Source organism: Zingiber officinale, chromosome 1A, assembly GCF_018446385.1.
Source record: "Zingiber officinale cultivar Zhangliang chromosome 1A, Zo_v1.1, whole genome shotgun sequence".
In the NCBI taxonomy this organism is placed as follows: Eukaryota; Viridiplantae; Streptophyta; class Magnoliopsida; order Zingiberales; family Zingiberaceae; genus Zingiber; species Zingiber officinale.
This window is the reverse complement of record NC_055987.1, coordinates 151,778,606-151,850,694: the sequence shown is the minus strand read 5'-3', so window position 1 is coordinate 151,850,694 and position 72,089 is coordinate 151,778,606. Positions and strand designations below refer to the sequence as shown.

General features: G+C 40.4%; 2 protein-coding genes and 1 non-coding gene across 3 annotated transcripts; 1 reads left to right on the top strand and 2 right to left on the bottom strand.

Annotated features, from left to right (window-relative positions):
* Positions 1-9,052: 9,052 nt before the first annotated feature.
* LOC122037984 lies at positions 9,053-11,282 on the bottom strand. Its single transcript, XM_042597499.1, has 2 exons — positions 9,405-11,282; positions 9,053-9,311 (listed from the first exon to the last, which is right to left on the bottom strand). Exon 1 carries the CDS (start codon positions 11,213-11,215, stop codon positions 9,434-9,436), a length of 1,782 nt encoding a protein of 593 aa, XP_042453433.1. The 5' UTR covers positions 11,216-11,282; the 3' UTR covers positions 9,053-9,311; positions 9,405-9,433.
* An 8,399-nt stretch (positions 11,283-19,681) lies between these two features.
* On the bottom strand, positions 19,682-24,442 carry LOC122011202 (probable tyrosine-protein phosphatase DSP2). Its single transcript, XM_042567611.1, has 5 exons — positions 24,112-24,442; positions 23,900-23,993; positions 20,213-20,264; positions 20,096-20,139; positions 19,682-20,017 (listed from the first exon to the last, which is right to left on the bottom strand). The coding sequence occupies exons 1-5, from the start codon at positions 24,345-24,347 to the stop codon at positions 19,784-19,786; spliced, it is 660 nt and encodes a 219-aa protein (XP_042423545.1). The 5' UTR covers positions 24,348-24,442; the 3' UTR covers positions 19,682-19,783.
* Positions 24,443-38,702: 14,260 nt separating this feature from the next.
* LOC122039274 lies at positions 38,703-38,808 on the top strand. The gene has a single exon (XR_006128131.1). It is a non-coding gene; the product is annotated as a small nucleolar RNA R71 (small nucleolar RNA).
* The last annotated feature ends 33,281 nt before the right edge of the window (positions 38,809-72,089 follow it).

The window sequence follows — 72,089 nt, the reverse complement described above, 5'->3', positions numbered from 1 at the left end:
AGATGTTTATGTCAGTGCATCGCTATAAATCTGGGCTTTAAACAACATACATGGATCAATTTGAGTTAGCTAGCTAGTAACAACTTAGTTAGCTCCAAACGCTCAAATTGACCAACCTGAGTCAATAGCTACTATCTTGTGGTAGTTAGCTTTGTACAAAGGTTGGACATTTCATCATAAGGATATTTTTTCCTTAGTTTTTCTCACCATGCTTGGACTTTTAGGATATTATCAATTTTAGGGGGAGCTTCGAGCTGTATTTTTCAAGTCTACCTTACAAATTTTCCAAATCTTTTCCTATTTATAAATTTATTTTCACAATTATTTTTGAAAATTTTTTAATTAGTTAATTTTTTTTTTCAGAATTTTACACTTCTCAAATTTTTTCAAAATTATTATATTTTGTACCAAAAATTCCTTAATTCTTATGTCTTTTAAAATTATTTTTTTCTTTATTTCACTCTTCCTATATATTTTTTTTTATGAAAAAAATAATTTTTCATATTGGATTTTTCCTAAACATTTTACATATGCTAAAATTTTAACTTTGCTATGTTTCTAAAATCTTAACTTCATTAACTTTTCAAATATTTTTCAAATTCTTCACAAGATTTATCTAAAAATTGTTAGTTTTTTCAAATATTATTTCACAAACTGCTATAGGTTTAAAAACTTTGTGAAATTTTAACTGGGTTGTAAACGTTAATTTTTTTTTAAACTCAAAGATTTTCTTTTAAATTGGTTTTGAAGTGTTCCCCTATTTTTTATGTGTGTCAAAGGGAGAGAGATAGAGAATTAAGGGGGAGTTGTTTAACTCAGAGGGAGTGTTAAAAGTTAAATTGCTTGTTTATTTAATTTTTGCATATTTTAACTTAACTTTGAACCTTGGTTGCCAAATATCAAAAATGGGGAGATTGTTGGTGCAAGTTGCACCAGAATCAATCATAAGTTTTGATGTTGTCAAAGGTTCAAGTTAAGTTTTGTTGTGATCTAACAAGTTGACTGAGTGTGCATGCTGTTTACTCAACCAGGAAAGACCTAGTTGGAGGATAGGTAGGAGAAATCTTAGCAGATCGTGGAACCCAGGTACAAGTCCAAGTGGATCGAGGGGACCCGACGCTTGGCGGTGTGATCGAGAGGTCTGGAGGACCGAATATCAAGAGAAAAGTCTTGGCGAACCGATCAAAGCTAAGTGAAAAGTCCAAACTAGATCTGGAGGATCTAAGTTTGGCAGGTAGGTTGAGGTAAACAACTGGAGAGCGACAGTGAGGTCGGGTTCCCGAAGGGAACAACCTTAGGTCGCTGATCCAACTGAAGAAACCGGGAAGATTTCCAAGTTGAGATCAAGACAGTTCTACTGTCTTTTATATTACTCATGCATTATAATATTACTGTGCTAACATCTGTTTTGCAGGATGTTTTGTCTAACATTGTTTTGTAGGTCCGGCTGGATCAGTCGACCGAATAGGTGAATAGGTTGACCGAACAAGGAGAAATCAAAGCAGTGTTCAGATCAGACCTGAACAGACCGAGTTCGATCAAAGCTTGATCGGTCGACTGATAAGTAAGTTCGGTTGACCGAACTTGATGACTCAGCACAGAATGAATACCGATCAGAAGCAGAAAGAAATAAAGCTGATCGATCGACCAAACCTATGGATCTGTCGACCGAACCAATCAACCATTAATGCAACATTAAAAGTGGATATCGGCAAATTTTGACGAACAAGGAAAGAGCCTGTTCGGTCGATCGAAAAGAAGGATCGGTTGATCGAACCCTTAATGACCAGTTAATGTCGAAGATCGAATTAGCGTCAGACTCCCGTCTCCAACCAGGAAGGAAGGGAGCTGGTTCGATCGACCGAACAGAGGGATCGGTCGACCGAACGTCAATTACACTTATAAAAAGGGGCTCGAGGTCTGAGGCTTTATAACACTTACTGATCATCTCAACGCTCTCCTCTATGCAAGTTGATCGTGCTACAAGTCGTCTATAATGCTTCAAGCTACTCTGTCCTAAAGTACCGACCCAGCTTAAAATTCTACATTTTGTCGGTATATCATTTCTTAGCTTGCATTGTATTATTTCATTATTAAGATAGTAGGTTGTTTCTATCTTACTCATTTGTACGATCTGCTTCTTTCCGAGGATTTTGAAAAGAAGGATTATAGTGGATTGCCTATCGGTGCGGTCAAGAATCGCGGGCCTTGGAGTAGGAGTCGAGCTAGGTTCCGAACCAACTAACTGAATCGAGTCATTTACTTTCCGCTGCTTACTCTACTTGTTTTTAAATACGAAAAGAAAAGTTTTGAAAAGCGCGATATTCAACCCCCCCTCTATCGCACTTATCTGATCTAACACTTACCTTAGTGGCCATCTGGGTATGGCTATCTGCGAGCTCCCCCGGGGAGATGACCACCTGTGTGGGCCCTAGCATCGGCCCACACTTGTGCTAGCGGCCCTTGGATCCAAATTTGGTGCTCGGAGGAAAGAGCCTCGACATCATTCGGTTGATGTCATTTAACAGTAAGCAAGTGGATGATGACCGTTATATGCCTCTGGTCGCTCGGACCAGAGGCCTCTGGTCGCTCCCATGGACTTGGACATCGGGGATGGTTGGATGGTGGATACTTGTGCGGCCGACGTGGAGTACGGTGCCGACTCTGAGGGCACCGCAATCGGTAACATGGAAGGCCATTCGGAAGGAAGGTGTGTTGTAGCAGCCGTGGAATCACTAGTCGCTGTCCGAATCACTCCACCCTCGCTGGCCTATGCATGTGTCCCTCAAGCCCTGTCGAGCGGATCGTCGGAGTGGGTGATCGCCTGTAGGCCACGACTCTCAATCTCAGCCATGCCCGCGGCATTGATTTCGGTGCTCGCAAGTCTACTTTTGCCGCTCAGGCATGCCCTCAGCATGATTTGGGTTACAAGAAAGAAAGAAAAATCAGCTAGATTCAAAGATGAGGAAAACAAAGAGCATACCTAGGCTAGACGACAGTCGCTTTCGGATCGGGCTCAGTCCGAACACGTATAGGACGCTCTCCAATAGTAGCCGATGGATGTGATACTTTTGACTGGCCAGATTGGCATCTGCTTGGAGATAGTCTGACTGGCTTCGATATCTGCTCAGTGACGGAGGCTTCATCACTTCCATCTACAGGAGTCTAGTAGAACGGGAAAGCGAACGAAAAAATAGTGCTCTCTCCAATGCTTATTGGAGGAAGGCATATAAAAAATGATGGAGTTAACTCAGGCTTGAAATAGAAATGTTCCTGGCTTGGACAATTTGGGATAATAAAAATAATGAAATACCTGAGGCATTAGGGGAATGTCGTGTAGATGGAACAACAAGACCACCGTGCACAGCAACCTAAAGGAGTTCGGCTAATTGATGTAGGGAGATGTGGAAATATTTACAGACGACAGAAAAAAAAGGATAACGAAGGGTAGGAAGCTGGCTGGAGGCTCATGGGGCCGGTCATAGGTGGAGGGAATGACTATCTGATAGTCAGAGGGGAAATGGTAGGTGGACCTCATCTGGTTTATCTCATCTCCGTTGAACTTCGACTCGGTAGAAGTATACCAGAGCCCGGCGATTGACACAGGATTGGAGGTTGCAAAGAATTGGCCATCGAAAACAAACAAATTGATAAGAAGTGGAGCATGAATTCAACGAAGGAAAGAATGGAGAAGCTTACTGAGAAAGGTCGCCGGTGAGGACGAGGAGGAGAATCACCACAGAACGTGCTTGAAAATGAAACACAAAGCAGAGTGAAGACGACGACAAGCAAATGAGGGTTTATAAGCCTCGCGGTCAATCGCTCCAAGCCATCCGATCAAGGGTTGCAAAAAACCAGAACGAGATCTGGTCGTGGAATTTGAAAAGACGCCTATCTCATTATTAGCGGATATCCACCTATCACGTCAAACGTGCAATGACAAAACTTAGGACACGTGACAGTCGGCTACTCCAAGGCATTAATGGGGCTTAATTAAAAGGCATGGGCGGCGTGCTCGACCATAATGATCAGAGATTTGCACGATCTTCTAGAAATTGAGATGACGTCAACCACTATCATTGGGCGTTGATTCAAGAAAGAGTAGAAAAATTGGCCAAGTGATGTCGTCAACCATCTCAATCGACACAGATATCTGACCATGATATAGCCGAGTAACCAATCCACCATCAACCTTATGAGATATGATCCGAGCCACAGCTACACATCCAAGTCAGCAAAATAAAGCCGAGTGGCTAAGATTATGTGAGCTGATCAAGAGCTCAGAATAAAGAAGGTTCAATCGAATGGGGAGGTCACAAAAGACGCTACTTGTCCAGTTAGTTAAACTTGCAGTCTTCTTCGACTAGATTTGAGGGGAAGGCTTGTAATGCGGCGATAAAAGGGGCCCACTAAGTGCAGGTCAAAGAACGGAGATCGCAGTCGACATGGAAGTTAAAGTCAACGAGGTCAACGCCAGAAAACCAACGGGCTCGCCAAAGGGGGGCCGAGTGGAGCTCTCCTACAATGGCTGAGCGGAGCTCTCCTGTAGTGGCCGAGCAGATCTCTCTTGCAGTGGTGAGTGGAGCTCTGTTGAAGTGGTCGATCGGGCATGAACCGCCCGACCGACAAAGGTTGAGCTAAACAAAATGCCTGTGCAACCAAAATCATCAGACGCTCATCACGGAGCAGAGGAACATTGGGACAACTAGACCATTAGTCTGGTTGGGAGGAAACAAGCTACCGAGTCAAGTCATCGCAGGGAAGAGCAGCCGAGCCCGTCCAAGCAGAAGAGTTCCCAGTTGAGCGGCTATTCCGCTCGACTGAGCAGAGGGATCATTGAAGTATATCTTAATATCCTTCTGGGAGATAGTATCACTGACACAAGACATGATCAACAGGCAGATCGTACGACGAAAGTTTCTACTGTCTTGTTAGGGATATGCATGCCTTGTTAGGGCATGGTGTCAGAGACTCTTTCCTGACAAGTTCTTTCATAGGACAAATTGGAGAATGTTCCCATGCTTTGAGGAGCGTGCATGTCATCCGCTGGAGAGTTATATAAAGGGGGTCCATACACCGATAGAGGTACGCATTATTCACTATTAATGCTTGTACTCACTGTTACTTCACTTTCTTCTACTATTCCGGTGACTGATTTAAGCATCGAAGGGCCAACGTCGAGGACCCCTTGCTTGGCTTGGCACTGACATTTCTTATATTGCAAAGAGGAACGGAGTCTACATCTAGTCAACATAACAGCTGCATCCCCAGCTAACCATCTTCCCGATTTTCAAACAAGATCAAGTATATTGATAAGGATTTTATTGATGAACATTATTCATGAATGATGTTCATAAGAACTAATCAGCTAAACACGTATTCAAATTTGTTTATTTAATTTAAAGAGTACTTCAAGCTTATTTATTTATTTAATTTTATATGTAACGAGCGAATATAAATAAATTCTTACCGAACTGAATATCAAACTTATGAGATAGAGAAAATAATGCCAAACATAAATAAGTAATAAATTTCATTCATCATTTTCTTTATTTTAATGATTAACATTTCCTTAGAAACATGCCGTCAATGTGTTAGTTTTCCTCTAAACACAGTATTAGTCAATTTAAGTTTTGTTTTCTCACAGAGGAGATTGTAAAAAATATAAAAAATTAAATAAAATAAATGATAATTTGATGTACAAGCCTCCTTTCAAGATCTTAGAAAAAGGTCTATGGTATAAAGTCTTGATCTCTTACACAATAAAGAGTGAAATCTATAATTAACCTTTAAATTTTGTCCATGAAAAAACCTCTGAAGAACATTTTACTTTTGCATGTGTTTTTATAGTTTTTCCATGAGTTTATATAGTACGGTAGGGTGGGAAGTAGGATGGTCTATAAATTAACTGGATTAATTAAAAATTAATTAAATATTAATTAATCGAATAGTATCGAATTAAAATTTTATTAAAAATAAATTAAACAAATTTATTTATAAAATAATAAAAAAATATATATACAAAATTAATATTAAATTAATCGAAATAACTAAATACTCACGCCTAATATAAAGGGATCAATGGAATCACAACAGTAAAATAAAGTCAGTAATTGCGGATTTAGATTTTTGTTAGACGGATAAGGAATGCGTGATTTTGTTTTGAGTATTCTTTTTTTTCTTTATTTTCAATAAATAAAATTTGAATTCATTTTTTTGGAAAAAAATAATTATCATATTTAAAACACGTTTACTGATTAAAAAATATTTATATAAAAATTTAAATATAATACGATAGTTTCATTAGCGTGGTGCCTGATTGGTAGCAGGAACCGGTGGCACATACCGCGGTAGAAATACACAGGTGAGGCTAGATTTTAATTATAAATTTAAGCCTTAATCATTTAAAATTAGGATTATAATTTAATAAACTCAGCATTTAAATACGATAGACATTTACTATATCCTACTATCCCATTAAAATATTAAAAAAATATTTTAAATTTTGAAAACTTTTAATAAAATTTTATATATTCATATATATTTATTTCTTTACTTAAAGTTAATTATTTTAATATTTTTTTCGTAAATTAAATTAAATCTATTTTTTTTTAAATTTGATATATACACTTCCACTATAAATTTATTGGTATATGATGTTGTCGTCACAAATGAGTAGAAATTTAGTTAAATCGTACAAACTGATTGAATTGATCAACTTTAAAAATTCGGTTCAATTAATTTAGTATTTTGGATTTCCTAAAAAACAATTTTTTTATTAATTTAATTCGATTTCAATTTAATTTTTTTTATTCGGTTAAATTTAATGAATCGAATAAATCAAAATAAAAACCCCTGCAATTTTTTTGTGATTCTACTATTATTAAAAACAATTCAGTTTCAATTTTGATTAAATCTTCCATTATTCTAAATTTTTTTGAATAATTTGGGTTTTATCGAAGTTATTAATATTTTATCGGTGTAGTTTATTTAATTTTTATTAAAAAATTCAATAGATTTAGTTAGTTTGAAAAAAAAAATTGATTAATTTAATTTAGTTCGATTTGAACCGAATTGCTATCCCTAATCTTATTAAAGCGGGACTAAGATGTCCTTTACAAATTAGCACTAATTTAATATTTTTTTTTGCATGCTAACTAACAATCAATGTTACAAGGGTGTGGAGATTAGCAAACTTATTAAAAAGTTGGATTAATTGAAAAACAGTGATGGTATCCTTTAATGTATTTACTCTTGAAGGTGACATTACTAACTACAATCATAGTAAAGTATTTTCGTGAGAAAAATACTCAAAATATCACTTATAATCTGTTGGAGATGATATGATAAATAATAATTTGGTATAATATATTATATGAGTGAGATATAGTTGATAATGAAGTTTTTATTCAGTATTTATAAAATACGAAATCTTAAAAAATATTATTGTAAAAATATATGAAATTAATATATGATTTTTATTATACATTTTATATTATACTATATTATATTATTTTAATTTATTAAATTTGCCGTTGATTGAAAATCAACTATGCAATAGGGAGTTCCCATAAAAAATTTTAACTAAAATTTAGCTAAGTAGCCTACAGTTAGTTAAATTATTTTGACGTATCTTATGCTTAAAATTTGTAAATTTAGTCTTATAATCTATAGTTGTTTCCATCGCATTTAGTAATAAATATTTTAAAAGTTAATTTTTTAAAGATTTATTCCAAGGCGAATTAGAAAAAAAAATTATTTTCAGAATTAATTGAGTCTAAAAAATTAAATTTTAAAAAAAATAGAATAAAATTGGGAACAATGGCGCGAAAGAGAAGAGGGGAGTGAGCAATAATGACCGTTGGATTAAACTCTGCCAGCCGTGATCCACTTTACAGCTTGCCGGCAGCCAGCCATGCTTCGCATCTTACAGTAAAGAGAAGGAAGATTTTTGCAACAAAATAAATAGTTTTTTTTAATAATTCAGATATTAAAATTTTATCCGACTTTTTTTGAAAATAAATTTGAAATACTTCATCCTTTTATTTTTTTAAAAAAACTTTACCATCTCTTTTGCGAGCAAAGGCTATCCTTAATTAATTTTACTGTCAATTATAAATTTTATCTTTCTTTATATAATTTAAAAATAATTTATGAAGGGCATCTAAAGTAAATATAATTATCTTTTTTACTAAGACTGCATATTTATTGCATGACGAAGGAGAAGATGTCCCAGCTAGCTAATGTTGAGAGAACTCTAGCTATGATAGGTCCAGAAAAAAAAAAATACTTGAGAGTCTGAAATAAATATTTTTTAATAGTCGTAGAAAGTTTTTTAGATAAGTGATCAAAAACTCTAGTGAAACGAAAAACGAAGGAAAATATCAAGCCCATCCTTCTTTTTGTCGAAGATTTCAGTTGTTTATTCTTTCTGAAAATTGCAGCTCATAGTTTGTCACTCAAAAGCATTAAAATGTACATGATTTATAATTATAAATTTGAGAGAGAGCAAAATTCTGGAGTGTAAAGTAAGCAAAGTTTATAAACTCCTAACTGGAAAGGAATTTTTCATTTTTTTTTGTTCCTACTGGAGTTTGCTGAGCTTTCATGTGCCTATTAAAGTTCCAGAAATTCAGTTAACTACCTCCTTCAAGTCATTAAATCTCAGTAAAATGTTCTTTTACCATACAGGTAAATCGATCGAAATTGAGAGAATACAAATTCACAGAGGAAAGCCAAAAAAAGAAAAGAAAACGACACTAAGATTGATGATACTTACAAGCTTTATTTTATCTTTTAGCAGTAGGAGGACAAGTTCATGTGAATGTACATGATCGCAGGATCATCGACGAGACTGACACAAAATTGTGGCGCGAGTTCATCAAATACTTTTTACCGCAGCGCGCGCAGAATATTTATCTGCACAAAGACAAATCCCACACAAAAAATCCAAATGACTGCAGCTCCTTCACAAACCAAACGTTTATAAAACGCCAAATCCACTTTCTTTTTCTTTTTTTTTTTGAAAAAATAATTACAGCACGACATCAAATTCACCAAACAGATATTTATATTTAAGAAAAAAAAAAGCCCAAGCAAAATTAAGTAAACAGCAAATAGCACAAGGATACACGCTAAAACTCGCATCCATGAATGCCTCTTCCTCTATCGTCCCGCTGTCTAACTACCGCTATCCAATTAATAACTATTGCTCTATTTGCAATTCGATTAAACACAATCCTTTTTGCTGTTATTTTCTTGTGTCATTGCATTCGCCTTGATAGTTATCCTTCCCGCCTTGAGCAATCTACCTGAAAGAAGCGCAATCGATTGAACTACGTCAAATGTGATCCAATGCCATTTAATTTTGAATAAATTGACGTAGGTATTGTGTGAAACACGACCTTGATGATCAATAATGGCGAGACGCTCGTTACTGCGGCCATGAAATGGAGAACAGGTTTTTGAGACGGCTGCCGGTGATGCGGTGCAAGGCCTTCTTTGCGCCCGGCACGTCGGCCTCCGACAGCTTCTGGAGGTGCTGACACGCGCCGGCGTCAGCGAGCCGCCTCCGTGCCCCGCCGCCGCTGCTGGATGTGAGAGCTAGCACGACTGCCACCGGGAGCTCCTTCCCGGCAATCACATCGCTCGTCGGCTCGAGCATTTGGACCAGCCGGGTCACGCTCTTTTCGTCCCTCGATAGCTCGCGCCGGTTTGCCCGTACCGCCAGCAGCGACGTCAACGCCGCGGCAGCCGCCTCCTGCGCGCTCGAGGGTTTGGAGCACTCCATCATCTTGATCAACGCCGGCATGGATTCTGACATCGATCGCTTTGTCTCTTCGCTAGGGGATAGGTCGGCTACAAGAGCCGCCGCGGAGTGTTTGATCCCGGCGTTCCCACGCTTGATCAGATCCGTCAGTTGGGCGAAGAGTGGCGGGGATGAAGAGAGGAATTTGGTTGCCGTCGGAGATACTGCAAGGGCACTGAACGCTTTCAGAGTGTGGTCTATTGTTTCTGGGTCGGACACGGCTCGAAGGAGTTGGAGGAGACGGAGGGGACCGTTCTCTTGAAGGATAGCATTGCAGATCTCGGCACCGCCCATCGCGGCCAGGGATGCCAAGCAGAGGGCAGCGTTCTTCTGCGCTTCGAGGTTGCCGGAAAGGAGGAGGTCAAGGAGTACTGACACGGCGTCTTCCTCCACCATCGCTGCCCTAATGTCGTCGATTGCTACCGCGTTATTCAGGGAACCGGCTGCGAGGGCTTGGACGGAAGGCGATCCGGATCCAGAATGGCAGGCGGCGACGAGAATCGAAACGCCGCCGTAGGCAGAGACTGCCCAGGCGCAGGCATGGTCCGCTGTCAGTGCGTGGATCGCCGTGGCAGCGCGCTCTTTCAGAACCGCGGGTCCGGAGTCAAGGAGGCGCAGAAGGGGGCCGAGGGCGCCCTCCTCGAAAACGGCGCGGCGAGAGACATCGGAGGCGGTGGCAAGGAGGGAGACCACCGCCGCCGTGCTGTCGCGTAACAGAGAGTGGGCGGAGGGATCGAGGAGGCGGAGAAGCGAGGGTAGGTCTCCCTCCTCGACGACAAGGCGGGAGATCTTCGCGGGGTCGGCCGCGAGAAGCTCCAGGAGGGAATCAAGAGCCTTGCCCTTGAGATCTAGCGCGCCGATCTGAAGACGAGCGAAAATGTCGCGAACGAAGAGGGCGAGCACGGCGCGGGAAGCGGAGGGAGCCGGGAGCGGAAGAACAATCGCCGCGGAGTCATCGGCAGACGACGCAAGGGAAGCGTCGTGGTGGAGCAGGCCGGAGCGGAGGAGAAGGTGGAGGTCGTGGAGGTGGAGGGAGAGCGCGGAAGCGGCGATGTCGATGTCGCTTTGTAGGCGGAGCTTCCCTCCAGGGAGGTCCTGGTCGAGGCAGAGGGCGGAGAGGGACCGGAGGTTACGCAGGGTAGAGAGCAGCGCAGGCAGCAGGTGATCGCGGAAGAGCTGGTTGGAAGGCCAGTTGGGGGAGCCGGCGGCGTCGGTAAGGGCGGAAAGGAGGAGGGAGAGCTTGGAGTGGAGGAGACGCCATCGGCCAACGAGAGTCCGGGCGGAGAGAGCAGCGGACAGCAGAAAAGGGAGAAGACGACTAAGGATGAGATCAAGGGACTCAGCCGGTGACGCGAGAGTCTCGTCGCCATCGTCGTCAACGGCGGCCGCGGAAGCAACGGACGCCATAGGTTCGCTGCCCTCCCTCTCCCCACCCTTTTCTTTTATTTTTATTATTATTATTAACTATTCGGTGGAGGTTGCGTTAATTGGAGCGGCCACTGAGGAAGTTGGGAGTACAGGCGAAAGCAAAAGAGGTGTGTGTGAATGTGGAGTAAAGGATTCGTCACCAGCCGTCCGTCCCAAGCCAGGGAGCAGGTAAACGGACCCGCATCCAATTAAACACGTCCTTCCCTTCCCCCACTCCATTCCCGAAATCGGTGTGAAAAAGTTCGTTTTTCCCTAGACGCTGTTCGATGGAAATGGACGGATGGGATTGCTTCCGAGGGAACACCCACATGGCGGCCACATGCTGTGTGGGCTTCGAAGAGAAATGATAAATCAATAAATAAATCGCTCGGCAGTTTAATTAGATGGAGAACTAAACTAACAGCAGGCAACATAATTGATACGATGCATCGCAAGAATATAAAAAAGAAATGTACACAGTCGGGTGGAAGTGGATCATTAAATGGCCTAGTATTGTATTGATCGTCCGAGAACTGCCCGATAGTGCGTAGAGTCGACTGTCAAAATAAGACAGTACAGTGGATGAACGCATGGTGAAGTTTAGGGAGGAGAAAAAGGGGAGCGATACGTGAAGCGTGGCACGGCGATCTTTTTTGTTTTTGTTTTTGTTTTCACCGACTTTATCAGGAGGTCACTTTCTTGAACCACGCTTAGGTTGAGTTGAACCAGTGGAGGCCGCAGCAGGTAGCAGAATGCATTGACGGAAGCCATGAAAGAGGAGGAGACTAAAGTCGTCTTCTTTTTCTTTGGGCTTTAAGTGAAAAAAGTGAGAGCTTTATCGGGTAACAAAAGCTTAGTGAGTTCGGTCATACCAACTTTCTTACCTTCCCTTGGTCCCTTAATTTCCCACCATGCCTGTCTTCTGGTTATTTATTTTTGTTTTTCTTTTTTAAGATTGTGTTTAATGTTTTCCTTCGCGTTATTGCGGGGCGAAGTCGGTTTATAGCTTGCTTTTGGTGAACTAATGCGAGACTGAGTTATAAGCTGGCAGCTGGCACTATGCACAATTGTGATGTCCGTGCTTAAGTAATAATGCATATCTCTTGAGTCTTGTGAAGCATGCAAAAATAAGAAAAACAAAACAAAACAAACTTTGCTTACTTCCAAAACAATATTCAAACCATGGCTACCAGCTATGCTTAGGGAATTCATGAGTTGGCACCAAATGGATCAAGTAAGACCTAATCTAGTTTTGTTCTGTCTAATGTGTCTAATTGAGGGGAAATAAATATATATAATTTTATTAACCTTATTTTTTTATTTTTTTAAGATTTGAAGTTTAGAAGTTAAAAAAAGTGAAAATTTTAAAAAATATATAACACTAGGTATTCGTGGATTGTCAAGAGATTGAGTGAGCAGGGTAACAGAATTAATATATACATATGTTACACTGCGTATCTATCTATGGTCGATGTGTGAGCACATAGCGTTAAATTTTTTTAGGATTTAAGTTTTTTTTTTTTAATGAGGTTTAAGGTTTATAATTTATAATTTAAGCTATAGTGTTTAGGCTTTAAGATTTAAGGTATAGTGTTTAGAATAAAGAAAATAAAAATAATAAAAAATATTTAACATCACGTGATGATAATAGATGGGTGTGTAAGGTATATATATAAAGAGTTTTGTTATCCACACATCTATCCGTGACTATCTAGTATTAATTTTTAAAAAAAATCACTTCAGTCTAAACCCTAAACCTTAAAAAAAAAATACATTAAAAAAATATTAATACTAGTATATAATGAGAGAATGTATACTTTCTTACTCTAGCTTTATTATCAATAACTTTAGAAGTGTTTGATCTGAATAATGGTGTAATAGTTAGACCTTCTTGTTAGATCCTGGGTGGTCGGCTAGAGGGGGTAAATAACCTCTACATAAAGATAAAATAAAAAGATCTTTCTCGAACTTTTAACTTAATTTAAACACTTGCATAAACATAGAAATAATAATAAACTAAAAAGACGAGGCTCAACAGATTTACTTGGTTACAACCGAAGAGGTTGTTAATCCAAGCCAAATAAAAAAGCGCGCACTAAAATTTTCCTCTGGACAGAGAAGCCTCTTACAGCAATGAACGCACAGAATCAGAAACCTAAACTCATACAAACTCAAGCACAAGTGTTGTTACTTTGTAATTCTTGTTCTTGTTAACTTCTAGGAGTATGGTGCTTATATAGCCCTGCTCGGGGCGCCTGGAAGGGTTCCAGACACCTGGAATGAGATAAACTTTATCCCTGACACAACGTTCAAATGCCACGTCGAATTGGCTAAGAATTGGGTTCTAGGTGTCCTATGGCTAAAAATCAGCTTTTGCTAATTTTTGGTCCCGGTCTCCTGCTCCGGTTCCGCTCACATCTGTCCAGGTCTTCCGCTCCGGCTCCGCATGCTTGAGTGATTTCGGCCATTCGAAATAGGGCTCACCGGAATCCAACTTCCGGCCTTCTCGAGAAAATTTCCGCTCTGGCTTCTCGTGTAATACCCCGGTTCTAAGATTCTAGTTAAGTATGGCTTAAAAAAAAAAAAGGTTAGATGGTATCAGAGCGACCTTGCGACCGTGAGTGCGCCTGTGGTAGGAGCACCTAGGGCACCACCTAGCGAGGGAGATTCTGGGATTTGTCTGTGGTATGATTCGTGGTTACACAACGAGGACGTTGTGTCTTTAAGTGGGGGTGATTGTAATACCCCGGTTCTAAGATTCTAGTTAAGTATGGCTTAAAAAAAAAAGGTTAGATGGTACTATCCATATCACCAAGGTGCACCTTCCTTTTCGGAAGCCCAAAACTCAAAGAACTCCAAAGTTAAGCGTGCTTGGCTTGGAGAAATCGGAGGATGGGTGACCTCCTGGGATGTTTTCCAGGGTGCGTGCGAGTAAGGACAAAGCACGCTGAAAGGACCTCCGGTGGTCTGTGGAGCTAGTCATCAACCCGATAGGCAATTCAGGTAGCGTTCTCAGTTCGGTCCGGGTGGGGCCCGCCCGAGCCGGGGCGTTACATCTCGTCCCTCGGAATCGCTGCTTGCTTCCTTCTTGTTCGCCAGCTTACTCTTCCACAGCTTCTCGTCCCTCGGAATCGCTGCTTGCTTCCTTCTTGTTCGCCAGCTTACTCTTCCACAGCTTTTCGTCCCTCGGACAACTGCGTCTTTTGCTCCTCGATCAATCTTCCGCTCCGGCTTCTCATCCTTCAGAAACACCATACGCTCCCTTCTCGTTCGCTAGTGTACTCTTCCGCAGCACCTCATCCCTCAGACGCACCAAGCCTGTCGGCTCTCTCCCGTGCCTTCCTTCTCGCTAGCTGCGTCTTTCGCTCGACTTCCTGTGCTCCTAAGTTCCTGCACACTTAGACACATGGTTAAACACAACAGAACCTAATTTAACTTATTTGATCATATCAAAACTGCCTAAGGTACCAACAATTTCTCCCTTTTTGATGTGAGTAACCCAAGTTAAGTTAGGGTAAACCAACATAAAGTAAAAGAAATAAATTTTACAATAAAGTGTAAAAATAAAAAAAAAGTTAAGCTACCTCCCCCTAAACTTAATCTTCCCTTCTCCCCCTTTGATCACATAAAAAATAGGATATCAAAAAAAAAAATCTAAGGATAACTTTTAAAAAATAAGACAGTTTTTAGTTAAAAAAAACTCTAATTTTCTAACATTTTGAAAAACTTATCAAGTTTTTTAAAAACTTTGAAAATAATTTTGATATCACAAAAAAAATTTACAGTAATTTTAGAAACTTTAAGTTTTGTAAAAAAAAATATTCTAAGTAAAAAAAACATTGAGTGACTATTTAAAGCGTTAATTACAATTACATGCTTTATCAGTTAGTTAATTAAACATTTTATTTCATTAATTGACTTTCAGACTATGGCGAGACACTATGTCTTCTTAGTTATTGAAACAACAACCACTTTATAGACCAATCCTCTTAAGGAAATCAAACATTTAATCTACTCTCTAAAAGCCCTAACTTTAAAGTTTTAATCCAAGAATGATTTTGGAATCCAATATAGGTTCCTTGCAACTGGGTTGATTAAAAATCTTTTAGGAATATATTTCTGAGAAATTTTCCTAATTTGTCCCTTGTGATAATTAAGGTACCAATTTAGACCATTAAATTTTCTAATACTTGTATTATATGAGCATGTATAATTTTTCAAGTTCTTTATTTCTTTTTGTAAATTATCATTTTTCAATTTTATTTTGTCAAATTCTTCTAAAGGACAATATTTGACTAGAATTAATTTTAACTCTTGGTTTTCTTTTTTTATCTTACAGCAATCCTTTGACAATAATTTAACAAACTTGAATAATTTATCGGGAGGCGAAGATCGTACCTGACTTACCTTGTCGATTCTGTTGTCCGTAACTCCCCCTGAATTGCTGCTTTCTTCTGATATCGCTCCTCCGTCATCGATGCTTTCGATGCTCATTTCGGACGAGCTTGCTTCGTTTTCATCTTCTTGATGAGTTGCCACTAACGCAAGTCCGACGATGACTTCAATTTTCGATTCGGACGACGTTTCGTCCCACGTTGCCTTTAGCGTTTTGTACTTGTTAGATTAGACATGTTTCTTATTCTTGCCCTTGTCCTTATTTTTCAATTTAAGGCAGTTATCTTTAATGTGCTTGATACCATCCGGAAGCTGAGTCGGATGGACCGCCAGGTGAGGTGGCGAGAACGTTGACTGAGTCGCGACGTCCCGGAGGGGGGGGGATGTGCTGAGATGACTCCCGTGTTGACCAAGTCTTCGGAAGTCCTCTGGTCAACACTACTTGCAGCCAACGACCGGGTCGCCCCGGTCTCTGGTACCCGAGGCTTGAGGCAGATCTGACGAATATATAAGTACTAAACTAAGCCATAAAATAATGAAATGCAGAGAGAATATGGACGGAAAACATACCCTGGCCCAGGGGGGCGCTCTCGGATGGGACGATGCTCGAGTTGTTGTGACCCAGAAGAGTAGATGATGCCCGATCAGGATAAAGGGCTGGATCTGATGAAGCGGAGCTGGATGCGTCATGGAGTTGGAAGTCGAGCCGCAGGTCGAGATAAAACACCGACACGTAGACCGGGAGGTACTAGCGGCACGCAGGCCGGGACGTGAGATTGGCACACAGGCCAGAATATTAAACCGGCACACAGACCGGGACATAAGATCGGCACACAGGTCGGGATAACAACAGGTCATGCACCGAAACACAACAACACACAAAGCTGGAATGAGGTAACGACACGAAGGTCGGAACACAATATCAACACAAAGACCTGATCACATCAACGACCTCAAACCAGAACAGGAGCCAAGCCAACATATGTATTGCCGATCTGTGAGCTGTCGGCACGTGGTGGGTGTCAACAAAGGGGGCTACAGTGTGTGGCGTTCGTTGACGAGGTCACAGAGGCGGCTACGGATCCAATAACCGCTGGACGCGGCTTGGTTGAGAGAGAAAAAAACATAGGAGCAGAGGGAGAGAGCTATCACGGCTAGTGCAGGAGGGAGGCAACAGAGGCGTCCGGAAGGGCGCGCGTGGAGAAGGAGGTGGCTGGGCAGTGTGCCTAAATGGGAGAGGAAGCAATGGCATAGGAGGGGGGCAGCAACACGGCTGCGTTGACAACCTCGGCGATTTCGGCTAGGTGAGCGGTGGCTGCTGCATTCCTTCCCGGCCTCGTCAGCATGTCCCACGGCGGAGAGAAAACGAATCCCCTCTTGTGTTCGTGGTGGTAGCATCGGAGAGGAGGAGGAGAGAGGCTGGCGGCGAACCGTCCAGTGGCTGCTTCGCGAGGAGAATGAGGAGGCAGGGGTCGGTCTCTCCGGCGGCGGCATCGTAAGGAGGAGAGGGAGAGGAGGGGTGACCAGAGAAGGAGAGGAAGTGGAGGCCAGAAGCCGGCGGCCGACGACCGGCGTCGACGAGAAACATTGGAAGAAGAAGATGACCTTGGCGGAGGAACCAGCAAAACACGAAGCCCCCCTTTGTTGCTACAGTGTTCTCTCCCTTAAAACCATATACAACCAAAGACAAAATTGCCCCTCTATCTCCTTTTAATTACATTTCCACCCCTAACCCATATCCACATCAGCGTCCTTCTTCATTGTAGTGGTCACATTTGTTTTTTCTTTTCTTTCTACCCTGCAGATGGTTAGTTTTTCTATATTTAAATAATTTTTTAAATCTCTTTATCATCATTGTCGTTTCGTCATCGTCGTTGAGAGAGGATTCCGAATCTAGTTCATCTATCTTCACCTTGAGGGCAATAGTATGCTTCGGCTCCTTCTTCGAATCTGCACATCTCATTTTATGGATTTCAAATGTTGAAAATATTTCTTCTAAGGTGACATATTCTAAATCTTTAGATATATAGTAAGCATCTACTAATGATGCCCACTCGGTAGTTCTAGGAAATGCATTAAGCGCGTACCTTAGTGAATCTCAGTTGCTTACCTTTTCTCCGAGATTCGTTAGTCCAGTGATTAGTTCCTTTATTCTCGAGTGAAGATGTGTAACGGTTTCTTCTGCTTCCAATTTTATGTTACTCAGCTGGTTCCTTAGCAGATCCCGTCTCGTAAGCTTGGCTTCAGACGTCCCTTCGTGTAGCTCAAGGAACTTCTCCCAAAGCTTCTTTGCTGAGTTGTAGGTGCTGATCTGGTTAACTTCTTGTGGTGGTAGGACACTCAGAAGATGGAACTCTACTTTGTTGTTTGCCACGAAGTCGACATGCTCCTTCATTCACTGGTATTCTTCCTTACCTTCGGGTGCTACAAAATCGAACTTCATTATTAAAAGCAATTCAAAATCGGGTTTAAAAAATACCTCTATTCGCTTTTTCCAGCTTGCGAACTCCCTCTCGACTTTGGTGGGTAGATGCTTGGTCCAGTCATCTCGTGTGCTTTGTTCGACGGTTAGTCCTCCTGAAACGTTCTGGTTCTGATACCACTTGTTAGGACCCTTGGCGGCTGGCTAAGGAGGGGGGGGGGGTGAATAACCCCTGCACAAAGACAAAACAAAAAGACTTTTATTAAACTTATAACTTAATTAAAACACTTGCATAAACATAGAATTAATAATAAACTAAAAAGACGAGGCTCAACAGATTTACTTGGTTACAATCGGGAAGATTGTTAATCCAAGACAGATGAAAAAACGCACTAAAAATCTACTTTGGACAGAGAAGCCTCTTACAGCAATGAACACACAGAATCAGAAAGCTAAACTCAGACAAACTCAAGCACAAGTGTTGTTACTTTATAATTCTTGTTCTTGTTAGCTTCTGGGAGCAGTGGATAAAACTTTATCCCTGACGTAATATTCAAACGCCACGTCGAATTGGCTAAGAATTGGGTTCTGGGTGCCCCGGACTTGTCTGGACGCCCCAACTAGGTCTGGGCACCCCGGTCTAGTCCGGGTGCCCCGGGAAAATCAGCTTTTGCTGATTGTTGGTCCCGATTTCCTGCTCTGGTTCCGCTCGCATCGGTCCGGGTCTTCCGTTCTGACTCAGGTCATTTGGGTGATTTCGACCATCCGGAATAGGGCTCACCCGAACTCAACTTCCGGTATTCTCGAGCAAACTTTCGCTTCGGCTTCTCGTCCCTCGGAATCGCTGCTTGTTTCCTTCTCGTTTGTCAGTGTACTCTTCCACAGCTTTTCGTCTCTCGGACAACTGCGTCTTTTGCTTCTCGAGCAATCTTCCGCTCCAGCTTCTCGTCACTCGAAAACACCACACGCTCCCTTCTCGTCCGTCGGTGTACTCTTCCCCATCACCTAGTCCCTTAGACGCACCGAGCCTGTCAGCTCTCTCCCGTGTCGTCCTTCTCGCTAGCTGCGTCTTTCGCTCGACTTCCTGTGCTCCTAAGTTCCTGTACACTTAGACACAGGGTTGAACACAATAGGACCTAACTTAACTTGTTTGATCATATCAAAAACTGTCTTAGGGTACCAACACTTCCATCATATAACAAAGGGATCTAAAGTTTGAATCTCAACTACAGTGCATTACAGGTATGCGTTACAAGTATTTTCCTCCAGTGAAAAGTGAACCTAAGAATGTTGACCGTTTGGATGACCTTCTTGAGCGCTTTTCGATTTACCTTGCTAACCGGTGAAAATTTTTTAGAAGACCAGATTGATCATCCCAAAATTAATCGGTAAGATTAATCGGTTCGAAAAATTGAATGCACAGTATCAACTTTAAAAAAACTTTGAAATGGTTTAAACGTTAGAAATGAGGTTTGGATTATGGTCGTATGGTAGCGCCAGTAGGTTGATTAGCACCCACTAAAATAAACTTTGAAAGGGTTTAAACCTTGGAAAGGAGGTTTGGATTATGGTCGTATGGTAGCCCTAGTTGGTTGATTATTAGAACTGGGTGCAATCGAACACGATGGTTTTTGTTAGAACCGGGAAAAAAAGAACATACGATTGGGGCCACAACTGAATCTATATCTCTCAGCCAAAAATTATCCTGTCAGGGAAAAAGAATCCTCCAAGTCTTTACTATCATGAAAGGGCTATTGCTCCCTGTTAATTTCAGGATGATGCAGGGCCTCATCGGGAGTAGAAAAGCTGGTCTTCTTGGCGTGCAACTGGAACTGGTCCATGCTTGTTTCATCAAATTCTGCGATGAACTTTTGATCAGAAACTCTAGCTTTCGCAGCAGCGTAACAATTGTATTCATCGATAGCTGAGGCAATGCACCAGCGTTGCAGTTTTCTTAGGCATCCCACAACGCATCCTGTTCGATGCTGCACAAGAATTCGATGTGGAGCCAAGTTTTGCATGGATCAAAGTGATCGTAGAGAGGGAAATGTGCAAGAGCTTACCTTGCCACGTTTGCAATGAATAAGGAGTGGGTGATTGAGGACATCTGCAGAGTTGGCACGAACATTTAATTGAAACTGAAACAATTTAAGGAAACTTGGTCTGCAAAGGTTTTGTACCAAGAACAACTTTAAGGGCCTCCCGAATCCTATTTTCTGGAATAGTGGCTTCCTGCAGAGGAAATTGTTGTGATCAGAAGTACCTTTAGGTGAAGTATAGAACTACAGAGATGAGCTTAAGATAAGAGTAGACGTGAGAGTCATAGTTCCATTGAACTTATAAAAACTTGTTGAAGATTTGAAGCCGCATTTGGGAATGTTTACCAAAATTAGAATTAAATAACATTCGAGAGAAAAACACAAACTAAAAGCTAAAACACATTGTTACTGAAATTAATTATGACCAGAAACTTGCCGATCCTATATCCATAGGGCACCCAGTCTACACCGCAACGGTAAGGTGCCATGAAGTATTATTCCAAAGGGAATAGCGGTAGTTAGCCCGTTCGGGCAGAAATCCTGATTTATCGTGTAAACCATGAGTTGATTTTAGCCTGACAGACCTAAAGCACATTGAATCTTATCTAGTTCATGAAACGCTAATATGCTCTCAAGTCATAACAGCTTTAATTAGATAAAGGTTCAAAGCTGCCAACCCCAGATACTAGGAGACCATAGGGCATCTCTAATCGTTAAAACTTTGAATGAACTTTTTTTAGAATTCTAACATGTCACATCAATATTATAAAAACTCATTGAAACATTCCCAATCGTTAAAGCTTTGAGTGAGTTTTTTTTATAATTCTCTCCACATGTAGTTGCATGGCTCCATACATATTACATCAATTTCAATACAAATCTACTATTCTCTCCACAATTAAAAAAAAAAACCTGCATGTAATTTTTTCATTTAATATCTTTATATAGTTTTCATTTGATATTTTAATTAATTATAATCTTTAATTTAATTTATTTATAATTAACAATTAATAAATTAATTAATTTATAATTTTTCATTTAATATACTTTATCATTTTATTTAATATTTAATTATTTTATAAATTTAATTTAATTATAATCATTTGTATATTTTTTTAACTTATCTCAAATATATTTATTTTAAAAGATTTTTTTTAATTATTACTAATTATTTATAAACTGAAACATTATAATTAGCTCATCAAATAATTAATTTTTAAATTATTTAAAAAGGGTCAATCATGTACATTAATTATTGGCTCCACCTTCATGAGAAAAAGCAGGTTTGAATTTTCAAACTTGCTCTTGAATTAAAAACCCCAAACCTCACATACACAATCATAAAAGCTTTTTTATTGAGGTTTTTAAATTTTACAAACCTTTGACAAGAGCATCTCCAATGCAAGCTTTGTGAGAGGGTTTTAAAATCAAAAAAGCTGAATAAAAAAGCTTAAACCATTGTAGATATGAGGGCATCTGCAGTGAGAGATTTATAATATGCAATTTATGCTATAAATCTCTCAATATAAATCCCTCCCCCATTACATAGGTGGGGTTTATAGTTTTTTTTATAAACCTATATCAAAACCTTAGGACCAGGTTTATAAAAAAAATAGTGAAGAGAGGATAAAGAGAGAATTTAAAGAAAAATGGAGTTTTTAAAAGAGAGAGGTTTTATGATAATAGAGAGTGATTTTTCAAAGAAGTAAGGTTTTTAACTTTTGATGTGACAATGATGTGGTAGAGCATAAATCTCTTTAAGAGATTTACGATTGCGGATGCCCTGAGATTTGAGGTTTATAGTTCAAGAGCAGTAGTGAAAATTCAAACCTGCTCTTTTTGTATTGAAATTGATGTATATGCATGGAGCCATACAACTACATACTATGAATTATATCATAAAAAACTCACTTAGAGCTTTAACCATTGGGGATGTTTCCATGAAGTTTTACAATATTGACATGTCATATTGAAATCATAAAAAAAGCTCATTTAGAGCTTTACGATTGAAGATGCCCTAAGCTTTGAGCCTTTGACTGTATTGATTTCTAGCATGTGCCATGTCAACAATAGCACGCCAGTAGCACATCATGGTAAAGACATTGCACAGCAATAGGAGAGAAACAAAAGGCAGTGATAATACATAAAAAAAACTGCATATTGAAATTTCAGGGATAGCGCTAAAAATTAATGAGGATTAGGCTGACATGATCTTGGTAAATGGATTATTTGTCAACAACACTAGTATTGATATGTGACATAACATTCATTGTCCGAAACCTGGAACTATCAAAAGAGTATCTCCAATGTAAGGTTTTTTGGAGAGGTTTGTCAAACCAAAAAGCTGAACAGAAAAGCTCGAACCATTGTGGGTACGAGGTTTGGGGTTTTTAGTTCAAGAGCAACTCAAACTTGGTTTTTTGTCTCGAAATTAACAATGAAAGTGGATCCAGTAATTAATTAATAATGAAGTTTGAGGTTTGTAGGGAGGTTTTTTTGATCGTGGAAAGAGTAGCAGGTTTTTATGCCTATAATGTGGCATATTGGAAATTACAAAAACAACTCATTTAGGATAATAAATACAAGACAATTAACGAGGGACATGTTGAAGGTAAACTTGGTAAATGAATTATTTGTGCGCTACAATCACACTGATTAGTGATATGTGCGAATGGCATTGGTCGAAATGTGGGAATTGTGATAATATTGATAACTCATTAACCAGAAAAGAAAAGGTATTTTTAGGATTGCATATGCCAATTTAATAGTTTTTTCTTCGTATTAATTGATCATACTTATTTAACCATGATTCATTGTCCAACTATAGGTCTTCCAGTTTTTTCACACACACACACACACACCAGAAGAAATATATTCAAGTCGAAGTAGGAGTCATTCAATTGATAGCACTATTGTTCTCATTTCTTTGTAGTTTATTTGAAAAAAACACTAGTTCTCCATATTTCAAAATTTGGCAAAATTATATTATTCGCAATGATACCATTTTTTGCAAGTAGTATCAAGAACCTTTGGCGTACCATCTAATTGGGATATTGGGTTATATAACTAAAGTAGGGTGTACACAACGAGATGGAATGTGATACTTTTAAGTTTTTATAAAATTCAAAAGTCAAGCAGCCTACGAGATTTGTAACATCAAAGATTTTTTGGGAGACAAAAAATCTTGCTGTTCATGGTTAAGATAAGAAAAAGCATTAGACTATCAAAGATAATTACACTGATAAGCACGTGACACAATGGGGTTACAAATAGTCAAGGAAATAGATAAACATGTAAAATTGGCATTCTGAAGAAAGATATGAACAGAAATAAACTCACAAGGAAGTAGTTAAACATCAGGTTTCAACAAGAGGACGTAAGAGTTTTAAATCTACAATCTCTAGCAACAAACAAGGAAAACAGCTCTGCAGATCCACAAAATATCACCATTTATTGAACTTACAGAGAAACCTAAAGTAACATATTAACATTACCACTAGGAGGAAGATTCAAATAGTATGCAAACAGAACAATCATTTTGAAAGTTGGTTGATTAAAAGGACCAATTGGAGATCAGCGGGGGTTTGGAATCGTCAATCTCGACAGGCATTAAAAACTGTCATCCCAATTCAAGATTTTAAAAATAGTAAACTAACAAGGGCATGGTGTTAACTTGAGGATGCAACCATCAACACCAAATAGACAAAAGAAAACGCAGAAATAGTGCGATATATTTCCCAGGATGATAGAGAATATAGAGAAAAAATAGCATTTTTTTCACAAGAAACAATGTAAATCAGGCAAATCCTAGAAGGGGGAAACTTGTACCTTAGACCCATCGATCCCAATCTTAACGAGAGTAATCCTGTTCTCTTGAAGGAACTCTATGTTTATGTCCGGGTAGGGGTCCTGACAAAGGCACCTACAAACAACTGCAATCCGTTATCCATCAACCGAAACCCTCAGCTCTACCCTCACTGCACTCTAACAAAATGGAGGAAAATCAATAACAACAGGGAACTTGAAAAAGGATCACGCACAAGATGGAGCGAAGCTTGAGCGTCTTCAAGAACCGGAAGTTGTCTGGGCTTGGGAAGCCAGAGCGGTAGATGCCGTGGTCGACCATGGCGAAGTTGAGCGGCGGCACGAAGGGGTCGACTGCCAGCTCCCCCTTGGGGCAGGGCTCAAGGACCAACATGTCGCAGATCGGCTCGGCCTTCATCGCCAACATCTCCGTCAGCCGCTCCGCCGTCTCGACCTCCTGCCGCTCGCCCATATTAAAGAGGGAAATGATGGAATATTCTTTCGGATTCTCGGTTCTAGAATCTTGAACGCTTTTTACGAAAAAAGAATAGAAAAGAAAACAAATGATCGGAGGAAATACGCATATAAATAGCACGACGGGAACGGTTTCGGCAAGAAAGTTTACTTTTCTTTTTCTTTTTTTTTTCAGCGATTTCTTTCATTTTTGTGAGATTTATTTTAAGACTTTTAATTTGTTTTGGTTACGCGTGTTCCATTTAAATCCGCTTCCTTTTTAATATAAAAAATTTGGATTCTTGCCCCTTTTGTTTTTATAGGAACTCTGCGGTGCGAATCGAAAAGGATTCAAGCGACTGAATTGAAAACGAAAAGGAGCGTCCTCACCAAGACTCTCATGCGGACTCGAAACCACTATCCATCGACCGATCTCTTCTAATATCCGTTGAAGCTAATAGTTAATATATATTAATCTAATTATTATATTTTTATTAATAAAATTAAAATTTTATTTATATTGCGGTGATAAAGAGGGATCCGCCTAACACGAGTCAATTGTCAATGTGGAGGTACAAGTCAAGGTGGTTAATGAAAGGGTGTCAAAAGGCTCGCCTACAATGGGCGAGCGGAGGACCTTAATAAGGCCGGTCCGGGAAATCAATGTCCGATCAGAAAGAGACTTGTCTGAGCTGACCACCCGTCCAACTCGGGATAATACGGTAAGACAGTCAGATGCTCAGTGCGGAACGACAAGATGATGAGGAGATCGTAGAGCTTATCCGATCGGGAGGGACAAGCAACTACGCTAGTCACCGCAAGGAAGAGCAGCTGAGGCCGACAGAGCGAAGGTGTCTCGACCGAGCGGCTACCTCGGTCGGTCGAGCAGTGGGACCATTTTTATATCTCTCGATATACTTTTAGGAGATAGTGTCGTTGACACGAGGCATGGTCAACAGGCGGATCGTACGACGGAAGCTTCTACTGTCTTGTCAGGGATATGCATGCCCTATTAGGATATGGTGTCAGAGGCATTTTCCTGACAGATCCTTTCATAAGATATATTGGAGAATGTGTCCACGGCTCGAGGAGCGTGTACGTCGTCCACCAAGACTCTATCTAAAGGGGGGTCCAAGTACCAGCGGAGGTACGTGTTATTCACTGTTTGCGCTAGTGTTACTGTTGCTTCACTTTCTTCTACAGTTTCAGTGACTAACTTGAGCGTCGGAGGGTTAACGTCGGGGACCCCTTCCCTAGCTCGACACCGATGTTGCTTATTTTGCTAAGCGAAGCGTGGTCTACAGCCAGTCAGCGCAGTAGCCTCATCCCCAGCTAACCACCTTCCCGTTTTCAGACAAGATCATTTTGGCGCCATATGTGGGAACATAGCCTGCATCCGAAATGAGAAGATGGAAGACACTGGACGACTCACCATGGTGACGCTGACAAAGGAGGAGCTCGATATGCTTATACAAGCCTGAACAACAAGGATAGTTGAGCAACAATAACAACAAGCGGTGGTCGAGAGCCAAACGCATGAGCCCGAGGCATCAGCGGCAGAGCATCAAGCATGATACGGAAACTGAGCAGAGCAGACATCCGTTCGGGGACAAAACAAGAAGCCGACCGGCACATATGGGGAGGCACCCAATGCGCTGATCCCCTTTCATCAAGCGCTGTTCCGGACTCCATCATAGGAACGGGGTCAAGCGGACAAGGACCGGGGGTCTTCCTCGAATGACACACCCGTCCGACACGCGTGAAAAGGGAAGACACCAAGGGATGATGATTCGCCCGAGCAGATAAATCAACAATTCGTGCAGGGGATTTTAGATGACCCTTTGCCCAGGTACTACAACCCATTAGCGATCGAAGAATATAACGGAACTACCGATCTAGACGATTACTTGACCATGTTTGACAACGCGGGCGCACTTCATTAGTACACCGACGGGGTGAACTGTCGGGTCTTCCTCACCACCCTCTCCGGACCCGCGCAACGATGGTTCAAGCGATTGTCGAGCGGATCAATCAAAGTTTCAAAGGCTTTCGAGCGGCGTTCCTACATCACTTAGCCAGTAGTCGCCGTCACTAGAAGATAAGCGTTAATTTATTCTCATTGAAGCAAGGACCCAGAAAAGTATTGAGGGACTACATACAATGCTTTAACCAGGTGGCCATGAATATTTTATTGGTCTCCTCAGAGGTATTGGTGAATGTCTTTTCTTAGGGTCTCATCGAAGGGGAATTCTTCTGATCACTCATCTGAAAGAGGCTAAGGGACTTCGACCATCTACTCAAGAGGGCCACGAAATATATAAACATGGAAGAATCCCAAGCGACCAGAAGAAATGACGCGCCTGCCGAGCCCACGCAGCGCCTAAGCGGCGACCATCGAGTAGCCATCAACCACCCAAGGGACCTAGATCAGGGGGAGCACAACCACACCACGAGCCCAGGACACATGTCGTGCAACACGTGGCAGCCAGTCATCCAAAGGCTGCAAAAGGCAAGGCATGGATGCCACTATTTTGCTCTTTCCATCAGTCGGCGACGCACAACACGTGCGACTGCTATGATCTGACTCTGATTGTAAGCAAATCGGCTCCTCGAGGATATCATCATCGATCACCATCACCCGATCGACATCACAGAGCCGGTCAACCAGTCGAAGGGAGGAAGAGAGAGGGGTGTCTGAGCGCCTTCATCATCATCCCCAGCGGAGGAACACCACAAGTCTCGTCGGACCTTTTGCCAAGCAGAACAGAGACTCAGCTCGAGAGGAGGAGAACAGAAGCAACGCCGCTCGAGGAAAAATTAGAATGATCGTCGATGGGCCGACCGACGATGATTCCAACCGAGCGAGGAAATCACGCATTCGGTGACTGGAGATCCACGCTGTTGGGTGCAATAAGGAGAAGGCCGAAAGACCTGAGATCAGCTTCGTCCCCCGGAACTTAGAGGTGTTAGAGCCGATTTGTAGCTAGAAGGGGGGGGGCGTGAATAGCTCGTCGCGCTTTGTTTTCTTTCTTCGGTGTTGTTGATATGCAGTGGAAAGAACTCGAAACAAAACTCACAACGGTAACACGTAGATATACTTGGTATCCACTTCAAGAAGAGGTGACTAATTTAAGGATTCACACACGACGCACTGTCCACTAAGAAAAACACTCCTTCTCGGTAACTACCGAAGGTGGAGAAGCCTTATACAATCTCTCAATACAACAAGAAGAAAAGAAGAAGCAAATAGAAAGAAAATCTTACAAGATTTTACATAAATGAAACCCTAGCTAGCTTCTTCTTCTTGTGTGGAACGCCTCTTGACCTTGGAAGTGCAGCAACACTTTGCTCCAAGAAGCTCCAAGAACCGGTGAGAACCTGTGAGAATCGTGAGAGAAGAGAGCATGGAGAGATGCCGAGTCGCTGCGAGGAAGATGACTTTAAAATCGATTCTTCCTTCGCAACGATCACATCCCAATCAATTGACCAATCGATTGGGGAGGCTTGAATCAATCGACCGATCGATTCAGGCTTTCTTGCGATCGCGCGAGAAAACCAGCCCCAATCGATTGACCGATCGATTGGCGGTGCCCAATCGATTGACCGATCGATTGGCGGTGCCCAATCGATCGGCTGATCGATTGGGTAGCATTATGTGCTCGCGATTTTGCTTCCCAATCGATCGATTGGGCCAGCCTTCAATCGCAACCCACCTTCAATCGATCAGCTAATCGATTGAATCACAGTTCAATCGATCGGCTGATTGATTGACTTTCCTTTGCCTTGCTTAACTTAAGTCCAAGGTTCCCAAACCCAACATCCAGTCAACCGTGACTTGTTGGGACTTCTTCATGCCAAGCATTCGGTCAATCTTGACCTGCTGGGACTTCTTCACCAAGTATCAGGTCAATCTTTTGACCCACTTGGATTTTGCTCCTCGTGCCAAGTGTCCGGTCAACCTTTACCCACTTGGACTTACTGTCTTATGCCAAGTGTCCGGTCCTCCATGACTCATTTGGACTTTCTTCCACCAGATGTCCAATCACCCTTGACCCATCTGGATTTCTTTGTGCCAAGTATTCAGTCACTCCTTTAACCTACTTGGACTTCCCAACACCAGGTGTCTGGTCAACCTTGACCCACCTAGATTTTCACGTGTTTGACTTCACTCACCAGGTCTTTATATCTGTCTAGCTTCACTCACTAGGATTTTTCATTTGCTTGGCTTCACTCACCAGGACTTCCATCTGCCTGGTTTTACTCACCAGGACTTTTCCACTTCCTGGCTTCACTCACTGGACTTTCACCTAGCTTCACTCACTAGAATTTTTTCCACTATCCGACTTCACTCACCGGGACTTTCACCTACCTAGCTTCACTCACTAGATCTTTCACCTGGCTTCACTCACTAGGGTTTCTCGACTGCCTATCTTCACTCACTGGTCTTTCACCTGCCTAACCTCTAGTTAAGACTTTCCTAGTCAAGTATCCAGTCAAATCATTGGCCTACTTGACTCTTCTTCACATCTAATTGATCAGTCCTAGACCAGAGGAAAATTGTATCAACAATCTCCTCAATTGGACGATTGCTCATGCAATCTCCATATATTGTCAAACATCGAAACTCAAGACTCAAACTTGAGCCAACTCAAGCTTAGTCAATCAGGTTAACCTTGACCCAGGGGATATTACATCAACAAGAGGGAGTGGAGATCCCTCACGATGATGCCCTGAACATCCGAACGGTAATCACTAATTATACTATTCACCGAATCTTTGTTGATACAGGAAATTCGGTGAATATTATATTCAAGAAGGCATTCGACCAGCTACAAATCGATTGGAGTGAGTTGTAGCCAATGACTACCCCGCTCTATGGATTCACAAGTAATGAAGTGTTGTCGATCGACCAAGCATGACTGGCCATTTCGCTCAGAGAGGAGCCGCTGAAGAGGACAAGGACCACAAACTTTATTGTGGTGGATGTGTTATCCGCCTACAACGTCATATTAGGCCGACCGACCCTCAACGAGTTCCGAGTAGTGGTGTCCACCTTCTGCCAGAAGATTATGTTCCTGGTGGACAACGAGGTGGGCGAAGTCAAAGGTGACTAGTTGGCCGTTCGACGATGCTACGTCAAGATGGTCAAGTCCGAAGTAAGGGTCATAGGGAAGAACCCCGCTTGGAGGTGAACGCCATCATAGAGGAGCCCCCCCCCCCCCCACGTTGGTCTATGAGGAGAATGAGGAGGTCCAGATCCACTCCAGTCGGTCGGAGGCAACTATGTTTATCGCCGCCGACCTGGAAAGCGAGAAGAAGGCAAAGTTGGTCGCCTGCCTTAGGCGAAACCATGATGTGTTTGCCTGGTTGACGCATGAGCTCCCAGGCATCTCGTCAAGTGTGGCTTAACACGAGCTTCATTTTCGACCGGACACTCGACCTATCAAGCAGAAGAAGAGGGATTTCAACACGAAGTAAAACCAGATCATCTAGGCGGAGATAGGAAAATTACTAGAGGCCGACCACATCCGTAAAGTCTAATTGCCGAGCTGGCTGGCCAATGTCGTGCTAGTCTCGAGTACCTTAACTCCTTGCCTGAACTAGCCAAGCTGAGCGCTAGCAAGCTGCTTTGATCTACTTATCGTCCACCGAGTATGTGGTTGGCTTGGCATTGGTAAGGAAGAACAACGATGAGCAACAACCTATGACTTTTCTAAGTCATATATTAAAAGATGCAGAGTCCCACTACACCTATCTTGAAAAGTTGGCATACACGCTAGTGCTCGCCACTTGGAGACTCCGTCCTTACTTTCTTTCGCATCCCATCATTGTGATGACCAACAACGCCTTGGGAAGGGTCCTTCTCCACCTAGAAGCATCTGGACGGTTAATCAAATGAACAACCAAGCTTAGCAAATTTGACATACGGTATCAACTCCAAACGGCGATCAAGACCCAGACCTTAGCTGATTTCGTTATAGAGGTCCAGAACATCGAGCCAGACGCAACGTGGAAGATATATGTGGACAACTTATCCAATCGGCAAGACAACGGGATCGACATTCTTCTAATTTTGCTGTGGGAGAATAGGATGCAGTTGTCCGTTCGGCTGGATTATTGATCGACGAATAATGAAGCTGAATATGAAGTTTTGATAGCTGACTTACAGGTAGTTTGACATATCGAAGCTACAAAAGTCCTCATCCACTCAGACTCTCAGTTGGCCGCTCAACAACTATTAGGGACGTTCGAAATAAGTAGCTCTCGACTCAAGTTATATGTAGAAGATTTTGAGAGGTTAAAAGTCGATTTTCAATAGGTGGTGATCCAAAAGATTCCCCAGTAAAAAAATCAGGCTACGGATGAATTGACTAGGTTAACCAGTTCATTGTCATCGATCGTGATAGAGCAGCCGATCGAGCAAGTCTTATTGGTGGCGCACATTGATAGAATGGAAGGAATAATTTTCCCAAGCCACTGGAGGACAACACTGATAGAGTTCCTCCGATCGGGCATCACACCTGCCGATTAGGAGGAAGCCCGCTTATTGAAAAGAGGGGCGGACGGTTCACCCTGATCGGGGATCAGCTATATAAAAGAGTCTTCTCTAGACCCTGCTCAAGTGTGTTGGACCGGAGGACATAGAATACATCCTTCAGGAAGTGCACTAAGGCTCCTGCGGTAGTCATTCGGATGGCCGATCGTTGGCCAGAAAGATCCTCATCGCTGGATATTTATGACCCACGCTTCAAAATGATGCCGCTCGGATAGTAGCCACCTGTTTGTCGTGCCTAAAATATCACAATATCCCACACCGTCCGACCGAGGAGATGAAGGCATCCATGGTGTCTTGCCCGTTCGACCATTGAGGCATGTACATCATTGGACCATTTCCAATGATGACCAGTCAGTGAAGATTCTTACTTGTCATGGTGGATTATTTTTCAAAATGGGTGGAAGCTGAGCTGCTAGCAAAGATAACCGAACAGATGATCATCAAGTTTATCTGGTGTTACGATTCCGCAAGTGCACGGATTCGTCGTCAGTAATAAAAATATCAATCCCACAGGGACTGGTTACAAGCACTAGCAGATGTTCACTTAGGGTTAGCTAAGTTACCAATGACTTTGAGTAATCTAAAGAGAGAGGTTGGGAAAAAGAATCGAAAACTGGAAAGTCAAAGTATTCACTTGGTTACGAGGTATTCTAGGAGGTCAGTTTTGTTGTGGTGGTATTGATGTGTCGCAATTTATCCTATCCTCGTTGTCCTTTACCATGCGGTTGCTGGAAACTAAAGCGGCTACACTTAGACACCAATAGGAATAAGATTCCTAAAAAAGCCTGTTACGGTTTACCCTTGTCACTAAGGCACCTCAGCGAATCTAAAGGAAACGACGCTAATTGGTAGGTTAAGAATAGCGGTTAAGAGATGAGTGTGGTCTCTTGTTTCCTTGAGGAGAATTTGCCTCTCCTTTCAGGGAAGTGCCCTAAATTTCCATGAATGGGTTACCCCTGTCACTAGGGCCCCTCGGGTGTACAATCTAGAAATAATTCTTATGAGGGGTCAACAAGTTTTACACAATCAAGCGATAAGCAGTTGAAACAAGACATGAAAGATCATCCAACGTGGATAGAAAAACTGCGAGTTTTACATCAAACCAACCCTCAACTACTCCCTACTCCTAGAACAGAGGATCTACTTCATAAGTATCAGAGAAACGCTCAAAGACATAATGTAAATTGACATACAATCTTTAGATAGATCAAGGAGGAGAGAGTATGCTTATTCTGATGACGACGAGTGGCCTTCGAATCCGATTCTATGCTTCTGGAGTTGATGTGATGGTGGAAGATCATGGGAAGGGGCTCTAAGACAACGTAGAATGGCTCCAAGATGAATCCTCCCCTGACGGCTCACCTCCCCTCGTAGAGGGTTAAAAACCCTTTATATACACTAGGGTTGGCCGCGACGACATAGCCGTGCCAAGATGGCACGACCTTGTTCTTCTCTCACTTTGGTGGGGCTGCACGACCGTGCAAGGATGCACGGTCATGTGGTCTCTGGCTCCTGTTCCCTGAGGCACAGCCGGACATTCCTTCATCTCTGCCTAGGGGTGGCACGGTCGTGCAATGATGCACGACCGTGTGCTGCTCTGCCTCTGCCATGGCTGCACGACCGTGCAAGGGTGCACGGCCGTGCGCTGTTCCCTCCTGTGTAGTCACACGGTCGTGCATGGCCGTGTTCTTTGGCTTGTTTCGGTACGTAGATAATCATCATTTTTGCTTCGAAAGTCGTCTCTGTCAACACAAAACCAAACAAAGAGCAGATATTCGAACAAAAGAATATATATAATGAATACAAGACAAAAGAAGCAATCATGCAACGAATATATAAGCATAAAGTCTGTGAATGTGCGCTAAAACATGCGTAAATGATCATAATATTTGCGCACATCACACCTCCAGACTTGAACCTTTGCTTGCCCTCAAGCAAAACGCTACAAACTACATTCATAAACTCCTGCAGTGTTTCATAATCCTTAGGGTGCGTTTGGTTCAAGTCATCATTTATAACCTTGGTTATGTGATTACCAGGTAATCACATAACCAAGGTTATAGGGAATAAAACATAACCAAATGTTGTTTGGTTCAACTTAGGTAATGCAACAAAAACTTGTTTATTTGAAGGTTTTAATAAATACCTTAGTTTAATATTTTACCGTATTACCCTTAGTTACAAAACCAACTATACATATTATTATTATTATTATTATTATTATTTATTTATTTATTTTTTAATGTTTTTTTACTTTTCTTTTTCCTGTATATTTTTTTACTTTTTTATGTGTTTTTTTATTTTTTAATGTTTTTATATTTTTATATTATTTATATTTATATTTTTTTACATTTTTTAAATTTTAATTTTTATTTACTTATTTTATTTTTATTTTTAAAATTTTTTAAAAAAATTAAATTTTTATAATTTTTTTTTTAAAAAATAAATTTTTAAATTTTTATAATTTTTTTTAGAATTTTTTTAAAATTTTTTTAACATTTTTAAAATTTTTATTTTTTATTTTTAAATTTTTTATTTTTATTTTTATTTTTTTTAAAATTTTTTTAAAATTATTTATTTAAAAAAAAATTTAAAATTTTTTAAAACATTTTTTTATCTTTTTACATTTTAAAATATTTTTTTACATTTTTTCTCTTTTTTTCATGTTTTTTCTTATCGGAGGGTATTTTTGGTAAAAAAATTCGTTAACCCCGGAATCAACAAAAACCTTAGTTTTATGAGATTTTCCGATTCCGGGCTGCATGACCCTTTTGCTGACGTGTCGGACATGGAACATTACTTGTGAATCATCGAATACCTAAACCAAACAAGGTTTTTGTTGATAACCTTGGATGAATAACCAAGGTTATCAAGAATAACCCCGAACCGAACGCACCCTTAGTGCATTCGCCTGACTCTATCAACTAGTTTCATTGATAAGCATGACTGTGGAGTACCCTAAGTATGACCTAAGAATAAGTCCTTTGTACTCAGTGCAGTAAGTAACTCAAACTCTTCAAGTCTCAATTCTCTGTCCTAGTTAAGTCGTCATACAATTAAGTTCCTAATGTTCCCGGTGATAGGCACTTACCTGCCACACACTTAGTTCGTTTTCCTTAAATCACACAAGGTCTCAAAGGATATTACTCGGAATCAAGCGAAATATAACATTCATTTCCCCAGTAACCTAACTCGATCTCAAATGGGTGAATCGTTAGTTTCCACTCACGACAACTGTTTTTTATCCCTTATATATATATATATATATATATATATATATATATATATATATATATATATATATATATTTGAAACACACATGCATGATATATATGTTGGGATTTAGATTTTTCCAAATGAGCTTCCATGATCCGAGGTTGTCCAGTAACCAAAATGTAATTAAGGAATCACCATGGGAACAAAAGTACTAAACAATTTGGATGAATCATAACTATTTTAGAAATATTTCTACTTTCCAAGATTAAGCACTTAAGTGTAGTGAAAAATAAGGTCCTTAAGGTTAGGCTAAAAACTTGTACCGGACTCCGTACAATACTTAGCTTATTTCATGCTACTAAAAATAGAGAGAGGAGATACACCAAATATACTAACACTATCAGATAACCCATGAACTAAGAAAATACTAGCAATTTTACTATCGGACAAGTCGAGAAAAAGTAACAGGTTTGATGTTCTCAAATATGTCTTAAAAGAAGAAAGTGCAAATAAAATGTGAATGAACAGAATATGACTAAGTAAAACAGAGTAAGCTAAATAAACTATGCAAAAAGAAAAAACTGAAACTAAAAATGAAAACTCAACTCTCAAGTTGTGCAACAACACCCCCCATGCTTAAATCTTTTATCGCCCCGATGAAATCAATATGGTGGAGGGGGTGGAGGATAAGGAGGTCCCTGGTGTGGGCCCAGGGGAAATCTAGGAAAACTAGGGAGATGACCTATGTGCTGATGATATTAATACAAAGCGCCTGCTTGTTGTCGAGTGATATCCATATCATCCATAAAGTTCCTCATTCTTTCCTGGTCAACCTCATAATCCTGAACAAACCCCGTCACCTGACTGTGAAAGTCTCTAGTGAACTAAAAATGGTCTCGCACCTCCTTAAACTGGTCGTCAGATAGCTTGAAGCGACCCTCCAACAATTGTCGTTGGATATTATGCTTCTCATGAAGGGATTCTAAAGAGGTGCGGAAGTCAGAAAAATCGAAACTAGAGGGTCCCAAACCGTAAGCAAAAGAGTGCCTAGGGAGATTTGGATGTCCGAAAGGTTGCGGGACACCTGATGGCGAAGGTTCTTGGTGGTACTCGGTCTCTGCAGAAGGGAGAAAAATCTCAGGGGTTTGATTACTAACCACCCAATTCGCGGGGTTGTGAACTGAAGTGCACTCGGGACAAGGAAGGGGTAATGGAAAACCAACATTTCTAGGAAAGGCAAACTCATTCTCATCCCGACAAATCATTTTCATCGCAAGACAAGAATCGATGTCGATCTTGTCATTGCCATGAATAACCTCTAATCCATCAAGCTCACAACCTAAATTGAATGCTATTAGAGTGAGCAATCCACCAAACACTATTGTTCCTGAAGATGCCTTAGCTACCCTTACCAGAGTTTGCAAGAAATGGAAACCGAAATCAAAATCAACTTTCTTCAACATTGCCCAAAGATTATAGAGTTCTATTTTACCACCCCGTCACTATCTCCTCGACCGAAGATCGTTTTGCTCATCACTCGGTGCATGTATCTAAAGGTCGGGTTTTGCATGTGGGATGCCTTGGCTCTAGAGGGTTCATAAGGGCCATTTGATCCGGTTATCGACCTCCAAAATTCATTCCATCTAATCCCACCATCAAATCCTTGGGGACCACCACTAGGTAAACCAAAATAATCATTGAAATCATTAAAAGTCCACCGAACTTCTTTGTTCATAATCCTAAAAGTTATTATCCCTATGTAGTCCTCCTCAGATGAATATTTAACATCAATCAAACTTAAGAACTCAAGGACTAGACGAGGGTAAGTTGGTGCACGACAGTACATAATGTCGTTCCAATCTAAGGAGCTAATCATCCAATCAATATCATCCTTAATTCCTAGCACCTCTATAGTGACAGGATCCATATACTTAGTGCAAACAATTTTTCTAGCGACAAAGTTATCATATCTAGCTTTTTTATCATGATTTCTAAAAATAATATTAAACTCATTTTCGTAACCTTTGTCGCCTGCCACCCTCTTTCCTTTGCCTTTTGATGATGAAGCCTTCCCCTTGCCTTTGTCACCTCCCGGTGAATCTCCCTCTCCAGATCCACCATTTCTTCGACTGAGTCTCTTCAAGATCTGTGACATGGTTAGCTTAGAATTTCGTGGGGGTGAGTCCTTGAGGACAAGAGCGAAGGGAGAGGAGGAATAGGGGGTTAGCTTCTCTTTACAAAGTTGTGGCTTGGGAATGAGTTAGATCTAGATATAGATCTAAGGAAAGATGAACTCTAGAGGGAGAAATTAGGGTTAGATGAGCTGTAATGGGGATGAGAAGTGTTTTGGGAGAGAAGAAAGTAGAAGCTAGGGTTTCTTAGAGAGAACAGGTGGCATCGCACGACTGTGTCTTATAGACACGGCCTGGGTGGGTCACGTGCTGCACGGCCGTGCCAAATGGCACAACCTCTCCTTTTCTCCCCTCGACCAGGCTTGCACGGCCGTTCCGAATGGCACGACCTCTCCTTTTCTCTTCTCTGCACTAGCCACACGGTCGTGCAAGCTTGCACGACCCGTGGCTTGTAGCTTGGTATGACTCGTCCTTCTTGGTTTCGGTTCCTCCGATGCCCCCTCGCCCATGAACTACTCACGGCTAGTTCGTGGAGGACAATGCACATACTGAAAATGGACAATCAAAAGCAAAGCACTAGATCAAACTTATCAAAGAAACAAAACACGTAACAGAACGACAAACAAAAATAAAAAATCCTTGGGTTGCCTCCCAAGAAGCGCTTGTTTTAGGTCTTTAGCTCGACCCCATTTTCAGTCAGTGTGAGCTGAGCTCGTGGGAGAACGACTCTCCTTCTGGGCTCGATGCTTCAGCCTGCCCCTTCAGTTTTGCTCGTGCAGGACATATGTATTTCTTGCTGCTTGCTGGAGGAGAACTCTCATGGAAACTGCACTCTCCTTCCCTGTGTGTGCTGATTTTGCGAGAATTTTCCTGAGAGGAGGGGTTGCAGATGGAAGAATTGGACAGGTCAAATTCAATTTTTTCCTTGCCGATCTCCAAGGATAGCTTATGGCTTTTCACATCGATGATGGCTCCAGCCGTGGCAAGGAATGGTCTTCCAAGGATGATCGGTATCTTGGGATCTTCCTTCATATCCAAGACAATGAAATCTGTAGGAACTATACATCTACCCACTTCAACTGACACATCTTCCACTATTCCCATTGGGTATCTGCATGAATGGTCAGCTAGTTGCAGTGTCATCGTGGTCAATTTAATGTTCTGGAATCCCAACTTCTTGCATAAGGAGTACGGGAGTAGGCTGACACTGGCTCCCAAGTCACAGAAAGCTCTCGGTATGAGTTTAGAACCAATTTTGCACGATATGGAGAAACTTCCTGAATCTTGAAGTTTAGGGGGAGGATTCGCCATAAGGAGGGTGCTGCAATTCTCTGTTAGTGCTACAGTCTCGAAGTCACCCTTCTATCTTCTGTTAGATAAAATTCCCTTTAAAAATTTGACGAACTTCGGCATTTGGTGCAGCGCATCTATTAGTGGTACTTTTATGCAGATTTCTTTGATCTTCTTTAGGAAACGGTTGAACTCTTCGTCTCTCTGGGATGCTATAAGCTTCTGAGGAAAAGGGATCTTCAGATTCTGTGGGGAAGACTGAAGAGTTTCTTCAACCTTTTTAGTAGCCTCCTCTCCATCCCTATTTGGAGTCTGACTGGGCATTAGAGGAGAGGGCTCCTTCTCCGGTTCGAGCTCCTTCTGAGTAATGATTTGGGGACCACCCACGGTGCGTCCGCTCCTCAGCTCAATGCGATTGCAATGTTCTATCGGATTTAAATATGGTTTACCGGGAAATGTACCCTGTGTTCTTGAGATGGACTGAGCTATCTGGGCTATTTGGCTGTCTTGCATCTTTTGATGCTTCTCAGTGTTTTCTAGCCTCTGGGTCAGTTGTTTGATCTCACTTTTCATCTCCTTTTGCTCTGAGAGGGCTTCCTCAAGCGTCTTTTTAATCTTGGACAGTTGTGAAGGTGGTTGTTGCCCAGGTTGATAATTATGATGTGTTGGTCCTTGATCCTGATTATTCTTGTACGAGAAATTGGGATGATTCCTCCATCCAGGGTTGTAGGTATTGGAGTACGGATTATTTTGCCTCTGATTGTAGCCAGTTATTGCATCGCACTGCTCAAGTTGGTTTATCTGTGCTTGCATTGACCCAAGGGGGCAAGTGTCTTGAGCGTGGTCTGTGCTCCCGCAAATGTCGCAAACACAGACTATGGAATTAGCTGTGTTGCTCCCCATTGCTTCAAATTTCTTAGACAGGGCGTCCAGTTTTGCAGACATGAGCGTAAATACATCCACCTCGAATTTCCATGATGCCTTCGTCTGATGTCCTGAGAACGCACCACCTGATCTTTCAGATGCCCACTGATGGTGGTTCTGTGCCACATTCTCTATTATTTCTTCTGCTTCATCAAGGATCTTGTTCATCAACACCCCTTCTGCCGCAGAGTCCAATGATACCTTCGTATGATAATTTATTCCATTCTAGAAGGTGTGTAAAACCAACCACTTCTCAAGGTCATGATGGGGACACTGTCTCAGCATGCTCTTGAATCGGTCCCAGGGTTCAAATAGGGATTCTGAGTCTATCTGCTTGAAGCTGGCGATCAGGTTTCTCATGTGGGCAGTCTTGCTTGGAGGGTAGAACTTGTCTAAGAATTTCTGCTCACATTGCTCCCAAGACGATATGCTATCTGCTGGTAGAGAATTCAACTACTGCTTGGCCCTGTCTTTCAGAGAAAATCCGAAAAGAAGCAATCTCACTGATTCTGGAGGAACCTCATTCACCTTCATCGTGCCACAGATTTCATAAAACAGCTTTAGATGATGATTCAGGTCCTCGTGTGGCCCTCCTTCGAATTGCTTTTTCTGAACCATGTGAATTACTGCGGGCTTGATCTCAAAGTTGTTAGCATCGATGGTTGATCAGGTGATACTGGATCGGACTCCTCATGCACATGGTGCCGCATAATTTTTCAGCGGTTTATCGGCCATTCCTGAGGATTCTTTTGTTGTTTGGAAAGCTTTTTGTAAATTCCTTCTCCTCAGAAAGGTCCTGCCAATCTCTGGGTCAAATGGTAGCAGTTGTCCTAAAAGATTAGCTCTATGCATGCAAAAGCAAGATATAGAATATGGCAATACGAAATAAAGAATGATAGGGGAAAGAATAAAAATGTAGTAAATAAAGAAAATAAAACCTAGTCTAATCCAATATGAATATGCTAATGTTATAGACGCAGTCCCCGACAACGACGTCAAAAACTTGTTACGATTTCGCAAGTGCACGGATTCGTCGTCAGTAATAAAAATATCGATCTCACGGGGACTGGTTACAAGCACTAGCAGTTGTTCACTTAGGGTTAGCTAAGTTACCAATGACTTCGAGTAATCTAAAGAGAGAGGTTGGGGAAAAGAATCGAAAACTGGAAAGTCAAAGTATTCACTTGGTTACGAGATATTCTAGGAGGTCGGTTTCGTTGTGGTGGTATTGATGTGTCACGATTTATCCTATCCTCGTTGTCCTTTACCATGCAGTTGCTGGAAACTAAAGCGGCTACACTTAGACACCAAGAGGAGTAAGATTCCTAAGAAAGTCTGTTACGGTTTACCCCTGTCACTAGGGCGCCTCAACGAATCTAAAGGAAACGACTCTAATTGGTAGGTTAAGAATAGCGGTTAAGAGATGGGTGCAGTCTCTCATTTCCTTGAGGAGAATTTGCCTCTCCTTTTAGGGAAGTGCCCTAAATGTCCGTGAACAGGTTACCCCTGTCACTAGGGCCCCTCGGGTGTACAATCTAGAAACAATTCCTATGCCGGGTCGACAAGTTCTACACAATCAAGCGATAAGCAGTTGAAACAAGACATGAAAGATCATCCAACGTGGATAGACAAACTGCGAGTTTTACATCAAACCAACCCTCAACTACTCCCTACTCCTAGAACAGCGGATCTACTCCATAAGTATCAGAGAAATGCTCGAAGACATAATGTAAATTGACATACAATCTTTAGATAGAGAGAGGAGGAGAGAGTATGCTTATTCCGATGACGACGAGTGGCCTCCGAATCCGATTCTCTGCTTCTGGAGTTGATGTAGTGGTGGAAGATCGTGGGAAGGGGCTCTAAGACAACGTAGAATGACTCCAAGATGAATCCTCCCCTGACGACTTGCCTCCCCTTGTAGAAGGGTTAAAACCCTTTATATACACTAGGGTTGGCCGCGGCGACACGGCCGTGCCAAGATGGCATGACCTTGTTCTTCTCTCCCTCTGGCGGGGCTGCACGACCGTGTAAGGATGCACGACCGTGTGCACGACCGGGCATTCCTTCATCTCGGCCTGGGGGTGGCACGGCCGTGCAATGATGCACGGCCGTGTTCTGCTCTGCCTCTGCCATGGTTGCACGGCCGTGCACTACTCCCTCCTGTGTAGTCACACGACCGTGCATGGCCGTGTTCTTCGGCTTGTTTCAGTGCATAGATAATCGTCATTTTTGCTCCAAAAGTCGTCCCTGTTAACAAAAAGCAGATATCCAAACAAAAGAACATATATAATGAATATAAGACAAAAGAGGCAATCATGCAACGAATATAAGCATAAAGTCCGTGAATGTGCGCTAAAACATGCGTAAATGATCATAATATTTGCGCACATCATCTGAAAGAATATCTTGTGTCGATTCAACATCCCTCGCCGGCTCATCTCAGACAACAAGAGGCAGTTTGCAGGACGGAAGTTCAGGGAGTGGTGCGAAAGCTATAACATTCAGCAAGCCTTCACCTCAGTATCTTACCACCAGAGCAACGACTAGGTGGAAGTTACCAATTGGGAAATCCTCAAAGATTTACGGGCTTGGCTCGACCACGCAGGAGGCAACTTAATCAATGAACTCCCCAGTATCTCGTGGGCTCTTCGCACAACACCAAAAGAGGCAACCAGCATCACACCATTCTAGTTGGTGTACGGTGGCGAAGCGGTGGTCCCTGTGAAAGTTGGAGGAGAATCTAACCGGGCGCAACTCTACGACGAGGGGAACGCCGAGCCGAGACTCATGGGGCTCAATTTGGTGGATGAAGCTCGAGATATGGCTGTCGTCCGGCTCACGACGTATAGGCAGCGAATGAAGCAAAACTACAACCGGAGGGTGATCCTGAGGTCCTTCTAGGTCGGCGATCTGGTGTGGAAAAGAATAAAACTAGTTGGCGACATCACCAAGCTCGAAGCCCCGTGGGTGGGACCTTATAAGATCGTGCAGAAGTCCACTCAGGAGCCTACTACCTGTAGGACGAAGATAGGAGACAGCTCGAACGACCTTGGAGTGCGAACCATCTCCAATCCTATAGGGTCGGGTGAGAGGTGCGTGAATAAATCCAAATGTACTTGTATAAATGTATGTCTTGTGGATGTAGGAAGAGAATGAATAAAAATCCCAAATGTCCTAGACTCTTGTGTCGACCAGCCATGTTAAAAGTCGAGCAGCGACTATAAATCCTTGTCTACGCAAATCAGAAGTCGAGCGATGACTAGAAACCCGACCTTCGTCAATAGTCGAGCAATGACTTTAAACCCTGATCTTCGTTAACAGTTAAGCGACAACTTTAAACCCTGATCTTCGACAACAGTTGAGCGACGACTTTAAACCTCGATCTATGACAAGTGTAGCCGATCAACGAATATATAAGCTGAGAATAAGGCTAACCAGGAATCGTGTTGCTCCAAGAAGTAACAATTTTCAATAAAATAAGGTCGTTCGGTAGCGTTGAAATGATTGCTTGGACATCCCAGCAACTAGTGACATCGACGATCGGGAGGACAGGGAACCATACTTAGAAAATTTTCACAAAACAGTAAGTGGTTTGTAGTTCTACTTGAGCCAAGCGACGATGCATGCATGAATAAGTGTGACAACCAACAAAGCAAAGAAAATTCGAACGACGACGCATGATGAAATACATAATCAAATAAACAAAGATACATCAAACGGGCAATCATACATTAAAACTTAGAAAATTTTTACAAATTTGCGAAGGGTTGTACAAAAGGAGGCGAGCTTCACAGGGGGCGGGTTCACTCAAGATAATCCAATACATCATCGAGTAGCGACTCGATTAGCTTATCCCGACTGATAACCTTGTTGGTCAATGTGGTTGGGATATAGTCACCGCCCTTCAACTAGTCGAGCGTTCCATCAATGACAAGGGCAAAGAGGCAGAGCGCCTGGTCGATGAGCCAGTCATTGAAAGGATCCAAGCGGAGGTAATCCCGCTTTAGAATCTCAAATCGGCTAGACTTTGCACCTTGATACACCTCCAAGGTCGTTCGGGAAGCCTCCAGCTCAACCTTCAAAGTAGCCAGCTCGACATCCTTAGCGGCCAGCTGTTCTTGCGTCGCTACTTGTTCAGTCGATCGACTTTCCCACTCAACATTCAGAGCTGCCTCCGCCTCCTTTATATTTTGAGCTAGGATCTGAGCTTCTTTGTTCTTGATCTCTAGGTCCTCAATGGGTCAAAGCTTCTTGGTATTGGCCGAATGGATCTTTGACTCGAAGGAACTGGCCTGCTTATGTAGCCTCGCCAATTGCGAAGAATGCTCGACGCTCTTGCCCCTCTCTGCCTCCAGTAGCTCGGCGCTCTTTTGTAGATCAACCTTTAGTTGGGCTGCCTCGGCAATCAGCTGCTCTAAGCGTGCCTCAGTTGCCGCTGATTGGCCGCTAGGAGCGCGCAACTACTGGACTTCATGCTCCAAAAATGTAAGCCTCTGGCACATGGCTAGGCTGTTGACCTAGTACTAAACAACAGGGAAATGGTAAAGGTCGAGTGGATAAAAAGAAGTAAGTATAAAGGCAACATACATACCTAGTGGACATCTGAGTATGGTTGTTCACGAGCTCCCTTGGAGAAATGATCATCGCACGGGTCGGAGCATCGACCCATATTTACTCGAGTGGCCCTTGGATCCATATCTGGTGTTCGAGGGTGCGGGATGCAACATCGTCCGGACTGTGCCACTCATCGGTCGACAAATGGATAATTACCATTATTTATCTCTGGCCGCTTAGATGAGAGGGTTCTGAGGTCGCTATGCCCGTAGACTGGGGTGTTGGGGCCGATTGGATGTAGGACACTTGGGCCACCAGCAAGGATTGGGGAGCATGAAGGCGACCAGTGATGCGCAAATTATCGCCAGCGGCAGCTCAGACAGCGACGGTGTCTGGTTAGATGACAATGAGGTGTGGAGCGCTGCGGCTCCTTCCTCGGGAAGAGCCGGCATGGATGTCTCACCTCGCTCGGAGGATGGTTGTGAACCGACTTGGGCTAGAGTCTGCAGAGTGGAAGTGGCAGAGCGGGAGGACGCTTTCATGCGACACCTCTTGCGCCATTGTAGGGGTTCACCGGAAGTGGCCGACTCAGAAGCCACCACGATCGGCAGCACCGAGGGTGATTCGGGAGGAAGGTCCGCTGTAGCGGCCGTTGTATTACTAGTCGTAGTCTGACTTCTTCCACCCTCGCTGGCCGATGCTTGCGTTCCTTCTGCATCACCGAGCGAATCCTCGTGGAAGCCGACCGGCTGTCGACCTCGACTCTCCAGTTTGACCACATTCGCAACATTAATTTCCATGTTTGTGAGTTTTCTCTTGCCAGCCAGACGTGCCCTCAACATGATGCGAGCTGCAAAAAAGAAAACAAAATCAATTAAATTCAAGGATAAAGAGAAAAAAGAGCATACCTAGGCTAGGTGGAAGTCGCGTGCAGATCAAGCTCAAGCCGAATACGTAAAGGATGTCTTCCAACAACAACTGGTGAATATGATACTTCTGACCGGCCAAACTGGAAGCTTCCTAGAGAAAGTCCGATCGACTTCTGTACTTCCCAAGTGATGGGGGATTCATCACTCCCATCTCCCAGCCAGTCGGGAAGTCTAGCTGCTCGAAAAAATGAAGAAAGAAGTAGTGATCCCTCCAATGCTTATTGAAGAATGACATTTTATCAACAAAGACCAAACCCACTCGGGCTTGGAACAAGACGGTCCCTGGCTCGGACATTTTAGGGTAATAAAAATAATAAAAGAGCCGAGGAGTCAAGGGAATGCCGTGCAAGCGGAACAAAACTACGACCCTACACAACAGTCTAAAGGAGTTTGGCACCAGCTGATTAAGGGAAATATGAAAATATTTATAAATAGTGGAAAAGAAGGGATGAACAGGGAACCGAAGGCCAACGGTAAATTGATCCTTAAAAAAATACAAAAACCCTGCTGGTGGTTTGTGTGGCCGGTCGTAAGCAAATGGAATGACAACTTGGTAATCAGATGGGAAGTGGCAGGCATATTTCAACTTTTCAATGTCGTCCCCGTCGAACCTAGACTCGGTGGAAGTATACTAGAGCCCAAGGATGGGGATGGAGAGTTGCGAAGAACTGGACATTGAAAATAAAGGATTCAAGAATGAGCTGTAGGAGCAATCCCAATGGTCAGTGGGACTATGTGTTTTGGTGTTTGGGCAAAGGGTTTAAGTTAGATTCACCCTTGTATTTGATATGTGTACTTGAGTTGTGCAGTACTGTAGGATACACATGTGACTCAGGTTGACGGCTTCGGGTCTGGTGAAGGATGGAGCATCCGAGGGACCGTAGACAAGGCAGCAAGGACGAGGGCCGAGGGAAACAACTTCGAGGCATATGCGAAGGATGGAATTGGGGACGAGCTGTGGGCTTGTATGCATCCGAGGGATGAGAGCCAAAGAGGAAGTAGGCTTGAAGGCAAAAGTTCAAGGTTGCGAAGGAAGCATCAAATGAGTCGTAAGGGTGAGGGTCCGAGTACTGTGAGAGAATGTACTCGGTACCAGTCGACTGCATGTTTCATCAGTCGACTGGTACAGTCGACTGGTGCAGTCGACTGGGAGCGAACATAATGCTTCTGTTCGCTCAGCCAGTGTGGAGCAGTCGACTGGTATCGAGCCGTTGGGATGTAACGGTCGAATTTCCACAGAGGGCAGTTGACTGCATGTTTTGGCAATCGACTGGTAGGCGTGGTTTTCAACCCGCGACCTATATAACCAAGGCTTGGAAGCTTGGTTATAACTGACGAAATTAGTGGTGGTAAACCCTAATTAGTAGTCTACTTGTTTTCAAGTGTTTGTGAGTGTTGTGGTGAGGTTTCTCCACCCACAAGGAGCTACTTGAGATAGCCGGAGTTTGCCGGGGGCAAATCCACCGACGGATCAGGATCGTCCTGTTGGAGTGTATACTGAAAGTCTAAGCTTTGTAAACATTCATTATGAATAAAGAATCATATTGGTCACATGGTCTACATTTGTTTGTAGTTGTTCATTTAATTTATATTGTAGATAACATAGTATGTGGTGTCACATACAGAAGATGATGTTTTCAGTACCTTATAAATTATAAACAGTAGCTCACGACCAGAATGGAAAGGAACAAACCATTAGAAGGTCGTAGTGTAATTAGGTATTAGTTTATCTTGACTATATAATTACACTAGTACACTCAGAGTGTATTGAGTAGGACCATTTGAGGTCGTTCCTTTTATACTGACTTTATAAAGGAACAAAGACCTCAGTTATTATGGAAGTGTGTGCTCTTAATCCTAATATAATAACAAGCACATATGTTTGATATTTATTTCTTTAATTTATCAATGGGTGAGATTTAGTTCGATGGATCAATAAGCCCGATAAATTGGGAAATGATATCACTTATAGTGTGTGTTGTTGATTATAGAAGAAAACTGTGTCCTAGAGATACTAGGTTGATAATGTCCCCAAGAGGAGCTCATAAGGATTGTCATGTAAACCCTGCAGTGGACTTAGTCCGACATGACGATAACGTTGAGTGGTACTACTCTTGACTTAGATATTAATTAAATGAGTTGTCGTGAACTCACTTAATTAGTGGACATTCGATATCTTAAACACGTGGAGACTAACACGCTCATAATAAGAAGGAGCCCAAAATGTAATTTGGGATTGGTGCGGTAGTTCAATGATAGTTCTCTAGTGGAATGAATTATCATTGATAAAATTAAGTTGTGTGTTCGGGGCGAACACGGGATGCTTAATTTTATCGGGAGACCAAAACCAATTCCTCCTCTCGGTCCCTATCGTAGCCTCTTATTTGTAGAGTTCTATACCCACCTATAACCACCTTCTATACCCACCCAATAGGGGTCGGCCAAGCTAGCTTGGGAACAAGCTAGGGCCGGCCTAGGTATAAAATTGGGTGGCCGGCCCTAGCTTGAACCCAAGCTAGTAGGGCCGGCCAAATTAAATTAAAAAAGAAATTTAATTTTAATTTTTATTATTATGTGGAAGATATAATTTAAAGAGAATTAAAATTAAAATATCTCTCTTGTAAAAGATCTACAAAAGATTAAAGAAAGAGATTAGATCTCTTTCCTTATTTGTAGATTGGAGAGATGTTTTATTTTCTCTTTAAAAATTATTCACATGTTGATAAAATTAAAATTATAGAAATTTCCTTTTATCAACCATGAAGAGATTTTAAAGAGAAATTTTATTTTTTAAAATTTCTGGAAATAAATTAGGAAGTTTTAATTGTTGATTAAAACTTGTCTAATTTTTTCCTTCATTGATGTGGCCGGCCATTGGTTTTAATTTGGGAAATTTTATTTTATTTTTCTCAATAAAATAATGTCAAGAAAATTGAGGAAATTTTATTGTAATTAAATTTCCTAATTTGCCTAGGCCAAGGAATATAAAAGAAGGGGTGAGGGTGCCTTCATGAGATACAACATCTATTATTCCTCTCCCTCTTTTGTTCCTTGGTGTGGCCGGCCATCCTCTCCCTCTCTTCCTCTTGTGGTGGCCGAACCCTTCTCTTCCATTGGAGCTCTTGTGGTGGCCGGATACTACTCGGAGAAGAAGAAGAAGAAGGAGAGAAAGCTAGCATCTCTTGGAGCTTGGTTATTATTTTGGTTTTCCTCCTTGGTGAAGTTTTTCCTTTGTGGCCGAACCTTGCTTGGAGGAGAAGAAGGTGGTTGGTGGTTTCTCATCTCGAAAGATCGTTGCCCACACAACGTTCGAGGTTAGAAGAGGAATACGGTAGAAGATCAAGAGGTTTTTCTACAAGGTATAACTAGTAATTTTTCTTTCCGCATCATGCTAGTTATTTATGGAAATAATACCAAATACAAGAGGCTTACGTTCTAGATTTTCGAATATGTTTTTCGATGTTGTGTTCTTTTGTATTTTCTTTTCCCTTGTGATTTGATTGTTCTCTTTGGTTAACCTAAAGTTATTTTAGGAAATTAAATATTAGATTTCTATAAAAGGTTTTGTCTAGTCGGTGGTGGTTGCTCCCATATCCAAGAAGGTCATGTGCCTCGCCACGTCAGTACTGGGAACAAATTATGGAAATTAATATTTAATGGAATTAATAACTTAAGGAGACTTGGGTCGAACGTGTTAAGTTCCGCAGGAGATCCAAGTCAAAACCTAAAAGAACAAATAGATTAAGTTTTGGATCAAACGTGTTAAGTTCCGCAGGCGATCCAAAATTTAATTTAAAAGAACACATGGTAGCTAGGAAAAGGTTCAGACCTTTGTACAAAATTTTTGTACAGTGGAACCTATAGGTTTTCCGAGTAGCAACCAACAATTGGTATCAGAGCTAGGGTTTTGCCTCTGTGTATTTGGTATTTAGTTTAATTATGCACATGTCATACATAATTTAGGCAGGTTAATAGTAGGATGTGCTAACTTTGTGGATGCAGGATCCAACTATTATGACTTTTAGTTATTATGTGTGTGATTGGACCCTTGGACATGTCAAGGGCATTTATCTGTGTGTGCATGATTGTATTAAAATACAGCAGGAGCTGTATTTAGTTTTATTAGGATTTTATTTTTTGATCTAGATACATGTACATTCCTTTTATGGAATATAGGATCAAAATGTAAAATTCTATTTATGTCGCGGATCGAATCTTGCAAAGCGTGGAACCTTCTAAGGACCAGAGGCGCAGCGGAACTAGGAGCAAGATGGATGCGACAGCTAGACCCGATGGCGGTGGCCAAATATGGCAGCAGCTTGGGATGACAATGTTGGTTGCTACTCGGAAAACCTAGAGGTTCCACTGTACAAAAATTTTGTACAAAGGTTTGAATCTTTTCCTAGCTACCATGTGTTCTTTTAAATTAAATTTTGGATCGCTTGCGGAACTTAACACGTTTGATCCAAAACTTAATCTATTTGTTCTTTTAGGTTTTGACTTAGATCTCCTGCGGAACTTAACACGTTCGACCCAAATCACCTTAAGTTATTAATTCCATTAAATATTAATTTCCATAATTGGTTCCCAGTACTGACGTGGCGAGGCACACGACCTTCTTGGATATGGGAGCAACCACCACCGACTAGACAGAACCTTTTATAGAAAGCTAATATTTAATTTCCTAAAATAACTTTAGGTTAACCGAAAAGAACAATCAAATCACAAGAAAAAGAAAAAACAAAAAAACACAATATCGAAAAACATATTCGAAATTCTAGAATCGTAAGCCTCTTGTATTTGTTATTATTTCCATAAATAACTAGTATGATGCGGAAAGAAAAATTACTAGTTATACCTTGTAGAAAGACCTCTTGATCTTCTACCGTATTCCTCTTCTAACCTCGGACGTTGTGTGGGCAACGATCTTCCGAGATGAGAAACCACCAAGCACCTTCTTCTTCTCCTAGCTAGGTTCGGCCATCACAAAGAAGCTTCACCAAGGACGAAGAACAAAACACCAACCAAGCTCCAAGGGATACAAGCTTTCTCTCCTCCTTCTTCTTCTTCTCCAAGTAGTATCCGGCCACCACAAGAACTCCAAGCAAGAGATAAGTTTCGGCCACCACAAAAGAGGAAGAAAGGAAGAGGATGGCCGGCCACAATAATATTCTTCAAGGATGAATAATTTCGGCCACCACCAATGCTCCAAGGGATGCTAGAGATGAGACTTGCTTTCTCTCCTTCTTCTCCTTCCTTGATCCGCCACAAACAAAAGCTCCACCAAGAAGATAGGTTTCGGCCAACAAGAGGAGAAGAGAGAAAGGGAAGGGCCGGCCACCACACCAAGGAAAAGAGGGAGAAAAAATAATAGAGGTTGTACCCATGAAGGCACCCCTACCCCTTCTTTTATATTCCTTGGCTTTGGCAAATAAGGAAATTTATTTATAATAAAATTTCCTTAACTTTCCTTGACAACAATTAATTAAGAAAAAATTAAATAAATTTTCCTAATTAATTGTATGTGGTCGGCCACCTCATGTAGAGCAAATAGGATAATTTTAATCAACAATTAAAACTTCCTTTTTTGTCTTTGGAAATTTTAAAAAATAAAATTTCCTTTTAAAATCCCTTCATGGTTGATAAAAAGAAATTTCTATAATTTTAATTTTCAACATGTGAATAATTTTTCAGAGAGAAAAAATAAAATATCTTTCCAATCTACAAATAAGGAAAGAGATCTAATCTCTTTCTTTTAATCTTTTTGTAGATCTTTTTAAAGAGAGATATTTTAATTTTAATTCTCTGTAATAAATTATATCTTCCACATAATAAAAATTAAAATTAAAATTCTTTTTAATTTAATGGGGGTCGGCCACCTAAGCTTGGGTTCAAGCTAGGGCCGGCCACCCATGAACCAAGGCTTGGCCGGCCCTAGCTTGAACCACAAGCTAGCTTGGCCGGCCCCTTTCTCATGGGTATGAAGGTGGGTATAGGTGGGTATAGTACTCTATAAATAAGAGACTACGATAGGGACCGAGAGGAGGAATTGGTTTTGGTCTCCCGATAAAATTAAGCATCCCGTGTTCGCCCCGAACACACAACTTAATTTTATCAATAATAATTCATTCCACTAGAGAACTATTATTGAACTACCGCACCAATCCCAAATTACATTTTTGGGCTCCTTCTTATTATGAGTGTGTTAGTCTCCCTGTGTTTAAGATATCGAATGTCCACTAATTAAGTGAGTTACTGACAACTTATTTAATTAATATCTTAGTCCAAGAGTAGTACCACTCAACCTTATTATCATGTCGGACTAAGTCCACCTGCAGGGTTTAACATGACAATCCTTATTAGCTCCTCTTGAGGACATTATCAACCTAGTATCTCTAGGACACAGTTTTCTTTTATAATCAACAACACACACTATAAGTGATACCATTTCCCAACTTATCGGGCTTATTGATTTATCGAACTAAATCTCACCCATTGATAAATTAAAGAAATAAATATCAAATATATGTGCTTGTTATTATATTAGGATTAAGAGCACACACTTCCATAATAACCAAGGTCTTTGTTTCTTTATAAAGTTAGTATAAAAGAAACGACCTCAAATGGTCCTACTCAATACACTCTGAGTGTACTAGTGTAATTATACAGTCAAGATAAACTGATACCTAATTACACTACGACCTTCCAATGGTTTGTTCCTTTCCATTATGGTCGTGAGCTACTGTTTATAATTTATAAGATACTGATAACATGATCTTCTGTGTGTGACACCACACACCATGTTATCTATAATATAAATTAATTGAACAACTACATTTATCATAAATGTAGACATTTGACCAATGTGATTCTTATTTCTAGATAAATGTTTATACCAAAAGCTAGGCTTTTAGTATACACTCTAACAATCTCCCACTTATACTAAAAGACTAAGCTGTCATATCTGCTGCCATACATCTGATTCCCATCCCTTCAACATGCCCATCAAAAGCTCTTGCCTTAAGGACCTTAGTGAAAGGATCTATAGGCCATCACCTGATGCAATCTAGGCGGCAACAACTTCTCCTCGTTTATACGATTCCTCGTATTGGGTGGTACTTGCGCTCTATTGTGTTTACTTGCCTTATAGACTTATGGTTTCTTCGAGTTTGCTACTGCACCAACATTATTCCAATAAATTGTAATAATTTTTGGACAAACCAGAAATCATATCTAAGTCTATCTTGAGGTTATTGAGTCATTCAGCTTTTATGGCTACCTCAGAGGCTTGCCATATACTAAGCTTCTATGGTGGAGTCCAGAAAAACACCTATGCTTATCACTCTTCCATAGTTATGACTTTACCTCCTAAAGTAAACACAAAACCCCGAGGTTGACTTATTATTGTCCCTATCCGATTGGAAGTCAAAATCCATGCAACCCACAAGGACTAAATTAACTGCCTTGTAAGCTAGCATATAATCTCTAGTGCCTCTAAGGTACTACAATATATGCTTTACTGCAGTCTACTGTCCTTGTCCAGGGTTACTTTGATATCTGCTAACTATGCCCTTGGCAAAACAGATTTTTGATCTCGTGCATAGCATACATTAGGCTTCCAACAGCCGTAGCATAAAGAAGTGCCTTTATTTCCTTTATCTCTTTTGATGTCTACAGAGACATATCTTTAGATAAAGTTACTCCATCCTGATAAGATAAGAAACATTTCTTGGAGTTTTGCATGCTTTAAAACGAGCAAGGTTTTTTCCGATGTATGAAGCTTGGGATAAGTAAAATATTCTTTTCTTGCGATCCCTTATTACTTTGATCTCAAGAATATATTCATTCTCCCAAGTCCTTTATATCGAATTGTTTGGACAACCATACCCTTACTTCTGACAACATTTTGATATTGTTTCCAACTACCAAAAATGTTATCTATGTATAGTACAAGAAATACCACCACGCTTCCATCACACCTTTTGTATACACAAGACTTACCCGGTTACTAAATAAATCCATAGGTTTGAATTACTTTGATAAACCGGATGTTCCAAGACCTTGAAGCTTTGCCTCAGTCCATAGACTGATTGAGCTTTACACAAGATGCTCTTAGCCCTTTGCAATGAACCCTTCTGGTTGCTTTATATGGATGCTTTCTTCAAGACTTCCATTAAGGAATGCTGTCTTGACATCCACTTGCCAAATAGATAAAAGAATCCGGATAGACTTAAGCATGGCTACTAGTGAAAAAAGTTTCCTTTTTCATCAAGCCTTGCTTTGAAGGTTTCTACCTCCCTGTCTATCCCTCTTTTTTCCTATTATAGACCTTTTACACCCAAAGGCTTTTACACCACTTGGTGGTTCTACAAGCTTCCAGATTTTATTAGAATACATATATTCTAATTCTATTATTCATTACTCTTTGCCAAGATGCTGCATATTTATCTTGGAGTGCTTCGTCATATGTCCGGAGATCAGGTTCATGTCCTTCAGGGATCGAGTTCAAAAACTCTCCCAAAACATGAATCTTTTAAGGTTGCTTAACAACCCTCCCACTACGACAAGGCATTTTCTGCAATTGTGTATTATTTGTGATACGTGTTACAGTTTTCTTGTGGTATCTCATCTTGTACAGTTGGTACTAGATTAGACATGTCTTTTATTATTTCCTTAAGAACAAATTTACTTATGAGCACGTGGTTCATTATATAGTCCTTTTAAAATCAGTCATTGATGCTAACAATGACCTTCTGATTTTAAGACTATAAACCTACTTTTGTTTATCTAGGATAACTTACAAACAAGTGAACTCCTATCCAACTTATTATTATCTCTCTTTAACATATGTGCTGGATTACCCGAATCCGAATATACTTCAAAATAGGCTTACGCCTATTCAGCAATTCTATATGAGTAGAGAGTTCTAACTTGGAAGGTACTATGTTCACTTTCGTTTTCAGAGTTTTATCCTTAAAACAAATTTGGTAATTTTCTGAATAACTCATCATCTATCTAATTATTCCATAAGAGTCCTTTACCTTCTTTCTACTACACCATTCTGTTGGGGTGTACCAGATGCAGTTAGTTGGGATTGAAATCCAACTACTGATAAGTGACTCCTAAAATCTCTCAAGAGGTACTTGCCACTACGATCTTCCATAGTGACTTTTTACTTTAACATTTCTCCGCATCAACCTTGTACTCTTTGAACTAATCAAAGTACTTAGTCTTGCGGTACATTAAGTAAATTTATTTGTATCTTGAATAGTTGTCTATAAAATAGACAAAATATTCAATACTACCTCTTGTCTGGATAGTCATAGGATCACACAAATCAGAATGAACCGATTTCAACATATCTTTGACTCCATACCCCTTGGACTTAAAAGCTTCTTGGTTATTTTCCTTCCAAGTAAGACTCGCAGGTTGGAAATATTTCCACTACCAATGAACCCAAAAGTTCATTAGCTACCAATGAATCCTACTCAAGTATAACCTAGCTTTTAGATGCCAAAGATATAATTGGTTCATTTCCGAAGGTTGCTTTCTCTTAAAATTAGAAGATGTGTTACTAATTTCCATTTGTTGCATCGTGGGAGTTATTGGATTATAAATTGTCAACCATCATACCAGAATAGATAACTTCCCTATTTTTCTTGATAACAACTTTGTTATCAAAATAGACACAATATCTATAATAGTTTAGAAACTGAAATCAGGTTCTTTCTAAACTTGGTATGTAAAGACAATTACTTAAAATCCATATTTTATTCTTATCAAAGGATAAACATCTCCCACTGCAATAGCTACCACTTTTACAGTAGTGCCCATGTGGATGGTGATTTACCTTTCATTTAGTTGTCAGGTTTCCTGGAACCCTGCAATGAATTGCAGACATGATTAATGGCATCTTGTATCTACACTCCAGGTTCTGGTAGATAACACCACTAGACATGTTTCAACTAATGAATTAAATACACCTAAATTGTTCTTAGTTCTAAGAAGACAGTCTACCTTAATGTCCAAGTCCTATTTCCAATCATTACAATTGGGACAACTAAGTCTTTTTCTATAGTATGACTACTAGGGATTGACAAACATCCTAAGAATCACAAAAATATTTGGTCAAGATCAACTCCTTAAAATCTCCATAAATTTTGCGTATACAAAATCGAAGAGGAGATTTTATTCATTAATTTTATTATCTCGTCAACTTTACTTTATGACGAATAAAATTAATAGTTGATTTGTCTTTGATCAAATATTTGGTCAAAACTCTTTGAATTTAAATAACATTGATTCCTCAAACAATATTATTTAAATTCACCAACACCTCAAACACCGTGAATTTTGCATGCTACGTTAGTGTGGACGTATACAAATTCATCATTTGTAAGAGGAGGGTTTTACCCATTGACTATCTTGTCAATATAACCTTTTGACAAATAAAATTACCTCAAACACCATGAATCTTGTATGCCACGTTAGTGTGAATGTATACAAATTCAAACATTTGTAAGAGAGGTTTATTAATTTTATTATATTGCCAATCTAGTTTTATGACAAATCAATAGTTGGTTTCCCTTTGGTCACACAAATGATAGTAGTGACTCCGTTGGGGAGGATACTATTAGATGTGTCTAAGTGTATACCATTACTTGACACTAAGTCCATTAATAAGATTATGCCCCTTCCGTTGGGGAAGATCACACGCTCTTAATTCTAGTCATCCAAAATGGAAGTCAGTGATGATGATGATCCGCCACACCAAGCAACAATGGAGGCAGACGCAAGCTTGTTTGCATCACTTACAAACCAGTAATGGAGACCATGGGATTTACTTAAAAATCCCTCTCCCACTTAGTTATTTATAAATGAGGAATTTTAACTATGCTAGCCTACTAAATATGTAAACCAACATGCACACACAGCACAATATAAAAGCAATAAATAGAAAATCTAATTTTCAACTATTATGGCTTTTATCTCTAGTTGTCCTCCGTGTGTTGTCATCCCAAGCTGCTGCCATATTTGGCCACCGCCACCGGGACTAGAATCCATCTTGCTCCTAGTTCCGCTGCGCCTCTGGTCCTTAGAAGGTTCCACGCTTTGCAAGATTCGATCCGCGACATAAATAGAATTTTACATTTTTGATCCTATATTCCATAAAAGGAATGTACATGTATCTAGATCAAAAATAAAATTCTAATAAAACTCCTGCTATATTTTATAATACAATCATGCACACACATATAAATGCCCTTGACATGTCCAAGGGTCCAATCACACACATAATAACTAAAAGTCATAATAGTTGGATCCTGCATCCACAAAGTTAGCACATCCTACTATTAACCTGCCTAAATTATGTATGACATGTGCATAATTAAACTAATACCAAATACACAGAGGCAAAACCCTAGCTCTGATACCAATTGTTGGTTGCTACTCGGAAAACCTAGAGGTTCCACTATACAAAAATTTTGTACAAAGGTCTGAACCTTTTCCTAGCTACCATGTGTTCTTTTAAATTAAATTTTGGATCGCCTGCGGAACTTAACACGTTTGATCCAAAACTTAATCTATTTGTTCTTTTAGGTTTTGACTTAGATCTCCTGCGGAACTTAACACGTTCGACCCAAATCACCTTAAGTTATTAATTCCATTAAATATTAATTTCCATAATTGGTTCCCAGTACTGACGTGGCGAGGCACACGACCTTCTTGGATATGGGAGCAACCACCACCGACTAGACAGAACCTTTTATAGAAAGCTAATATTTAATTTCCTAAAATAACTTTAGGTTAACCGAAAAGAACAATCAAATCATAAGAAAAAGAAAAAACAAAAAAACATAACATCGAAAAACATATTCGAAATTCTAAAATCGTAAGCCTCTTGTATTTGGTATTATTTCCATAAATAACTAGTATGATGCGGAAAGAAAAATTACTAGTTATACCTTGTAGAAAAACCTCTTGATCTTCTACCGTATTTCTCTTCTAACCTCGGACGTTGTGTGGGCAACGATCTTCCGAGATGAGAAACCACCAAGCACCTTCTTCTTCTCCTAGCTAGGTTCGGCCATCACAAAGAAGCTTCACCAAGGACGAAGAACAAAACACCAACCAAGCTCCAAGGGATACAAGCTTTCTCTCCTCCTTCTTCTTCTTCTCCAAGTAGTATCCGGCCACCACAAGAACTCCAAGCAAGAGATAAGTTTCGGCCACCACAAAAGAGGAAGAAAGGAAGAGGATGGCCGGCCACAATAATATTCTTCAAGGATGAATAATTTCGGCCACCACCAATGCTCCAAGGGATGCTAGAGATGAGACTTTCTTTCTCTCTTTCTTCTCCTTCCTTGATCCGGCCACAAACAAAAGCTCCACCAAGAAGATAGGTTTCGGCCAACAAGAGGAGAAGAGAGAAAGGGAAGGGCCGGCCACCACACCAAGGAAAAGAGGGAGAAAAATAATAGAGGTTGTTCTTCATGAAGGCACCCCTACCCTTTCTTTTATATTCCTTGGATTTGGCAAATAAGGAAATTTATTTATAATAAAATTTCCTTAACTTTCCTTGACAACAATTAATTAAGAAAAAATTAAATAAATTTTCCTAATTAATTGTATGTGGTCGGCCACCTCATGTAGAGCAAATAGGATAATTTTAATCAACAATTAAAACTTCCTTTTTTGTCTTTGGAAATTTTAAAAAATAAAATTTCCTTTTAAAATCCCTTCATGGTTGATAAAAAGAAATTTCTATAATTTTAATTTTCAACATGTGAATAATTTTTCAGAGAGAAAAAATAAAATATCTTTCCAATCTACAAATAAGGAAAGAGATCTAATCTCTTTCTTTTAATCTTTTTGTAGATCTTTTTAAAGAGAGATATTTTAATTTTAATTCTCTGTAATAAATTATATCTTCCACATAATAAAAATTAAAATTAAAATTCTTTTTAATTTAATGGGGTCGGCCACCTAAGCTTGGGTTGAACCCATGAACCAAGGCTTGGCTGGCCCTAGCTTGAACCACAAGCTAGCTTGGCCGGCCCCTTTCTCATGGGTATGAAGGTGGGTATAGGTGGGTATAGTACTCTATAAATAAGAGGCTACGATAGGGACCGAGAGGAGGAATTGGTTTTGGTCTCCCGATAAAATTAAGCATCCCGTATTCGCCCCGAACACACAACTTAATTTTATCAATAATAATTCATTCCACTAGAGAACTATTATTGAACTACCGCACCAATCCCAAATTACATTTTTGGGCTCCTTCTTATTATGAGTGTGTTAGTCTCCCTGTGTTTAAGATATCGAATGTCCACTAATTAAGTGAGTTACTGACAACTCATTTAATTAATATCTTAGTCCAAGAGTAGTACCACTCAACCTTATTATCATGCCGGACTAAGTCCACCTGCAGGGTTTAACATGACAATCCTTATGAGCTCCTCTTGAGGACATTATCAACCTAGTATCTCTAGGACACAGTTTCCTTTTATAATCAACAACACACACTATAAGTGATACCATTTCCCAACTTATCGGGCTTATTGATTTATCGAACTAAATCTCACCCATTGATAAATTAAAGAAATAAATATCAAATATATGTGCTTGTTATTATATTAGGATTAAGAGCACACACTTCCATAATAACTGAGGTCTTTGTTTCTTTATAAAGTCAGTATAAAAGAAACGACCTCAAATGGTCCTACTCAATACACTCTGAGTGTACTAGTGTAATTATACAGTCAAGATAAACTGATACCTAATTACACTACGACCTTCCAATGGTTTGTTCCTTTCCATTATGGTCGTGAGCTACTGTTTATAATTTATAAGATACTGATAACATGATCTTCTATGTGTGACACCACACACCATGTTATCTACAATATAAATTAATTGAACAACTACATTTATCATAAATGTAGACATTTGACCAATGTGATTCTTATTTCTAGATAAATGTTTATACCAAAAGCTAGGCTTTTAGTATACACTCTAACAGACAACACACGGAGGACAATTAGAGATAAAAGCCATAATAGTTGAAAATTAAATTTTCTATTTATTGCTTTTATATAATGCTGTGTGTGCATGTTAGTTTACAAGTTTTAGTAGGCTAGCATAGTTAAAATTCCTCATTTATAAATAACTAAGTGGGAGAGGGATATTTAAATAAATCCCATGGTCTCCATTACTGGTTTGTAAGTGATGCAAACTAGCTTGCGCGTTGGCTCTGAGTGCCTTCCTCCATAACGGATGAGCTTGTTTGCGGATCACTAGAACAGACTTCCATTTTTGGATGACTATAGGAAGTTAATTAAGTGCGTGTGATCTTCCCCAACGGAAGGGGCATAATCTTATTAATGGACTTAGTGTCAAGTAATGGTATACACTTAGACACATCTAATAGTATCCTCTCCATCGGAGTCACTGCTATTATTTGTGTGACCAAAAGATACCAACTATTAATTTTATTTGTCAAAAAGTTAGGTTGACAAGATAATAAAATTAATGGGATAAAACCCTCCTTTTACAAATGTTGGATTTGTATACGTCCACACTAACGTGGCATACAAAATTTACGGTGTTTTAAGGTGTTGGTTAATTTAAAATAGTATTGTTTGAGGAATCAATATTATTCTAAATTTAGAGTTCTGACCAAAAGTTATTTGTGATTCTTAGGATGACTTTCAACCCACTGTCCATCATACTTCAACAGAATAGACTTACTGGACCTAATTACATAGATTGGAAAAGGAACCTGGACATTGTTCTTACTGCTGAAAGCTATAAATTTGTACTGACTGAGTAGTGCCCTGATGCACCTACTGGTGAATCTACCCAAGAGGAGATTGAATATCATAGGAAATGGGTAAAAGCAGATGAGATGGCGCGGTGTTACATTTTGGCTTCAATGTCAAATGTATTGCAACATCAGCATCAGGATTTACCAACAACTTATGATATTATGAACAATCTCAAGGAACTCTTTGGTCATCAGGATAGGGCTTCTAGGCAAGAAGCCATGAGAAAGATAATGAAAGTCACCATGCAAGAGGGTACTCCTATAAGGGATCATATCCTAAAGATAATGACTTATCTGAACGAGATACAAATCCTTGGAGGAGAAATTGATAGGGAAACCCAGATCGATATGATCCTCCAAACGCTACCTAGAAGTTTTGAGCAGTTCCGCCTGAACTATAATATGAATAAGAGGATTTATTCATTAGGGGAACTACTGACAGAACTTCAAGCAGCAGAAGGATTATTTTGTCACAATTCTCAAATTCACTATGCTGAAAATGGTTCTACTTCTAAACCGAGAGGAAAGAAGAAGAATAAACAAGCTGACTCAGCAAAGAAAGTGAATAAATCTCAGAGTACGGGATTTAAAGCTGGAGTGAAGAAGCCAAAGGGCAAGTGCTTCATCTGCAAGCAGTCAGGGCATTGGAAGGCGGACTGTCCTCGTAGGAACCAAAACAAAGGTATATCTCATGCTCTAGTTGTTGAAACATGTTTAGCGGTGTTATCTACCAGCACCTGGTGTGTAGATACAGGAGCCACTGATCATGTCTGCAATTCCTTACAGGGGTTCCAGGAAACCCGACGACTATCTGAAGGAGAAATTACCGTCTACATGGGCAATGCTACTAAGGTGGCAGCTGTTGCAGTGGGAGACGTCTACTTATCTTTTAGTAGAAATAGGAATTTGGTTTTAAGAAATTGTCTTTATGTACCCAGTTTTAGAAAGAATTTAATTTCAGTTTCTAAACTATTTTTAGATGGATATTCAGTTTCCTTTAGTAACGATGTAGTTATTAAAAGAAATAAAGTGATTATCTGTTTTGGTGCATTAGTTGGCAATTTGTATACTTTAAACCCAATTTCTTCCACAAAACAAAACATGGAAATTTATAACTCATCTTCTAATTCTAATAAGAGAAAAGAACCTTCGGAAATGAACCAAGCATATCTTTGGCATCTAAGGCTTGGTCATATTAACTTAAGTAGGATTCAGAGGCTTATAGCCGAAGGACTTTTGGGTTCATTAGAGTTGGAAAATTTTCCAACTTGTGAATCCTGTTTGGAAGGTAAAATGACCAAGAGGCCGTTCAAGGCCAAGGGGTATAGAGCCAAAGAAGTGTTAGAGTTGGTTCACTCTGATTTGTGTGGTCCTATGTCTGTCCAGGCAAGAGGAGATTTTGAATATTTTGTCTCTTTCATAGACGATTATTCAAGATATGGATACATTTACCTAATGCGCCGCAAGTCCGAGTGCTTTGATAAGTTCAAAGAATACAAGGCTGATGTGGAAAAATGACTAGGTAAAAGTATCAAGACACTACGGTCATATCGTGGTGGCGAATACCTCTTAGGAGAGTTTAGGAATTACTTATCAGAGGTCGGGATTCAATCCTAATTTTCTGCACCTGGAACACCCCAACAGAATGGTGTAGCAGAACGAAGGAATAGGACTCTTATGGAGATGGTTAGATCGATGATGAGTTATTCAGAATTACCAAATTCGTTTTGGGGATATGCTCTGGAAACAACAGTATACGTTTTGAACTTAGTACCTTCTAAACCAGTTTCTTCTACTCCCATAGAATTGTGGAATGGGCGAAAACCCAGTCTAAAACATATTCGGATTTGGGGTAGTCCAGCACATGTGCTGAAACCAGATGCTGATAAGTTAGAATCCCGTACAGAAGTTCGCGTGTTTGTAGGATATCCCAAAGGAACGAAAGGTGGTTTATTTTATAGTCCTAAAGACCAGAAGGTCATTGTTAGCACCAATGCCCAGTTTTTAGAAGAAGACTATATAATGGATCACAAGCCCAGTAGTAAAGTTGTTTTAGAAGAACTAAGAGAGGACACGTCTACTTTAGTACCAACAGTACAAGATGAAGTACCACAAGAGACTGCAACACGTGTCACACATGATACACAACCACAGACTTCTCGTCGAGTGGGAGGGTTGTGAGGCACCTGAGAGATTCATGTTTTGGGAGAGTCTTGGATTTGATCCGGGTAAACATGAACCGGATCCCCGGACATATGATGAAGCACTCCAAGATATAGATGCGATCTTGGCAAAAGGCGATGAATTCAAATAGAGTCTATGTACTCTAATAAGGTCCGGGAGTGTAGAACCACCGATGGTGTAAAAGCCGTTGGATGTAAGTGGATCTACAAAAGGAAAAGAGGGATGACGGGAAGGTAGAAACTTTCAAAGCTAGGCTTGTTGAAAAAGTATACTCGTAAAGAGGGAATCGATTATGAGGAAACCTTTTCACCGAGCCATGCTTAAGTCTATCCGGATACTCTTATCCATTCATGCTCATATGGATTATGAGATTGGCAAATGGATGTCAAGACAGCTTTCCTTAATGGAAGTCTTGAAGAAAACATCCATATGAAGCAACTGAAGGGTTCATTGAAAAGGCAAAGAGCATCTAGTGTAAGCTCAATCGATCCATTTATGGATCAAGCAAGCTTCAAGATCTTGGAACATCCGTTAATGAAATAATCCACCATATGGATTTATTCAAAGTCCGATGAGTCTTGTGTATAAGAAGTATAATGAAACGTGGTGGTATTTCTTGTACTATACGTAGATGATATTTTGCTAATTGGCAACAATGTCAAGGTATTATCGATGTAAGGGTATGGTTGTCCAAACAATTTGATATGGACTTAGGAGATTGTGCACATTCTTGGGATCAAAGTTATAAGGGATCGTAAGAAAAGAATGTTGTGTCTATCCCAAGCTTCATATATAGATACAATCCTTGCTCGCTTTAGCATGCAGGATTCCAAGAAAGGTTTCTTACCTTTAGACATGGAGTAGCTCTATCTAAAGAGATGTCTCCAAAGACGCCGAAAGAGATAGAGGACATGAAAGCAGTTCCTTATGCTACGGCGGAGGAAGCCTAATGTATGCAATGTTATGCACGAGACCGGATATCTATTTTGCGTGGGCATGGTCAGCAGATATCGAGTAACCTGGACAAGGACATTGGATCGTGGTAAAGCATATATTAAAGTACCGAGAAGGACTAGAGATTATATGCTAGTTTACCAAGGAGATGATCTCCCTGTGGGTTACATGGATTCAGATTTCCAACAGATAGTAAGTCTACATCGGGCTATGTGTTTACTTTAGGAGGTGGAGCCATTTCATGGAGGAGTGTTAAGAAATACGTTTCGGACTCAACCATGGAAGCTGAATATGTAGCTTGAGGCAGCTAAAGAAGCAGTATGGCTCAGGAACTTTCTAATGGACTTAGATGTGATTCCTGGTTTGCCCAAAATCATCACAATTTATTGTGATAATAGTGGTGCAGTTGCAAACTCGAAGGAACCACGAGCCCATAAGGCAAGAAAACATATAGAGCGCAAGTACCACCTGATACGAGATATCGTGAAGCGAGGAGAAGTTGTCATCGCCAAGATTGCATCAGCAGATAACCTGGCAGATCCTTTCACTAAGGCCCTTCCGAAAGCTTTCGATCGGCATGTGGAGGGAATGGGAATCAGATGTATGGTAGAAGATATGGCAGCTTAGTCATTAGTATAAGTGGGAGATTGTTGGAGTGTATACTGAAAGTCTAAGCTTTGTAAACATTCATTATGAATAAAGAATCATATTGGTCACATGGTCTACATTTGTTTGTAGTTGTTCATTTAATTTATATTGTAGATAACATAGTATGTGGTGTCACATATGAAGATGATGTGACCTTATAAATTATAAACAGTAGCTCACGACCAGAATGGAAAGGAACAAACCATTAGAAGGTCGTAGTGTAATTAGGTATTAGTTTATCTTGACTATATAATTACACTAGTACACTCAGAGTGTATTGAGTAGGACCATTTGAGGTCGTTCCTTTTATACTGACTTTATAAAGGAACAAAGACCTCAGTTATTATGGAAGTGTGTGCTCTTAATCCTAATATAATAACAAGCACATATGTTTGATATTTATTTCTTTAATTTATCAATGGGTGAGATTTAGTTCGATGGATCAATAAGCCCGATAAATTGGGAAATGATATCACTTATAGTGTGTGTTGTTGATTATAGAAGGAAACTGTGTCCTAGAGATACTAGGTTGATAATGTCCCCAAGAGGAGCTCATAAGGATTGTCATGTTAAACCCTGCAGGTGGACTTAGTCCGACATGACGATAAGGTTGAGTGGTACTACTCTTGGACTTAGATATTAATTAAATGAGTTGTCAGTAACTCACTTAATTAGTGGACATTCGATATCTTAAACACAGGGAGACTAACACACTCATAATAAGAAGGAGCCCAAAAATGTAATTTGGGATTGGTGCGGTAGTTCAATGATAGTTCTCTAGTGGAATGAATTATCATTGATAAAATTAAGTTGTGTGTGGCGAACACGGATGCTTAATTTTATCGGGAGACCAAAACCAATTCCTCCTCTCGGTCCCTATCGTAGCCTCTTATTTGTAGAGTTCTATACCCACCTATACCCACCTTCTATACCCACCCAATAGGGGCCGGCCAAGCTAGCTTGGGAAACAAGCTAGGGCCGGCCTAGGTATAAAATTGGGTGGCCGGCCCTAGCTTGAACCCAAGCTAGTAGGGCCGACCAAATTAAATTAAAAAAGAAATTTAATTTTAATTTTTATTATTATGTGGAAGATATAATTTAAAGAGAATTAAAATTAAAGTATCTCTCTTGTAAAAGATCTACAAAAGATTAAAGAAAGAGATTAGATCTCTTTCCTTATTTGTAGATTGGAGAGATGTTTTATTTTCTCTTTAAAAATTATTCACATGTTGATAAAATTAAAATTATAGAAATTTCCTTTTATCAACCATGAAGAGATTTTAAAGAGAAATTTTATTTTTTAAAATTTTCGGAAACAAATTAGGAAGTTTTAATTGTTGATTAAAACTTGTCTAATTTTTTCCTTCATTGATGTGGCCGACCATTGGTTTTAATTTGGGAAATTTTATTTTATTTTTCTCAATAAAATAATGCCAAGGAAATTGAGGAAATTTTATTGTAATTAAATTTCCTAATTTGCCTAGGCCAAGAAATATAAAAGAAGGGGTGAGGGTGCCTTCATGAGATACAACATCTATTATTCCTCTCCCTCTTTTGTTCCTTGGTGTGGCCATCCTCTCCTCTCTTCCTCTTGTGGTGGCCGAACCCTTCTTCCATTGGAGCTCTTGTGGTGCGGATACTACTCGGAGAAGAAGAAGAAGGAGAAAGCTAGCATCTCTTGGAGCTTGGTTAGTATTTTGGTTTTCCTCCTTGGTGAAGTTTTTCCTTTGTGGCCGAACCTTGCTTGGAGGAGAAGAAGGTGGTTGGTGGTTTCTCATCTCGGAAGATCGTTGCCCACACAACGTTCGAGGTTAGAAGAGGAATACGGTAGAAGATCAAGAGGTTTTTCTACAAGGTATAACTAGTAATTTTTCTTTCCGCATCATGCTAGTTATTTATGGAAATAATACCAAATACAAGAGGCTTACGTTCTAGAATTTCGAATATGTTTTTCGATGTTGTGTTCTTTTGTATTTTCTTTTCCTTGTGATTTGATTGTTCTCTTTGGTTAACCTAAAGTTATTTTAGGAAATTAAATATTAGATTTCTATAAAAGGTTTTGTCTAGTCGGTGGTGGTTGCTCCCATATCCAAGAAGGTCATGTGCCTCGCCACGTCAGTACTGGGAACAAATTATGGAAATTAATATTTAATGGAATTAATAACTTAAGGAGACTTGGGTCGAACGTGTTAAGTTCCGCAGGAGATCCAAGTCAAAACCTAAAAGAACAAATAGATTAAGTTTTGGATCAAACGTGTTAAGTTCCGCAGGCGATCCAAAATTTAATTTAAAAGAACACATGGTAGCTAGGAAAAGGTTCAGACCTTTGTACAAAATTTTTGTACAGTGGAACCTATAGGTTTTCTGAGTAGCAACCAACACGTCCACCTCAAGGACACATCGTGGAGTAGGAACCCTAATCTCCGAACCACGTTAAACGAACGTGTTAGCGGTTTGCATTTCCTTTCTTAGTTTTAGCCTTTAGCTTGTTTGTTTTGTTTGTATTTCGCTGCGCAAGCTAACATCGTAGGGGAAGCGATTGATTTGGGGGCGCCGTCTATCCAACCCCCCTTCAAGCCGACCACCGATCCCCCACAAGTGGTATCAGAGCTAGGATGCTCTCCTTTGGACTAATCGCCGAGGAAGCAAGAAGATGGCCGACTTGATAACACCTCCAAAGTTTGAAGGAGGAAGCCTTGGGGACATCACATTTTGGATGATGAAGATGGAAGTCTTCTTCAACATGGATTGGGACACCACGATGGTGATCAAGGACCCGTTCGAAGTCCCAAGAGAGAAAAAGGAAAAAAAAAACTCCGACCACGACATTGGACGGAAGAGCAAACCTCACGTTCGGAGGCAAACTCAAAGGTAATATCAATCTTAATATATATATTGTCGTCTTAATATAAGAACGCCCACGATTTGTGGAGCAAGGTGAAGATGGTTCTACGGGAAGAACCTAAACCTACACAAAAAGAAGAATAACCCAAGGAGATGGGTTTAATTGCTCAAGTTGAGGAGGAGCAAACGGAAGTTGAGTCACACTCAACATCCGAGGAGGAAAAGGAAGATGAGATATCATCTACATCCTCAAGAATTGAATAAAATTCCAAGACAAGTGAAGAAGAAGAAGAGGTCTTGGAAGTGGTCAACCTAGCAAGCACCTCCATCGAAGTGAAGTCAAAGGACCACATAATTTGCTTCGGGTGCAATGAGAAGGGACATTACAAGAGTAGGTGTCCAATGGGTAAGAAGAAGGTAACTCCTAAACCCATTTAAGTTAATTTGAATACTAACAAGGGTTGTAGGAATGAAGAAATCCAAGTAAGGAGGATGCACATCATATGCTTCACGTGTGGAGAGAAGGGCCACTACCACACCAAATGCCCAAAGAAGGGAGAGATTAAGAAGCTAGCGCATCTAAAGAAATGGGAGAAGAAGGAGAGAAGCAAGTGTCAAGGGGGAGCTTCAAGGGTAAGGGAGGTATACCCTAACTTGAATCGTAATTCAAATTCTTATACTCCCATGCATGCTAGGAAAAATAATGATTATCATTATGTAGCCATGCAAAATTTTGGATTTAAATATCATGATAGAAGTAGGGTAAATGTGGATCATAACCCTAGAAAACCAATTCATGATATATCTAGAAATGTTAGACCTAAGGAGACCCAAGACATTAATCCTAAGATGGGGAGACACATGCCTAGAAAGGGTAGGTCTAGGAATGTCCATGGTGGACATGTTGACTCTAGGTTTAGGAACCTAGAAAGGGAAAATCAAGTTTTGAAGGCAAAACTTGATAAGTTGGAGAAAACCCTAGAAAGATTCAATGTTGGATCTAAGGGTTTAGGTATGATGTTGGCTAGCCAAAGACCCAACAATGATAGATCGGATTTGGGATACCGATCTAGTGTCTCCAATGCTAAAGGAAAGTCGTATGCTAGGGCTGCATATGACTATAGCAAGGAGAAGCCAATAAATGGCAAGGGAAAGATATTTATGTTGGTTGCTACTCGGAAAATCTAATGGTTCTACTGTACAAAAATTTTGTACAAAGGTCTGAACCTTTTTCCTAGCTACCATGTGTTCTTTTAAATTAAACTTGGATTGCCTGCGGAACTTAACACGTTTGATCCAAATTTAATCTATTTGTTCTTTTAGGTTTTGACTTGGATCTCCTGCGGAACTTAACACGTTCGATCCAAATCACCTAGGTTATTAATTCCATTAAATATTAATTTCCATAATTGGTTCCTAGTACTGACGTGGCGAGGCACATGGCCTTCTTGGATATGGGAGCAACCACCACCGACTAGACAAAACCTTTTAAGGAAAGCTAATATTTAATTTCCTAAAATAACTTTAGGTCAACCGAAAAGAACAATCAAATCACAATGAAAAGAAAAACAAAAGAACATTACATCGAAAATAAATTCGAAACACTAAAATCGTATGCCTCTTGTATTTGGTATTATTTCTAAAAATAACTAGTATGATACGGAAAGGAAAAATACTAGTTATACCTTCTAGAAAGACCTCTTGATCTTCTACCGTATTCCTCTTCTAACCTCAAACGTTGTGTGGGCAACGATCTTCCAAGATGAGGACCACCAAAGCACCTTCTTCTCCTCCTTGCTAAGTTCGGCCAAATCAAAAGCTTTACCAAGGATGAAGAAAAAACACCAACCAAACTCCAAGGGATGAAAGCTTTCTCTCCTTCTTCTTCTTCTTCTCCAAGTAGTATCCGGCCACCACAAGAGCTCCAAGCAAGAGAAGGTTTCGACCACCACAAAGAGGAAGAGAGGGAGAGAGGATAGTCGGCCACAACACCAAGGAAAAGAGGGAGAGAATAATAGAGGTTGTGTCTCATGAAGGCACCCCAACCCCCTCTTTTATATTCCTTAGCTTTAGTAAATAAGGAAATTTAATTACAATAAAATTTCCTTAATTTTCCTTGACATGAATTAATTGAGAAAAATAAAATAAAATTTCCCAATTAAACTTGTAATGGTCGGCCACCTCATGGAGAGCAAACAAGACAATTTTCAATCAACAATTAAAAATTCCTTATTTGTCTTCGGAAATTTTAAAAAATAAAATTTCCCTTTAAAATCCCTTCATGGTTGATAAAAAGAAATTTCTATAATTTTAATTTTTCAACATGTGAATAATTTTCAAAGAGAAAAAATAAAATATCTTTCCTATCTACAAATAAGGAAAGAGATCTAATCTCTTTTCTTAATCTTTTGTAGAAGAGATATTTTAATTTTAATTCTCTTCAATAAATTATATCTTCCACATAAGAAAATTTTAAAATTAAAATTCTTTTAAATTTAATGGGGGCCGGCCACCTAAGCTTGGGTTCAAGCTAGGGCCGGCCACCCATGAACCAAGGCTTGGCCGGCCCTAGCTTGAACCACAAGCTAGCTTGGCCGGCCCCCTTATCATGGGTATGAAGGTGGGTATAGGTGGGTATAGTACTCTATAAATAAGAGGCTACGATAGGGACCGAGAGGAGGAATTGGTTTTGGTCTCCCGATAAAATTAAGCATCCCGTGTTCGCCCCGAACACACAACTTAATTTTATCAATAATAATTCATTCCACTAGAGAACTATTATTGAACTACCGCACCAATCCCAAATTATATTTTTGGGCTCCTTCTTATTATGAGTGTGTTAGTCTCCATGTGTTTAAGATGTCGAATGTCCACTAATTAAGTGAGTTACTAACAACTCATTTAATTAATATCTTAATCCAAGAATAGTACCACTCAACCTTATCATCATGTCGGACTAAGTCCACCTGCAGGGTTTAACATGACAATCTTTATGAGCTCATCTTGGGGACATTATCAACCTAGATTACTAGGACACAGTTTCCTTCTATAATCAACAACACACACTATAAGTGATATCATTTCCTAACTTATCGGGCTTATTGATTCATCGAACTAAATCTCACCCATTGATAAATTAAAGAAATAAATATTAAATATATGTGCTTGTTATTATATTAGGATTAAGAGCACACACTTCCATAATAACTGAGGTATTTGTTCCTTTATAAAGTCAGTATAAAAGAAACAACCTCAAATGGTCCTACTCAATACACTCTAAGTGTACTAGTGTAATTATATAGTTAAGATAAACTAATTCCTAATTACACTATTACCTTCCAATGGTTTGTTCCTTTCCATTTTGGTCGTGAGCTACTGTTTATAATTTATAAGGTATTGATAACATCCTCTTCTGTATGTGGCACCACATACTATATTATCTACAATATAAATTAATTGAACAATTACAACTAAATGTAGACAATTTGACCAAATGTGATTCTTTATTCAAAATAAATGTTTACAAAAGCTTAGGCTTTCAGTATACAATCTAACAATCTCCCACTTATACTAATGACTAAGCTGTCGTATCTTCTGCCATACATCTGATTCCTATTCCCTCCACATGCCGATCGAAAGCTTTTGCTGGAAGGGCCTTAGTGAAAGGATCTGTCAGGTTATCTGCTGATGCAATCTTGGCGATGACAACTTCTCCTCGCTTCACGATATCTCGTATCAGGTGGTACTTGCGCTCTATATGTTTACTTGCCTTATGGGCTCGTGGTTCCTTTGAGTTTGCAACTGCACCGCTATTATCACAATAAATTGTGATATTTTGGGCAAACCAGGAATCACATCTAAGTCCATTAGAAAGTTCCTGAGCCATACTGCTTCTTTAGCTGCCTCGAGGTCAATACATACCAGCCATGGTTGAGTCCAAACGACGCTTAACACCCTCTATGCAATGGCTCCACCTCCCAAAGTAAACACATAGCCCGATGTAGACTTACTGTTGTCCCTAGATTGAAATCAGTGTAACCCACAGTGAGCAAATCGTGCGTGGTAAACTAGCATATAATCTCTAGTCCTTCTCGATACTTTAATATATGCTTTACCGCAGTCCAATGTCCTTGTCCAGGGAGTTACTCGATATCTCGCTAACCATGCCCACTGCAGAAATGATATCGTGTCTCGCATAGTATTGCATACATTAGGCTTCTTACAGCCGAAGCATAAGGAACTGCTTTCATGTCCTCTATCTCCTTTGATGTCTTCGGAGACATCTCTTTAGATAGAGCTATTCCATGCCTAAAAGGTAAGAAACCTTTCTTGGAATCCTGCATGCTAAAATGAGCAAGGATTATATATGAAGCTTGGGACAGACACAACATTCTTTTCTTGCGATCCCTTATAACTTTGATCCCAAGAATGTGTGCACAATCTCCTAAGTCCTTCATATCAAATTGTTTGGACAACCATACCCTTACGTCCGATAATACCTTGACATTGTTGTCAATTAACAAAATATCATCTACATATAGTACAAGAAATACCACCACGTTTCCGTTACACTTCTTGTATACACAAGACTCATCCGGACACTGAATAAATCCATATGACTGGATTACTTCATTAAACCGGATGTTCCAAGACCTTGAAGTCTGCTTTAGTCCATAAATGAACCGATTGAGCTTGCACACTAGATGCTCTTTGCCTTTTTCAATGAACCCTTCTGGTTGCTTCATATGGATGTTCTCTTCAAGACTTCCATTAAGGAAAGCTGTCTTGACATCCATTTGCCAAATCTCATAATCCATATGAGCAGCAATGGATAAGAGTATCCGGATAGACTTTAGCATGGCTAACGGTGAAAATATCTCATAGTCGATTCCCTCTTTCTGAGTGTACCCTTTCGCAACAAGCCTAGCTTTGAAGGTTTCTACCTTCCCGTCTGTCCCTCTTTTCCTTTTGTAGATCCACTTGCATCCAACGGCTTTTACACCATCAGGTGGTTCTACAAGCTCCCAGACCTTATTAGAGTGCATAGACTCTATTTCAGAATTCATTACCTTTTGCCAAGATGCTGCATCTATATCTTGGAGTGCTTCGTCATATGTTCGGGGATCAGGTTCATGTTTACCCGCGATCAAGTCTGAAGACTCTCCCAAAAACATGAATCTTTCTGGCTGCCTTACAACTCTCCCACTACGACGAGGCACTGTCTGTGGTTGTGTATCATGTGTGATACGTGTTGCAGTCTCTTGTGGTACTTTATCTTGTACTGTTGGTACTGAAGTAGACGTATCATCTCTAAGTTCTTCTAAAATAACTTTGCTACTGGTCTTGTGATCCATTATATAGTCTTCTTCTAAAAACTGGGCATTGGTGCTAACAATGACCTTCTGGTCTTTAGGACTATAAAATAAACCACCTTTCGTTCCTTTGGGATACCCCACAAACACGCGAACTTCTGTACGAGATTCTAACTTATCAGCATCTGGTTTTAGCACATGTGCTGGACTATCCCAAATCTGAATATCTCTTAGACTGGGCTTTCACCCATTCCACAATTCTGTGGGAGTAGAAGAAACTGATTTAGAAGGTACTAAGTTCAGAATGTACACTGTTGTTTCCAGAGCGTATCCCCAAAACGAATTTGGTAATTCTGAATAACTCATCATCGATCTAACCATTTCCATAAGAGTCATATTCCTCTGATTCTGCCACTCCATTCTGTTGGGTACAGTGCAGATAGTTGGGATTGAATCCCTACCTCGATAAGTAATTCCTAAACTCTCCTAAGAGGTATTCGCCACCACGATCAGACCGTAGTGTCTTGATACTTTTACCTAGTCATTTCTCCACATCAGCCTTGTACTCTTTGAACTTATCAAAGCACTCGGACTTGCGGCGCATTAGGTAAATGTATCCGTATCTTGAATAATCATCTATAAAAGAGACAAAATATTCAAAATCACCTCTTGCTTGGACAGACACAGGACCACACAAATCAGAATGAACCAATTCTAACACTTCTTTGGCTCTATACCCCTTGGCCTTAAAAGGCCTCTTGGTCATTTTACCTTCCAAGCAAGATTCACAAGTTGGAAAATTTTCCAACTCTAATGAACCCAAAAGTCCATCGGCTGTAAGCCTCTGAATCCTACTTAAGTTAATATGACCAAGCCTTAGATGCCAAAGATATGCTTGGTTCATTTCCGAAGGTTCTTTTCTCTTATTAGAGTTAGAAGATGAGTTATAAATTTCCTTGTTTTGCTTTGTGGAAGAAATTGGATTTAAAGTATACAAATTGCCAACTAATGCACCAGAACAGATAATCATTTTATTTCTCTTAATAACTACATCGTTACTAAAGGAAACTGAATATCTATCTAAAAATAGTTTAGAAACTGAAATTAAATTCTTTCTAAAACTGGGTACATAAAGGCAATTTCTTAAAATCAAATTTCTATTTATATTAAAAGATAAGTAGACGTCTCCCACTGCAACAGCCGCCACCTTAGTAGCATTGCCCATGTAGACGGTAATCTCTCCTTCAGTTAGTCGTCGGGTTTCCTGGAACCCCTGCAAGGAATTGCAGACATGATCAGTGGCTCCCGTATCTACACACCAGGTGCTGGTAGATAACACCGCTAAACATGTTTCAACAACTAGAGCATGAGATATACCTTTGTTGTTC

Excerpts from the sequence above, each read along its gene's own strand:
- LOC122011202 (XM_042567611.1), bottom strand. The coding sequence starts at position 24,347 with ATGGGCGAGCGGCAGGAGGTCGAGACGGCGGAGCGGCTGACGGAGATG. Across the intron at positions 20,265-23,899 it reads TTGGGATCGATGGGTCTAAG|GAAGCCACTATTCCAGAAAA; the intron begins GTACAAGTTTCC and ends TTTCCTCTGCAG. Across the intron at positions 20,140-20,212 it reads GGCCCTTAAAGTTGTTCTTG|ATGTCCTCAATCACCCACTC; the intron begins GTACAAAACCTT and ends CCAACTCTGCAG.
- LOC122037984 (XM_042597499.1), bottom strand. The coding sequence starts at position 11,215 with ATGGCGTCCGTTGCTTCCGCGGCCGCCGTTGACGACGATGGCGACGAG.